General features: G+C 39.2%; 1 protein-coding gene across 1 annotated transcript; it reads left to right on the forward strand.

Moving 5' to 3' along the window:
• The first annotated feature begins 39,976 nt into the window (after nucleotides 1-39,976).
• On the forward strand, nucleotides 39,977-45,004 carry LOC101164996 (forkhead box protein G1). The gene has a single exon (XM_023963427.1). The coding sequence runs from the start codon at nucleotides 41,258-41,260 to the stop codon at nucleotides 42,497-42,499; it is 1,242 nt and encodes a 413-aa protein (XP_023819195.1). The 5' UTR covers nucleotides 39,977-41,257; the 3' UTR covers nucleotides 42,500-45,004.
• The last annotated feature ends 27,085 nt before the right edge of the window (nucleotides 45,005-72,089 follow it).

The raw sequence follows: 72,089 nt of genomic DNA on the forward strand, positions 1-72,089 counted from the left end.
ACAAAAAAATGCTAGTAAAGCATGAATTTCAAAGCAGGACTTCTGACAAACATTTCTTTTCGAAAGATTTAAAAAGATTTGCAAAACTTGCCACCATTTGCTTTGAGTTTGGGTTCATGTGCGCCTGTAAAACACAAGATGTCAGTAGATCAGCTGAAACAAAAGAACTGAGAACATGTCTCCATGTCAACACAGCTGATGCTGTTGCTATCGTCGCCATGGAGACGGCTTAGTTGTCATCACATGTTGTGATGCTAAAAAAAAGTGGAACAAACTCAGAGGTGGAGGAGGACACACATGTTCCTGAAAACATACATCACAGTCCGTTCCTTTGGCTCCATTGAAGTGCGTCGATTTGGGTTCTGAAATGTGTGTGTGCCAGTGCACGAGTTCACATGTGTGTGTGTGCGTGTTTACACTCGGATGAGCCTTCTGTTCGGCGTGCAGCGGCTCTCAGTGAGCTGAGTTTTTAGGTCGCAGTGTTCTCTCTGCCACGTGCACACGCATTCACGTCAGAGTAAGATGCTGGGCGCTATCAGGCGCCACGCTGACGAGGGTGTGTGCATGGAGGTGGTTGTTGGGGTATAAGTGTGTGTTTTGGGTATCTCAGAGGTTCTTTCATACAGTTGGGCACAAAGCCAAGCTGAGAAGCAGTGTGTGTGGGTGTGTGTTTGTCCGCGCACATGTGTGTGAGGCTGCAGGCTTTTAAAGCCTCCGCTGCTGTGTAACATGTCCACTCGTTTTAATGATGTCATCCACATACACACAGAGAAACATGCTTGGCTTTACGTCGCTGTGACCTCCACTGCACATTACACACAGGGCCATGGCATCAAAGAGCGTAACCCCCCCCCCCCCCCCACCACCACCACCACCACACACACACACACACACCAGCACAACAATGAGCGGAGAGGAGCCCACTGAGCGAATGTGACTGGACGGCGTTGGGTCTCCGATGTATGGAAGTGATGGGACCTTTACATCAGAAGCATCAAGTTCATTCCCATCACTGCCGAATGTTTTATTCTCCAGCTTCTCTGACAGTTTGTTTGAGGCGAGAGGCGCAGAACTGAGGAACAACGCCATGCCTTTTTTAGTCCAGCCTCTTGGAATAAAAGTGGAAAAAAAAACAAGTGGGGTGGTGGGTGGATGTGTCCTCCTCCGTTAGGAGAGTTGGCACCATCTTCTGAAGAAATGAACGTTATGCGGACTTGTGACTGTGACGTAATTATGGAAGTAAGTGAGGTTATCCGAGGTTGTGCTCTACAAATGACTCTGATCCAGCTTATGCCTTAGTCACATACCCCCGTACTGGGGGTTGACCCGTACAGGCTTTTGAGTTGTTCTGGGATGTGGGGTGTCATAATGAGGAGCGGCTGCATAATAAGGGGCGTGCAGGTGTGTCTTGCAGTTCCTTTGAGGTTTGTACGGCCACCTCTAGGGATGTCATACAAATGGAACGCACCATTACTGTGCGTGTGGTAAGTGTATTGTGCATTGTACTTATGACATGCGGATGATGCTGTTATGCAGTGCCTTCATGTTACACTCTAATCGTTATTGAGGCGCATGTATTGATCGCACTTTACCGACCCCACCCACATACTGTACACACATGTGCGCAGTTGATATGTACACTGACCAAAAATATAAATGCAACACTTTTGTTATGGCTCCCATTTTTTATGGTACGAATTCAAAGATGTGAAATATTTTCCACATGCACAAAACAACCAGTTCTCTGAAATATTGTTCACAAATCTGTCTAAATCTGTGATAGTGAGCTCTTCTCCTTTGCCAAGACAATCCATCCCACCTCACAGGTGTGCCATATCAAGATGCTGATTAGACAGCATGATTATTGCACAGGTGTGCCTTAGTCTGGCCACAAAAAAAGGCCACTCTGTAATCTTCAGTTGTATCACACAGCAGTTGTATCACACACATCTTAAAGGGTCCGTAAGATGCCTGTAGGAGGCCCACACAAATTTTTCAAGGAATAGAGAACATATGTAAAATAATTGAGGATTAAAACTTCATTTCTGAGTATTCCTTTGTTCAAGTCATAATGAAACAGGAGCAGATTAAAAAATTGTTGTTTGAAGCTCTCAATTGTGACCCAGCAGCTGAAATGGGTGGCCCACAAGCTCCCTGCTCCGCTCTATGTTAATGCATCCACAAACAGACACATTAACGTCATTGTTCTCCTCGTCCGAGCTGCCATCTGGCTCAAAAATGTACGATTGGATAGCTCCAATATTGCTCTCCATTTCTGTTGCACTGCTGATGTCAGTTTGGGGTTGTGAGGGGCTGTAAGTTAGTGGGAGTGAGTGTAAACAAAGAGATGATGGGACATCAGCGGAGGCTTACTTCTGCGTCAAGGGTCCCGCCCATAACTCGTTGGGGATTTTTTTAATAAACTACTGCCGCACTGCAGAAACTATGTTCTAGAAAACCACTCAGTATTTTTTATTTTGGCTAAAAACAGTATAATCATAATTAAAAGATGGTAACACTTTACATTATGGTCCCCTTTATTAAAGTTAAGCATTATTTAACTATTAACAGTGTGTTAACAGACATTTCTATTCATAAATTTGCATTATTAAGTGTATTATTTAATGCATTATTTGGAATTATACCATGGTCTGGGTGAATACTCGATTCTGATTGGCTGCTGGGTGTGCGTTAAAAAGTGATATACCACAGGATAACATCACGGTGAAAAAAGAAGTTCCGGTCACCTAGCTCAAATGTTTTGTATCACTGCGCCGACTTCTTTAAAACAACCTTTTGCTTCATCATTTGGACAAAAACAAGCGGTAAGAGGTGAACTTTCTCTCTGAACTGATGCTTTATTCAACCCATCGGGACGATCAGCATATATTTATCGCTTTATATCGCTGAATCATGACTGCATCACGTAATAAATAGTTCGCTCTTCGGGAAAAAAGCTGCCCAAATCAGAAAAAAAAACAAGAATTAAGTCCTAAAAACTGGTTAATATTTATTTATTTTGTAAGTGACCATGGCATAAGTGGGTTAATGGCCGACGAAGTTTGCATTATAATTTTTTAACACACTTCGCGGAAGCAACAGGGTTCCACGGCGTGTGTTAAAAAGTGATAATGCACACTTCGTCGGCCATTAACCCTTACTTTAGAGAGGGTCCCTTATTGTAAGGTGTTACCTGGGAACACTTTTACAATAGATCAAAAATGATCAGAGTGGACCTTAAAGACTCACCCCCCCTTCCCCTCCCTGTTACTGAGCGCTCTCTGTTTACACTCTCTCCTGCCTGCTTAAACGCCCTCACACCCCCAGCCTAACATTACTGGTGCAATAAAAATGGTGAGCAATATGGGAGCTTTCCAACTATACAATTTTGTGCCAGATGCCAGCTCAGACGAGGAAAATGAAGACATGCATAGATCTACGGTCTTTTTCAAACAGCCTTTTTTCATCTGCTCCTGATTCACAATGATGAAATACTAAGAAATTGACTTTTCAGCTTAATTTTACACATCTTCTTCCATAATCAGAAAAATGCCACAAGAATATTTTAAAAACATCAACATCATGATTTTAATCAGAATGGGTCTTTAACTTCAAGGAAATTGAGATATTGGTGAAGGAAGCAAATAGAAACAAAAATCAAGGTCAAATGAAGGAATAAACAGAACCAATCAAACAAGTGGAAGGCTGACAGAAGAGAGACCTTTGATTCAGACCAATAATGAGCGACAGGTGTAGTTCACCTGCAGCAAAAAACAGAAAAGTTGGTGTTGAAAAAGGTTGAAGGTCTGTTCTTCTTCCTCATGGATGGAGAATTGTATTTGTTCTCAGGGCTGTAAAAAAAAAAAGGACATGAATCTTTCATTGCAAATGGCAGTTTTAGCACCATGTTCTTTACAGGAACACTTCTTTTCTCCTGTGGGAACTTCTGTTTGATTGGCCTTCGGTTTGAAGTGGGTGTGGTTAAGGCAGAAGTCTTTCTGAAACTGGTGTAAGATTGTCTTCAGGGAAGGCGGATTAATTTTGCAGGAACAAGAGTTTTTTTTTTTGGGGGGGGGGGGGGGGTGTTCAGAAAAATGTTCTTAACTGTAAGTTTTAATTCAGATGCTGACAGCAGCCAGGAGAACATCACAGTATCTCCGGTGACTGAATCAGAAGTCGGGTGGCATATTTTTGTTGACAAACAAAAAGAGTAAGAAAAGTCCTGAAACAGATGCTGTGATGTTCCTGTTCCTGATCATTGCATCACAGGGATTACAGGAAGAGGCCGATTTAAGCCACCAGAAAAACTGTAAGAGATTTTTAAAAAGTATGACATTTAAAGCCACTCTTGTTATGAGCTCAGAAGTGGAAAAGTAATCTCATGTGCAGCAGTTGTGATTTGCAGAGGTGGTGAGGAGCGATCAATGTGTTAAAAAATGCCCAGAGCAAACCTCTGAAATGCTATCGTCAGAAAATCCTTGTCTACACGTTTCAGTCCACTAGATTTATTTTTAAAGTTTTTAAGTAAGTTTCAAACATCCTGCTCCTTTGAGAACCTCTGTATGTCTGCTCTCTGGATGGAGGGAGGTGATGTCAGAAGCTGCCCTGAATCTAGTTCTTCTGCTTTGAGAAGCTTCTTGATCATTTTAATGGGTGCAGATCCAGTTTTGTGGTGGAACAAAACAGACTGAAACAATTTAGAAAGAGATTTTTTGAGTAGATGGAAGTAGAGCTGAGACAAGTATTTTTGGAGAAAAATGGTATGTTGTTGATGAATGTTATTGATGTTTGAAGGAAATCAGGCATGGTCCATGTAGAAACATTTAATTACAACTGGACTGAGTGAGTGTGATGTCATCCATATAGCAAATGGCTTACTTCCAACACCAACCAAAGAAAACCAATTCAGTCACCATTTTTTTCGCAATATGGATGGAACCATGGGTCACCGTTTCTATGGCAACAACTCTCACTGATCAGGAGAGAGCTTGTTGGAAGTTGGAAGACCACACCCCTTCCACTGAAAGCAGGCTCAGGAGAATCTGTCAAATGTTTTGAACATTTGATTTGAGACCACATACTTCTGCACATACATGCATCTGAATGGTTTGTTTCTAACTTTAACTAGAGAAAAACTCTGAAAACGCCACTAAAACGGGTATTTTCTAAATATAGAAATAAACATGAATCCCCTCTTTGAGCGACTTTCTTAGCAGCATCCTCGCAGCATTAGACAGCTGATTGCTGAATAATATGCATTATAATTGTGGTTTCTGGGAACAAGTGTCACAATAAATCCATGTTTGGAGTAAAGACTACAGGTTTTGTCACTTAAAGGCAGATTTCTTTTATTTTGAAGTGGAATGCTCTTTCTCTGTTTCCTCATTGGATCTTTTGGGCCAAAAGAAACTTTAAAAAACGTTTGTTTTTTATTAACTTTGCTAGCTTTTGGGTTTCAGTTTGGTGGCCAGTCCAGCCACTATACGAAAGTAGCCGCTGTATTTTCGCCACATGACAGAGAGATTTGACATGCGTCAAGAATGAGTTGGATGTAGTGAGGAGAATCCAGCAGTTTGCTAAAATGAAACTTATTTCAAAAATAAATGATAGATAAAATGGAAAAATGTGGGTCAGGTTTTTTTTCTCTGCAGCCAGGTACCAACTATCCCACGGATTGGTACTTGTCCAAAGACCGGTGGTTTGGAACCAAAACTAGCTACAACAACCTTTAAGCCTCAAAATTGTCCAACTACATTAAAAAGTAACACGCGAATGAACCTGATGGTCTGTGAAATTAGTTCCAAGCGATTGATTTGTTGTTGTTTTGCTCTATTTTCTTTATTCTGTTGTGCCATTTCAGTGTTGTTGGACTCTGCGCAATGACAATAAAGATATATCTATAAACAAATATTTAAATGTACTCATTTTTGTGTCCATTTATAATATACTTTTCAAAATAAAACAGTAATTTGTCACATTTTGGAAGAATAAAAGTTCTTATTAAAAAAAAAAAAAAAAAAAAAAGGAAACATGGCTCAGCAGCTCAGTGGGGACACAAAAATGTCTGGTTGTACATGGGTGTATGCTTGTATATGAGTGTTTTGCTCCAGTGAGTAACAAAGCTAACCTTCATCAAAGGCAGCTGAAGGAGGGTAGTGCTTTAATATGGTGAACCTGGAGGGCTGGAAGCTGCCGGCACACACATTATCACTCATTGATGTACACAAACAGACCCACAGAGCGCTGGCCCGCAGCAGCGTTTGAGAGAAACAGCAAAAGAACATTTGTCCGGTCAGTTGGTGTTGGACTCCCCAGAGTCCAAACAGGACACAGGCTGCCTGCTATGTGTGTATGTGTGTGTTTGTGTGAACACTTTGCTCTCAACCTACATGCAAATATTTGGTATTGATGCTGTTTTTAACGACGTTTGTTTTTGTTTCCCTCCCTTAACCCTAAAGAATTCGTATCATAGTTGATACACTTTTCTGAGACGCCTATATCATTAGCATGATCCAGACTTTCCCCAAAAAGCATTCTATTTAACTTGGTGCATGTTTTCTGCCCTGTAGTTCATTATCATTCTACTAGGGGCAGTAGAAGGACTTTTCCTGCTCATTTCAAACTGGCATAAAATCATAAATCCTCCATGTCTTCAATGCAATGTAATGAGACACAGACAGACAGAAATGTGAAGGTATCTGCTGTAAATCTATGACGTAAATTAATACCAGGATAAATGATCGGCTAGTGAGTTAGCATGTAGCTTAATAGTTTTCGAATGTAAAGCGACTGACTGCTAAAGTTAATAAAAGACAAGTCCTGAATATTATTATTCCTATTGGACCCTAAACTACAATATCAGCTGTCTGTCAACCGACCAGCCAGTTGCCCAAATGCCGGCATACATCAAAGAGCTCTGCGGCGGCGCTAGTAGTAGCCTAGCAGGAGCTAACGTATGACAAAGGGGCCTAGTTATCATAAATCTTTTGATATTTTTCTTATATTCATTGAGACAGTAATAAAGTGATCATTTTTGTTTTTTATGTTCCTTTTTTGAACGAATGTGGGTCACATAGACACCGAAGTTAGCGCTGAAAGCGGCTTTTGCCGGCGTACAGAGAGCATATCCGCGTGAATGACTTATGACGTGAATAATTATTGCGTTAGAATGGATTAATTATTGCAATCGCACGAGTTAATTATTTCGACGGAACGGAATAGTATTTTGAGGGAACGGAATAGTATTTCGAGGGAACGAGATATTAATCTGTGGGAACAAAATATATTTTAATATCTTAATGTCAGGACACGGGCTCCGTAGGCCACTATGAGATTCTCAAAGCATTTGTCCATCCTCCTTCTTCAGCTGAACCCCTAGTTTTCGTTATTTCTGTCACAAATAGCTTATAAAACAACATCTTGCTCAGCTTTTGGATCTGTGTTGCACAAGTTTTTACACTTTTGTAAACTTTGCTTCAGTCCTGAATCTCAGGTGAACTAGATGCTTTGCCAGAGTCCTCACCGGGCAGTTCTGAAAACTGACATTTTTAAATTTAACTAAAAAAAAAAGGGAAATTTTGACAGTAAAATTTTGTGGCAGAAGCCAAATATTATTTTCCTTTTTAATTGGTAAAATTACTTGGAGTATAATAAAATAGATCAAGCTTCTGTTAAGGTCAATTTTTTTTATCAAAGACAAAATAGCAGTAAACATGTTTGTTCTTTATCGTCATGCAGAGAGATTTGGGAGAAATCCCAAACATTTGTGACTAGATTCTGTTTGGTAAGCGCTCTCCAAATGGTCTTTCTTTAGTGCGTGCACATCATGGCCCTCAGGAATCATTTTGGGTTTCTTCTTTAGTGACTCACCTTTGATTTAATTTGGAAAAGCAGATTTTTGTCCTGATTATCAGGACAGTTTCTCCGATTTTCAGTCCAGCAGAGTCAGCTGATCTTGTCCAGCCCAGCTGGTCAGGGAGTCCTGAGCGATTCATCCCCTGGTACCTTATTCTAGAAGCTAAGGCAGATTGTTAAAACCATAATCCGAGTTGTAGAACATCTGTGGATAAAGGCAAGACTTTGCTTTGATCCGTCAGATTATCATTTTACCGTTTCACCTTGCATCTCTCAGCATGAATGGATGCAGCCTCATCGGCTGCGGGATTAAAAGCTGCCTCTGTTAACTGGCAGCTTCCTCTTCATTGTTGTGATACTTTCAGGAGTGTGTACCAGAAATTCCCCCATCGTGCACAGCTGCGCCAACCCTCGCAGGATCTGCTGTTCGTGACCGCACACGACCCGCAGTCACGTAATGCGTGAACTCTGTGACCTCAGTGAGTAGCGCTTAGGGAGACCCGGCGTGAACCCAAGCCACAGCTCAACCGTCAGAAACAATGACAATTTAAATACAGACAGTAGATTCGACAAAGGCACACAAATCTGGCTCTAAAATTGAAAAAAAATTATGAAATTTTACTGTGACGGGAGAAAAGGGTTTGTGGATGTCAGCTTTATGAACGCTCAGTTATGATCTCTGATTTTTTCCATTCTGATTTATTTTCACTTCTTTTAGTTAATGTTCATGTCCTGAACCTGCTGGCTTTTCTTTTGACTTTGTTTTTATTTGAGAAATGCCACTAAAACGAAAATCCAAGATCATGGCAGTCAGGTGTGCAGACCTAAGATTTCACAACTTTTCTGCCTGATTTCTGTTCTGCAGCTTTCAAAAAAGGAAACAACATTATGGTCCTTGTAGCATCTGTTCACATTAATAGAAGAAAAAGGGTAAATATGTTTTGTATAAATAGAAAATAACTGAATCCAAATGACTACATAAACCTTAAACTATACAATATTCCCTCAAGCTTCAAATACAGAAAGGAGATTCCTCTCTCAAGCTCATTCACATCACCTTCTGAACCCTCATTCAATCGACCACTTGCAATGAAAAGTCTATGTAAACACAAGTAAACGTTTGCTTTGGGTTTCCACGTTCAAAACTCTCACGTTTCTACAACCGTTTTCAAGCTCTAAGTACAAAACGTGCGCCCATTGAATGCGGGTTGAAAGTTAAACCAGGCCAAACTTTGACCAATCAGGGACTCAGATTTGGTATAGACGTTCGGATGGCTTCCCTTCTAATTCACCGAAGTGCCAACTGTTTGAAAATCAATCATGGAGGAGAAATTAATAGTTGCATTTTGTGCCCGGCTGGAATTCTATGACACCAAGTCCTTCATATATCGGAATAGAGCAGTGAAGGAAAAAAGCCTGGAGGAAGATTTACACCACTTCAACATTTCCCACTAAGCCTCTTCCAACACGCACAGGTACACAGTAGAAAAAAGTAAAAAAGAAGAAGCCCCTTTCTGCTTGTCTGGTGAGACTTTTTGCTTCCTTCCGTTTTATTATTCATACTTTGTTAATTTAACACACTCTACCCAGCTTATCCACACGTTCCAAGTTTACTGATCATTTTTGACCAGTCCTTTATTTATCCTTACATGCTACTTTTTAGCTTATCAGGCTTTTTTATTCTTTAAAAACATGTTATTCATTGATCAACTTGCAAGTGCAAAACAATAGATGACAATTAGCAATAACTAGCAATAGAAACAGACTGTTTCACCTATTTAATACATGTGATTTTTATGTTTTTGTCTCCAAAGTATTTGTTTAGTGGTTTATCGTTTATACCATAAATAGGCTGTAAATCATACATAACCATCTGATTTAAGGAAAACTAACAATCCTCTCCTTATTTTTAGGAATTTAAAGCAGTTGCCTTGTGTTTTATGTTACACACCTCGTATTACTGGGGATATTTTTCTCTGCATGGAGAAGTAACATCTTGTCTCATCGTAGAGAGACAATGCAGACTTTAACACTTTAACACTAAATATATGCGTTAGATAAATGAATTAAAGAAATATATTTTTTAAAATACTTTTAAATTTTAGTAATTATATTAAAGAAAAAGCTCTTCCTAAAGCTTAATTCGTATGTACTTTTTCTTTGTTTCATTGCATTGTGTGCCAAAATGCTTCTTCTACAGAAAAGAGGCATTAGGGCACGCTGACATGAAGCATTTTCTCATGGTGGGTGTTTTTATTCAATTGTTTTGTGCATTTCCTTTCGCCTTGCACAGTCACAGTTCAGAGCGGGCTGTTTCTAAGCCTGATGTGACGAGGTTCATAAGTGATCCCAGAGTAAAAAAAAAAAAAGCTTGACTTGCAATGAAAAACATAAAAATGTCAGAAATGGGATGATCTTTGGACATTAATTTCTCCGGGAGCACATTCACAGTCCTCTGCCAGGTTTCCCTCACTGCATGTTCTGTCCAATCATGCATGTCCTGCAGTACATGTGATGCTGCTCAGACTGACATTGCTGTTGCTAATAATAAAAACACGTATTTTCTGAACAGTATTTACATTTAACCATCTTATACTTGAACTTAATACAGGCTACATAAAGAATTTTTACATTTTGATTGTGTTTATTTTAAAATGTCCATTTTTAGGGTCTAAAAGTATGGAAGATTTTTTGATTTGTTGCCATCCTGCATAATGTTTGGTAGCAAAAAATTCTGTTTAAATGTGTGGATTCTGATTCTTCTTGTGTTCGCTGCATGGAAGTTTACGACATTTTAAATGCAAATGTCAACACTGCGACATCCTGGCAGACAGAAAGACAGGGTTACTGAACCGTGCCTTCGGAAGAGAAATGTGTAAATAAAGGTCCAATTAATAGAGAAGTAAACATTGGAACAATCATTTCTTCTTCAGGCCAAATTTTGCGGCGTCGCTTCAAATCCACTTATCGCGGTACAATATGTCATGATCTCTCTGCCCTCGCCGTGACCCGGACCTCTAAACTGTGGCTGAACCCTGCAGCTAAATCCTGCTCGGCGAGGTCGAGCTGCTAAAGCGGTGCTGAGCTGTGGCATCAGCCGTTTGTCCCGCAGCTCCAGCAGTACCGTCATGAATAAGTCACACTGAACCCGCTCCGTTCCAGCCCTGGATTGCGCAAGGAAACTTTCGCATTGTGATGCATTATTTATCCGCGATCTATATTTTAGAGGAGGCTCCGGGGTTTTCACACGACCGTTTAGCTGGAGTTTAAGGTCACCGTTTTCATGTCGTCCTGTTATAACAACAAACACGGGTGTTTGCACACAGAGTCCTGATTCCTTCAATGACACAAGTTGATTAGGGTGGGTCAGCAGATGGTGCAGCAGACCGAACACACCAGCACCACCTCTTCCTGACCTCTTTCTGCACCGCTTCAACAAAGTAGTTTGTTTTGTTGTCGCACAACAACAATATGAAATTTGCAAAAACAGAAAAGAACCCAGAAAAACAGGAGCTCCATGCTAAAATTCAGTGCGAAAAGAAACAAGTTTGTGCACCCTTTCTTGAAATTAAAGGTAAACATTCATTCATTCATTTATTTATTCATTCATCTTCTAAACCCATTTTATCCCTTTCGGGGTCACGGGGCTGCTGGAGCCTATCCCAGTCCCTCATGGGCAAATGCAGGGGACGTCCTGGACTGGTCGCCAGTCTGTCGCAGGGTGAAGGTGAACAATTTAAAAAAGAAATCACGACGTTAAGATTTTCAACACACTTCAATTCAAACAAACTACCAATTCCATGACTCAACCATTCACACAGTGTTGACATGACAACCACATGTTGCACCAGATTATAAGGCGAACCATGAATGAATGGTCTATTTTCAAACTTAGATACGTCTGTCATTCAGTCAGACTTTTACTAATTTCACAGTAACTCTAGAACTTGTTTTTGACACGCTACACGTTAGCCACCTTAGAAGCGTTTTAGCGTATTCACAATACTTGTAACTCCCAACCGTGCTTGCAGCATGTAAAAAAAAAACAGTCCAACATCGCCACATGTTAGTCACGTTAGCATATTCACAATAACACCCATATGTTTAGAACTTGTCTAAAAAACAGACATTTGACAGAGCGCCGTGTACTTCGCAAAACCATTTGGCATCAGTAAACACGACTGGAATGAATCCAACTATAAGGCACTCCAGATTATAAGGTGCACTGTTGCTAAAAAAAAAAAAAAAAGCAATTAGGTGTGCCTTTTTTAAATCACGATGCTCACCTTCCATCTTTCCATTTTCTTAAGCCACTGAATCCCTTTCACAGGGTCACAGGGTCACTGGAGCCTGTGGCGAAGGCGGGGTACACCCTGAACAGGTCACCAGTCTGTCGCAGGGCATGCTCACCTTTGTTAATTTTTTTTTAAATTAACACCAGAGAAGGAAAGGTTGCATTTCTTTCAGAATAAAAGCCTATTTAATCCATTTTAAATAAAAGGTTTGATGCATTTTCGGATTATTTTGGCTTATTTAGCAAAAAAGAAAAAGAAAAAGAGTGTAACGAAAGAATAAATTAATGGACAAATGCTGGGAAAAGATGGATAAATACAGTCCTGCTCACATGCAATGAATTTAAGTTGACCTACACATTATGGTTTAAATCTAAGTTGCACAAACAAGTATAACACCAGAAAACAACACAGCAAGTTTCAGAAGGATGTCAATAAATCTCTGGCTTCAGATGTATCAGTGTTTATATTAATTCAATAGAAAGAAAGAAATTAAGTATTTGATTTCACTTAGAGTAGAACAACAAGGTTTTTTTAGGAATATCATCTGCACAGAGAAGGATTTTGACCATTTAAAAATTCAAATCCTTTGTTTTGTAGCTTGAGGCACGCCTCGACTGGAATGTCAAAAAATGGGTCAAACCTCCTGCCGCTGTACGGCTAATTAAGCAATTTTTCCAAACTAGGAAACATTTTTAGCGTGTTTTCTTGCAAATTCTTTTACATTCACAGTTTCTCTGTCACTCGCTGATTCCAAATTAGTCTCTTCACAGTTCTAAAATGTTAAATTTCTCTTTTTCATGGTCAAAAATACAATAAAATAAAAAGAAAAACTCAGTGTTGCCCAAATAAAATGCTGCATCACATCCATATATGTGTTTTTTTTTCCGTTTTGTGCTTAGTAGTCAGTCTTCTGAAGCTGAAGTTTGGTTTAAATGTGATTTTTTTTCGGGCGCTACCTTAAGTTTTTGCAACTTTCCTCACTCCAGCAAAAAATCTCTTCATCCAATTTGTATTGCTCTTTTGAGGTTTTTCGCTTGACTGCTAATTATTAAAAACAAACAGAAAAATGTTTGGTTTCTGTATTTCCATCTGCTCTCTGTGCTTTCAACTGGCTTGTCTGCAGTGTTTTCCAGCAGAGCGCCTCCCCGCCCCCCCCTTTCTCTCTGTGCTCTGCACGGCTGAACTCTGCCTGAACCTTCATGTGAACCCTAGCTGAACTTTGCTCAACTGATCCATTAATCTACATTCAGCGCGAAGCGCAGCAAACACTGATCCATGTGGGACTTCTCGGGCATGCTGGAGCTCAGCAGCTGCAGCGAAAACCTGCTAACCACGAAACACGTCAAACGGCTAACCTCAAAAGCAGAGCTGGTTGCATAAGAATAGGCGAAAGGAAGGAAGGAAAGAAGGAAAAGAGGAAAAGAAGGGAACTGCAAAACAACCGTGGAAGACAAAAGAAAATGACTCAGACATCTGATAGTGGCTCAAAAGCGACAAATGTAATGAAACCAAAGTGAAGTCGAGAGAAGAAAGAAGCGAAAACAGTTACGTGTAATCCAATTAAAAGGAGAAGCAGGTATTAAACATGGAGGTCTTTATCTGTGTGAGCTTCTGACGAATGCAAACACAAAAAAGGCCAACAGATTACAGTGTTAAGGGTGTGAATGTGTTGAAACCTTTCGCGTCATTGCTTCAATGTGCAGCATGATGTGTTTTGACAAGGAGGTAGTTAATAGCACACACACAGTCGCAAACAACAGCGTGACGGGTCAGCTGCTGCATCAGAGATGCAGCGCTCGTGGAGATGTTTGACTACCTGCAGCTGGAAGATTTATCCACAAGGTCAGCCATCACTGAGACGGATAACTGTCATGTTGCGCTGAGGGATAAGACCATCCCTGATCCTATGTGCAACCACCACCAGGAGCTCAGCTGCACTTAAAACCCGGCGGTCACTGAAACAGGCTTAGCGTGCACAATTCACAGTCTTTGTTTTTTTTGTGTAGCAGCAAAGCTCACAACCCCGCATGTTTCTGCTATAGAACTTTGACCTGCACAGGAACCGGAAACCGTTTGACTTTCAGAAGAGGTGCTGACTCAGCGAAAAACATTCCTCAATTGCAGCTCAAGTTATGACATCACAGAAATGCCATTGATTTTTTTGTTCAGACAAAGATGCATGTTGGCTGTGTTCAGTTTAATCATCTATACATATTTATCAAACATATTTATCTAGAAGTTTATTATATAAATGCATACGTCTTATTTTTTTTAAAAATAGTTCAGGTGTTTAAATTTTTTCTAATAGTGGATTTTTTTAACTAAACATGGAATCAGAAGACAATTTATCATTTAAGTTTAATAAATATATATTTACTCATATCAGGGTTGTTCTTCTGTTTTAAAACAAACCCAGTTCAAGGTTAAAAAAACGTCTTTTTTAATGTGTTTAAAATATGCTGAGAGAATAGTGCTGCTGCTTCAGTGTGGTGCTCCAGGTTAGGAAGTAATCGATTGGCATAAAAACATCTACAATAAATGCAACCCCACGTCTGCAGAAACTTAAAAAAGGTTTTCTCCTTTAACTCTTCCAAACAGCTACCGTGACTGTGTCATGCTAACTGAAGCTTGTAGAGTCTGAAGCTACGTTCACACCACCCTCAGCAACACGCGTTCAGGTGGTCACTTCTAATGGAAGGTCTATGTGATTCTATGTAAACACACTTTGGGCTTCTGCGTTCAAACCTCTTGCATTTATGCATAGCTTCGGGCTCTACGTACCAAACGCGAAGGCATTGAATGTGCATTGAATCTCAAACCGGATTGAACTTTGACAAATCAAGTTCTTGGATTTTTGTAGTGACGTATGGATGATATCCCCTTAAATTCAAGGAAGAACCAACCATTTTATTGCAGTTTATGCCCGGCTGGAATTCTATGACACTAATTTTTTTATATATTGGAATAGAGCTGTGAAAGAAAAAAGCCTGGAGCAAGATTTGTGAGATTCGAACCACGTCAACATTTAACACCAAGCCTCTTTCAACATGCACGAGTGAACAGTAGAAGAAGAAGTCCCTCCCTGCTTGTCCAGTGTGAACAATCGCACATCAAATGCCCATTTTGTACATAGTTTGAGATGTCATTTATGCTGATTTTATAGTGTGATTGAGTGTGCTGCAAGGTTCTAATCTGCTGATGTAGAAACTAATGATTTAGATGTTTCAATGCAATAAAGTTAATATCTAATTTTTAACTTTAGCGAGAGTGTCTGACACTGTCACGGTTTGAGTTTCTTTGCCTTTGTGTTTTGGTTCTTTGTTGTTCTGTCTTGGATTGAGTTCACTTCCTGTTTTATTAAGGTTTCCTATTTTGTTGTTGTGTCGAGTTTAGCTTTTGGTCCCCATCTGTCCTGAGTGTTTCCACCTGTGTCTCGTTTGTCTGTATGTATTTAAGTCTTGTCTTTCCCTTCCTCCTGTGCTGCTCCATAGGTTAATGTTCCCCCAGTTCCTGTGTGTTTGTAAGATTTTGAGTTTCAAGTTTGACCCTGATGCAGTGGTTTTGATTTGTAGTTTTTGTTTGGAGTATTAAATATCCTGATCCCTTGGAACCTTCTGCCTCCTTCTTCTCTATGCGCCTGGGTGCATCCCTCAATCTCCGTGCGTAACAACCACAATTTAGACCCGTGTCCAGCTTATCTTCAGCTACCACTAGGAACATATGTGGGGGGTTGAGCTGGAATTTATCCCTTCTAAGCAAATTTACCAGTTTTGAGTTGGAAAAATACAAGCGACTGAAATGAGCTTCCTCCGTAGGGTGGCTGGGCGCTCTCTTAGAGATAGGGTGAGACGCTCCATCACCTGCAGAGAGCTCGGAGTAAAACCGCTTCTCCACACCAAAAAGGAGCCAATTGAGGTGGGTCAGGCATCTAGTCCTGCCTCCTGGACGCCTCCCTGGGGAGGTGTTCTGGGCATGTCCCACTGGACGGAGGCCCCAGGGAAGATCCAAGACACTCTGGAGAGACTATTCCTCTCGGTTGAACTGGGAATGTCTCAGGGTTCCCCCAGAGGAGCTGGAGGAAATGGCCGAGGCGAGGGAAGTCTGGGCATCTTTGCTTAGACTGCTGCCCCCACGACCCGATCCTGGATAAGCGGAAGAAGATGGATGGAGTTGGAAAAAAGGGCAAACTGTTAACAGTACAAAGAGCAGATGCAACATCTGAGGAATCCTCTCTTCTTAAAAGTTTGATATCAGATTCCTTTCAGTGGGGCACCTGCAGGCCTCGTCTCTCTATCAGAGGTTAGAAAGATGTTCAGAAGAGACACAGTTCACTGGTTCTAGAATTTTTCTATGAGGTTGTGTTTGATAAATGCTGAGAGCTTCCATGAGAGAATCTTTGTGGTTTAAAAGCCAAATGAGTTTGTGCAAATGTTTCCCATGTTCTCCCTGCTGTCAGTTTAAAAACACACACGCACATATTCACATGTACAAAAACATTTTCTTACACACATGCACACACCTACACAGCCCAACATGCACGTGTGTAGTGAGTATCTATGTACTTTAGTAACTGTGTCTGATCAAGATTGTGTGTGTTAGTGTGTTAGTGTATGCATCTGTCCGTGCGTGCGTGTGTGAGTAAAAACATGTGTATGTGTGCGTGTACATGGGTGTGTGTGCAAAAGAAAGTGTGTTTAAGAGAGCACACACAGATGGGTACATACAGTATAGTACAGCATAGTACTAACACACGGTCTCTCTTAAACACACACAGCTCACGTATGCACACACACCCACACACTCTCCACACACACTTGCATGCTCACAAACACGTACATATGTATAAACATGCATGGTCTCTATAAACACACACACACACCTCAGGCATGCTCACACACACTTACATGTGTAAACACACACACACACTCACACAGTCTCTCTTGAACACACATTTAAATACCAACACATTTTTATTTACACACAGATCTGCAGGCTCATACACAAATGGACACACAAACACAGACTCACAAACACGTTGTCTCATTCACACAAACCCAGGTTTCCTCACTGTGAGCTTCCTAAAAACATCAGGGGGTTTGGGCTGGGGGTGGGCGGGCTGCGCCAGTGATCCGGTAAATGTTGTGATTTGTAACAGACATGTTTTCTCTGAGCTGTTTGGCAACATCGGTGCTCTTCCTCAGCACCGCGCCGGCCCCCCTCCTCTTCCTCTCAATGAAGAGTGTCACTGTGTGTTTGTGTAAAGCTCATGGGGGGACTGCATGTTCCAGTGTTGTGGTAAAAATTCACTCCGTTCAGTTGGGTGGGGGGGTTCTACTCCAACACCCTGTAGTATTAATAGCAGTGAACTCCACATGACCCTGAAGCCGCGGGCGACTTAGGCTGATTTAGTTTGGCTTCTCTTGATGTAACGGCTCAGGCTCTAATACTATCGTCAACGTGGAGGACCAGGACTCATCTCCTCCTGCACTGTACTCTCCAAGGGGGAGGTACAGTATGACTCCCTCAACCTTAACAGGCTTTGACAGCCCCCATCTATTGTCCTCTTTCCACCTCCAAGACATTCTCCTCGTCATCCTCTTTCTCCTCCTAAACGAGTCTTAACTTTAAACCATTTTGTAGCGTCTCATGACAGAACGATGACGAAACCGCTCATCTGCCACACTTTGTTTGAACCTGGCTGGTTGACAGACTGCTGGAGGTAGCCAAAAAAGTGAAATCAGGTCAAAGGGTCTTTGTCAAACACAAAAATGAGTTTCTGTTGTAAAATACAGAGACAGCTGCAGCTGCATGACCTTCAAAACTGTCGTGACAGAGGTTACAGAGAACCGGCTGCAGAGGACGAAGATGAGCAGGCACATCTCACGCTTAAAAAAAATGTGTATTTGTTTCTACTTCCTTCTGATGGACAGTCTGTCAGATCACATTACTGCTGCTTACAAACTATCTCCAAATGATTTGATGCAGTTTTACTGGTTCAAAAAATAAACTGACCTCGCTCAGAAAAAAAGTTAAAAAAAACAAAACAAAACACGATGGTACTTCAGTGTTCTGACTCACGGGGAGAAAAAGGGGCAGTAATGGGTGAGACTTGAAACTAAAAAAGCTTTAAAACTAGCAGTTTCTATCAAATTCCATTCATGTATCGTAAATGTGTCAGATTTGATCATTCTTGTGAGAATTTGATTTTAACGTCTAACACTATTCAGAAGTTTGTCAGAGTTTGCTTCGCCGACAGAGTTGGTGATGTTGTCAGCCTTGGAACAAAAGGTAAGTTATTCTATGCTCACACCATATCCAATTTGGATGTCATCTGCAACCTCTCTTTTTATGCCCGTCAAATTCGCTGCTCGCCGCTTGTCCAAAAAATGAGTTCTTAAACTTGACGCTTCAGATGCATGATACTGCACAAAAGTGTTAGCCTCTTCGCTACATAGAAACATTGACTTTATGTGCCATATCCTGTGAATGTATGGAAGACAGAGATGATGTGGAGGGATCAGGTTGATTCTGTTTGCAAAAGCATTGGTAATAACTTCTTCATGTCAGGTTCATGAGATCATTCAGAGATTCTCCAGTACGGTGAGTTTCACCATCCACTGCAGGAGCTGCATCTGAATGACAGCCACTTTCAGCTGTAATTTCATCTCTCCGTGACCCAGTTTGATGACTTGTTGACCCACATTAATCGGAGGAAGAAAAAAAAAGAATACATTTGAAGGATCTTTGTAATTTTGACTCAATGCAAAGAAGAAAAATATCATAAACTTTGCTTGAAGACATGTTTCCAAGTCTGGTGTGACTCTCGTCATGACACTAGTCTACAGTGTTGTCAGATTACCAGCATCTTTCCACTAAACTCTCTTTTCCAGGTCTATAACTATTCCCTTCTAAATAGGGGAAAGACAAAGGAGATTTTCATGGTCAGATGTAATTTTTTTTTCTAAATTTTTTTTTGTATACTTACATTTTCATTTGCTTTCCTAAACCAGCTTCTGGTCATTTAAATGCTTTACATGTCTATTGTAAAAGCAGACATTAACCCTTTAACGCTGGAGCTTTGTGGAGTGTTGACATTCTTTCAACTACCATAACTCTTTGACCATTGATGAAATCAATGTAAATCAGCTGAATTTGTTGTGGAGAAAAGTCGCTCTTCTCTGCGTCAGAATGGACTCATTCACGTTGATTGAGTAAATGATTGGAGAGTTACAATCCGTCAAAGAGGGTGTGTTATTTAGTTGTGCATTGTGACACCTCCAGTGTTAAAGGGTTAAAAACTGAAATGAACTGTGGTCTTGTGTATCGAATAGTGGCAGATTTGGTAATCCAGTATAAAAAGAGTTTCTTCAGTTCACTCATCTGTCAACCACAAACCAGGTCCCTTAAATTGTAAAAGTCCATGAAAATAGGTTTATCTTTTGTTTAAAGTTGGACATTTGGAACCAGCCTCCAGTGGTCATTTGGGAGAACGTTTGTTTCTTTCACCTTTGCTTCAAACTCTGGAACAGAATGTGGGGTTGTGGTTGTAAACTGTTTGCATCAAAGCACCACTCAAATCTTCTTTCGATCTATTGTAAAACTTTTCCCAGTGATCTTTTAAACAATGATGCAGTTTTTAAGACCAAATTAAAGAAAAAAAAACCTGTGCCGTTTTCTAGGACATAGTTTTTCTACAGAGTAGAAATTGAAATTTAAGCTCTGATTTGTGGGAGGGATCATACCCTCCGAATTGCTGAGAGGCTCTCTGTTTACACGCTCTCCTGCTTGCTTACAGCCCCTTACAACCCCAATCTAACATTAGCTGTGCCACCAAAATGGTGAGCAACTTTTGAGCCATCCAGCCGCGTATTTTTGATCCAGATGGCAGCCCAGAGAAGGAAAGCAAAGACGCACAATGATGTAGTCGTCTACAAATGGATGGATCAGAATGGAGCAGAGCAGGGAGCTTGTGTCTCGTCCAAAGTATTTTCTACGTCACAAAGACGATATTTTTCAAACAGTATATTTTTCGTCTGCTCCTGATTCACAGCAATTTGAATAAAGAAATACACATAAATGCAACTTTGATCTTAAATTTCCTAATGTATCTCATCATTATCAGAAAAATGCCAAAGAAAACGTTAATAACACCAAAAACATGTTTCTTGTCTGAGTGGGTCTATAAAGCTTGTTTGTTTTTTTGTTGATTAAATTTCATCAGATAATCCGTGCACAGGATTAAAACCTGAAGACAGAGCCGCTTCCACCTTTTTGTCTCCAAGGCTGCAGACAAAAATACAGACAAGGCAGATCTTTGTCCCCTGCAGATCAGCCAGAGCAAACATCAGCAGGCCAGGTCATCTCAACTGAAAACCACACCCAACAGGACATCCAGTTATCAGCAAGTCAGAGGACATCACAGACCCATTCTGAATATTATTTTAGGCTTTCGTTTAATCTACTTAAAGCACTCACCTCCTCTGCTAATGCTTGACCCTTCTGGAGGTGATTGTGTTTAACCACATACTCACATTTGACAACATTTGGCAGTGAGATTACCTGAACATTGACAATAAAGAACAGATTACATAGACAACTCCATTCCATTTACAAATACAGAGGATTAAGGACACGGTTGATGAAGTGAGATTAGAGAACATCTCTGGTGAGGTTAAGGAAAAAAACAGCATCTTCAAAGACCAACATGTCATACACTCAACTTTATTTTAATAAAAGCATTTGTCGGCAAAGGTTGACAAAGGCAATAATCAAGACTGCCATTGAGATGTAGAAGAAGTGAAATGACAGATCCAGTCTATTGAAAGACCAAAATTGAAACTTAAATTGCAAAAACCACACAGTCATTGAAAACAAATGTGTTTGATTATTTCCTTGCCTTCACTGACATTAATCACACAGAATCAATCCAAGCAAATGCAAATACAATTTGAAAAGAAGCATCTAACTAGATATAATAAAAGAAGTCCTGTTGCTTTAGTCACAACTGTTCTTACAGGTGGAAACGGCTGTCTGTGGGGGGAAAATGGAAAAAACCTTTGCAGGGTTTTGAGATTTTAGACTGCTCAGTGTGGCCTTAAGGGGAAAATCTCCATGCACAATTTTTTCTAAGGGCATGCTATGGGTGACAGGTAGTGAACACTTATACATAGGGAGGAAGAAAAAAATTGATTCTGCGATATATCACATTATTTCATTGGGCGAGGCTTGTAGCGATTTAAAATGCTGTCAAGACAATGTTTATTTCATTATTTATGAGCGTCCTTCAGCGTCTGACTCTTGTTTTCCACTTAACTCCTGACTGCTAGTTTGCAGCACAGCACACTGAGCCTCTTTGAGCAGCTCTACAGCGCACAAAACAAGATCTCGCGAGAACCAGCTTGTGTGAAATATTCGGTCAGCCTCACGGCTTTTGTTGTTATGAGACTTGCACTACCTACAGAACCATAATGGTTAAGGCACATTCATTTATTTCTTGTATTGTGGAAATCCGATGATGTTGACTGTTCCCTTCAAGACTAAATATATCTTAATTTATCAAAAGAAAAGCACGATGAATTTGCTTGGGTGAAAGCAACTTGTATGGGAGATACATTTACCGAACTTAACGTTGTGATAATTAAATAAAATTAAATTTACATATTTATAGGCATATTTATATTCAGGTAGAGTTTTTTTCTAAGTCATACTCTTTAAAAAATATTGAAAAATTGTTCAGATACAGTCTATAGAAGCATCGCTATATATATCGTATCGTGAGACTCTTTCCAATACACACCCCTAGTTATACAGTACAACTCATAAGGGTTAGGAAGGGGGTAGTTGGTGGGACGCAGTCATGCTGTATGGATTTTTCATTTTTTCAAACCCCCAAACCCTGCGCAAGAGTACTAATAGTGCTGTTCAAGTGTGTAATCCTTTCTTGCAGCCTGACTGTTACACATTCAGAAATAAGATAATCAGTGTGGTTTGTGTGGAAATCCTATGGGTGTCCTACAGACACTTGCTCATCATCTGCACAACCTGTGTGTGCAGCATTATCATGCAGTCATTAAGAAACCAGTTTGCAGACCTTTCCAACTACTACAGTGCTGTGTAAGGGCACAGTATGCTGGAATCACCCGTACATCAGAAGTGCGTGTAACTTTCATTACCTTTACAAATACTTCACAACACACACACAACAATTGTACATTCAATTTTTAATGATGTCCCTTAACCCTTGTGCTATCTTAGATGACCCCACCCTTACTTTGATGTGTTATTCCTATCATGACAAAGGTGGATAAATGTGGAAAGATTTCATGTAATCCATGGACACCAGTGAAGATCACAAATCATTGACGAAAAAAGGTTCAGAGCACTGTCTAGTGGGTCTAGAGCAGTGTTTTTCAACCAGTGTGCCGCGGCACACTAGTGTGCCGTGGGAGATGGTCAAGTGCGCCGTGGAGAAATTGCCCTCATTCACTGATCTAAAAACATTTTCCATCTTCAGGATTTCAGCTCTGTGTTCATCCAAACAGGCCCTGATAAAACACTGAGGAGTTAGGAATATAAAAGATCGTAAAATTACTTTTTCTTTGTGTTTATTTGATTCTATTAAAGACATTTTGATAAGAATCACGGTACCGCGATTTAGCTGCAGCTATAACTGTGTAAGGAAAAGTCCCGCCCCTTTAACTGTCTCCGCCAATCATTCTTGAAGGTTTAATCACATGTCATCAGTCTGACCAATCAGAAGTGGTTAAAGTCTTCACTTCCTTGTTCTTAATTCTGCTGATAAAGTCGCTCAGTTCTAACAAAAATACCAGCTAGAGCTCGTCTTTAGCTGGTGGTTCATCTCTTAGAAAAAAACAGCCGCAACTTCCTGCTGTTTCTGCCACAATTATCACAAAAATCCACGTGAGATTGCGCTGCTGGCAATGCAGAGTCTGCCTAGAAGGGGCTGGACTCACTGGTCTACATCAGTTTGTGAGAACCCGTTCGTTTTAGTGGATTGGGAGGGGCTGGTGTTCAGAGCTCAGGTTTTTAGAGGAATACTTAGAAATGCGTGAACGGATCAAAAGGCCGCTTGGAGGTTTCTTTTCGTGAGAAATGAACATTATAATAAGTTTAAAAAAAGTTTAAAAAATTGAATTTGCATGTTATAGGCCCTTTAAGATGCAACAAGTCCTGTCTATGACCCTCCACGGACCCTCCACAACCCAAAAACCTGCAGCACCTACTCCAACGGGGTGCATGTGACCAAGCCCTAACCAGCACAAACCGTGAAAAAACATGGAAAATACATAGTCAATGACATGTTCCAGCCTGACAGAGTTAGGAATCATGTCTGCAGCTTTAAGACTCAAAGAGACAATGATGAGAGCCATCATCTGCACATGGAAAAAATATCGAACAGCGGACAATCTTTCCAGGACTTTACAACCAACTACAGTGACTCCAACAACAAAGAATGAATTCAGGGGGTCTCAATCCTATAAGAAAACTCTTCTGGATGCAACCATGAATATATTTTTTGGGAATGTCCAGAAGGTAGTTGGAGAAGATGGGGATGACAAGTCTGACAAGAGCAACCTTATTAACTAAAGAAACACATATTAGGTCAAAATTGATTTTCAATCAAAATTAAAGCATCTTTTCATCCAAATTCCATGGTATTTCCTTTTTCTATAGGTGGATTGCCAAACCGATCCGCTCCCGGTCTGGCCTTTCTGTCCAATTTTAGAACCCTTTGTGGCCCACAAGTCAAAATGTTTCTCCTCTCCAGCTCTGGGCCGACGATGTCCTTCATGCTGGTGAGATAAGCTAAGACCATAAAATGAATAAACCCCAGAGCCTAGACGCTGATGATGAGGGCATTGTTCCAGGTGGAGGAGGGTTGGCAAAATCATCCAGAGAGAAAACTTTAAAAGCGAAAATATGATTGTGATTGGCTGAGAAGAAAAGGCAGGGATTTTGGCTATTGGTTTACAGTAAAGGCTTAATTGATTAGTTGCATGAGGAGTGAGTGACGTAAGAACCCAGTTTACCCGGAAGTGAGGTAGATCTTCCTTATTAAAATTGTGCCAAAGCTTCACTACCACAAAATGTAATGCTAATGTAGTATTTAATTTTTGTAATGAGTTACTTCCAATAATAAATCACATCTTACAATATTCAGTGCAAATAACAGTTGTTCAACATGTGCTGATGGATAGTTATTGTATGATGCAGCTGCAATGACGACAAAACAGTTCTAATGCTCTGTGGACACAAATCTCAGAAGGTCTTCCTCCCCAGAGTTACCCTGAAATGGAGCGCAAGCAGGAAAATATAAGTAACTGGTATTTAAAACCAGTAATTTTGAGCTTATGGCATCAAAACCTTTAATATCAGTGGATTCTAATGAGTAACAGCAGTTTGAAAGTGTTTTTACGCATACGTTCAGCAATCCAATTCCCCATTTTAAAGAAAGTGGAGTAAACACACGCGGAAATGCAAATGAAAATAAGATTGATCAATGCCATTGACAAGTCTCAACGGAGACTTTTGCACCTGAGCAATGTCCTAAAAACGACCTGCATTAAGAGCCTCTTAGTCTGCTTCTTCATTAATGATTCTTCCTCACGTCTGACCGTGACAGATAAAGCGGTCATCAGAAAAACACAACTACTGGATTCTAAACAAGGAGAGCAAAGACAAGGGACAAAATTAAAGTTTAGGGAAAACTACATTTATTGATACATGCTGCAGTATACATATCTCTATGGAATAAGTTGAGTATTAAATGAAAGATTTGAATCGGAAAGACAAAAAACGGCAGACAAATGAAAACAACTATTATATTTTAGGCACCTTTTTTTCTAATGGTAACACTTATCACATTTTTTTGATTGAGCACTTCACAACTATAAAAAAATGTATATGTATTTTAAAAAGTATTTATATGTATATATATAAAACACGAGAAGCAAGACAATCAAAAAGTTGGGAGAACCTTGCCCTACAACCTCTTGATGTTGTTTTGATCTTTAAACATAATTCTTTTCCCAACCCCTGTTAAGGTCATGGCGCCGGCTTTCTGTGGGAGCATACAACTGGAGAACGAAACTAGGTCCGTCAGTCAATCCTCAGCTAATGTCACTCTATAATCCCCCACTGAAAAAGAGAACTGTGTCAAACGTAACCTGAAGGTGAGTCAGGGATCGAACTTCTTCTCTCATGAGAACACCAGGCCTAGTTGATATGAGATTATTGGAAGCTGGGCCAGCACTGAGAAGGACATTAGTCTCCTAACTCTCTTTATACCATCCAAAGCCAAGACTGTTATCGGCTTAAAGCAGGTTCAAAACTACTGCAAGACCTTCACAATACAATCTAATCCCAAGAAACGTGGAAAGAGGTCCACAGGAATCCCTCTTAGCTGTTTGTCACGAGTAGTTGTCACATTCAAGAAACAGGCAGAGAAGGTTAATTGACAGAGTTTTATTAGTTTAATGCAGCTAAAGTTAAGCAGCAAGGTTCTTCCTGGTCAGTTACCTGTGAAAGCACATATATTTAAATATTTTGGTTTTACAGCTGCTGCATGTCTATGCCTTGTCTGATTGTGGAGACTCGCCTCTGCTTTTCTGTGTCAGGAATGGTCCGCCAGCAAAAGAAGGTCCCTAAGGGTACAATAACCCTATATTAAATGATTGTAAAGTTAACAGGGGAGATTTAGAATAGTTGTTGTTGTTTCCCTTTCGGCTTTTCCCATCAGGGGTCGCCACAGCGAACGAGTCGCATGGTAAACTTGGCAATGTTTTACGCCGGATGCCCTTCCTGACGCAACCCTCTCAAAGCAACCGGGCTTGGGACCGGCACAGAAGTAGAGATTTAGAATAGTAATTTTAGTAATAGTAATGGTAATAGTAATTTTATTATTTGAGTGAATTATTAAAGCGGTTTAGGAACAGTTAGTGAGTTCTATTTCTGTATGGGGAAATTATATTTTTTTTAGGGGTGGGGGAAGCTTTGAATGTACATATTTTAATATTTTGTGTAAATAGATTATCTGTGGGAACCTGGATGAATGGTAGCTCCCAAAGGAGAAATCCTATAAAGGTGGGAGTTGTAACCATTTGGGGTTTTTTGTTGGTTAGCGGTTAGAGCTTGGGATATGACTGTGAAATGGCAATGAAAGAAAATAGAAAATAAAGTTTTGAGCTAAACTCAAGTCCTGAGACTCCGCCTGTGCTTCTACTATGATGATGGCCTCCGAGACCACGAGCTGATCGTGACACTTGTGTGAAATGTTGTGGCCAGTGTGGCCTAATTCTTTTTGGAGCTGGAATGAAAGAAAGGGAAACAAAACTTCTGTTTATACATTTTCTATTTAAGTTTCTTTAAGATCGACTACCTTAGTTCTTTTCAGCTTCTTCTGTATGAAAATCCCCATATTTGTGTCAGACATTGGTGCATCAAGCACAAAACTTTTAATTGAAGACCCTGTCTTTGCAGGCGAACAATTTCAGTTTCACCTTCTGTCACAAAAATCCCCAAAGTTCTGCAAAACCTGAGCTTCACTATCTCAAGTAACTTTCATTTGCACTCTTGGTCAAGACTGACAAGAAAATACTTTCCAGTTATAAACATGACTTTGTATGTCTTTTAAAGGTTGTGTCCTTTAAAAGTCCATGAAAATATTAATTTCTCACAAAGAACAATCCCAAAGCGGTATTTTGATCCATTCACGCATTTCTGAACATTCCTCTAAAAACTTGCTCTCTGAGCACCCCCCCCCCCCCCCCTCAAACGAGGATGCACCCTTTCCAGGAAGAGCCCGTGCTGTCAGCACCGCCCCCATCCTAACACACTTTCTCCATGGAGCTACCGGTGATCGGCGAAATGCTTTCCTTTTATATGTACAATATGCACACGCATCTTTCCAAAAGTCTGGATGTTGTTTGTTTACGTGGGCAAAATGCAGACACGCTGCAGAGGCCGTTTCTTGGTTGACGTCATAAAATGGGCGGCACCCATGCGAAGAGAAAGGCGGAGCTTCAGAGATCGAGTCGTCTCAATTCCAGGTTGAAAAAAGGGCGTTGAAAATACCTTATATTTCATTAAAAAAAAACATTCTTTAGAGAGACAAAAGTAACATATTATCTTACAGACGGATATAGTTTACTCTAAAAGAATAAAGAAAAGTATTATATAGGCCTTTTAAATGAGTTTGGAAAACAAAAGCACTGGCGTGTTAGAGCAGCTGAAATACAGAGGAGATGAGAAAATCTGCTGAGAACCGAGTTTAAACCACAGATGACCACATGCATGGACATAACTAGGACAGGGGTCTGTCAACCAAAACCCAGAACGAGCCACAAAGTTTACTTCACACTTTTGAAAAAAAATACACTGATTTGTTTGTTACTTTATCAATTTATTATTATGATTATAAATACACTGTTTTTTTTGTATAAAAACATAATAATAAAGATAAAATATTTTACTAAATATTAAATAGTATCTTTTTATCTTCATATCAAATATGAACAAAATATGTTCATCTCAAAGCAGCAAATGTAGTAGTGAGGGGTATTTTGACAATAATGATTAAAAAAAACAATATGGTGTTCATTTTATCATTCTTGGTGCGTCTAAACTAGAAATTCATAAATAATGACCCAAGATTATATTAGGACAAAGTTACCCTTACCATATTGTTTGGACCTTATAAAATCCTTGATTTTTTATTTAATAATTGACAATCTTGTGCACCTTGAGTATGAATTCTGTGGCTGTGCTCACTGACCTCAAATTAATTTTCTGTGATACACTGCACTCAATATACTGTTAAAATGTTTGACTATAGTAAAACACAAAGCAGCACTACTTGGACCTTTTTTCTTCAATGATTTGTGATCTTCGCTGGTGTCCATGGATTACATGAAATCTTTCCACCTTTATCCACCTTTGTCATGGTAGGGAGAACACGTCAAAGTAAGGGTGGGGTCATCTAAGATAGCACAAGGGTTAAAACAATGACAGCAACCATGTGTGCTTTAAGTTTGTTCCTTTTTAAATGTCTAAAATTTAGATCCAAAACACTGACTGCAATCTGCAGCCAGAGCCCAGGGATACTCATATAGAAGATGTTCAAAGCCGCACAGCTTTAGGTATAGTCAAATGCTTGTGCTGCAGGTTATTAGGTGCAGAGATGTTCGGCCAGTTGAAGGTGCATCTTAAATGGAGTGCAGGTGTGTCTTGCAGTGCCCTTGAAGCTAATTGAATATGGAATGTCCGATTGTCCTGTGTGGGGGACAACGGATGACTATATCTGACCTAATGTGATTTAGGAATGTAAAGTGCAGGGATATTAAGATTCAGGCAGTTTTGGACAGTTAATGGGTCCTGAAATGAGGTCCTTTCATTAATTCATCTTCTAAACCCGTTTTGGCCCTTACGGGGTCACGGGGCTGCAGGAGCCGATCCCGGCCACTCGTGGGCGACGGCAAGGGACATCCTGGACAGATCGCCAGTCTGTCCCATGGTCACAATCACACACCCATGTACTCTCACATTCACACCAATAGGGACAATTTTACAGTAACCAATTAACCTGTGAAGCATGTTTTTGGACAGTGGGAGGAAGTTGGAGTCCCCGGAGAAAACTCAAGCATGCACGGGGAGAACATGCAAACTCCACACAGAAAGGTCCCCCATTGGTGTTTTGTTTCAGGTCCCCAAGGTCAGGACTTGAACCGGGTGCCTTCTTGCTGTGTGCAGGGGTTACCATGCATGGTTACCATACCACCATGCAGCCCTGAGATGTTTTTATGTGTGTGTGTGAGTAGTGGGACTAGTGGGAGTTCAGGGAGACGGAAAAAAGCATTTGTGATGGTGAAAGTTGTGAGGTCCGAGCAAAGATAGTAAATGAAAGACGGATTAAAGAAAGTTCTAAGAACGCATGTACACCTGAATTATCATCATTCAAGAGTGTGCAACACTTGCACGTGCTAAGTGTTTTGTGAAGTATTCATAAAGCTAATGTAAGTTGGAAGCAATCGTGTGTATGCATGACACTGAATGAAAACAAAACGTTGCAGACATACGGAAAGAAAGAAAGCCTACATGATTGTAGAGACTGTCTCCAATCTTGTGGAGCACAAGCATGGAGGAGGATTTAAAACCAAAAATGCAGCATTTTTTGATCAATAGGTAAAATCATTAAGAGCAAGGAAAATACCTGTTTGAACAGCAACACAGCAAAACTTTGACGCCATTAAACCATATTGTGATTTGACGTCTGACTTTGTTCCGGGGATTTATTGTAAAGAAATAAAAAAATATATTAAAAGCATTTCTGGAAGGAAAATGAAAGAAGTTAGTGAAAATGAAGCAGGTGTCATAAACACTTACTTCAAGCCTGAAACGTATGAGTGGGGTTATGGAACAGGAGACAATGATGAGCCCAGTGTGAACAGGAGGTGTTGTGATTCACATAGTCAAACTCTGGTAAACAAGACGTCCAGGTTTAAGTCCCAGCAGCACGTGCTGATCACATCTCACTGTCGAAATCTCACCACTGTGCTAATAACAGGTAAGAACCCCTCATTCTTGATGCCATTGAGGGACTTTATTAAAAATATTTTCACTTATATTTGACCTGTTTTTTTCCTTGTTTTACAAAGTATTCGACCCTACGGAAACATTTATCTTGGTTGCTTTGGGTTGTTTTGGCATTTACTAAATTCTGAATGTCAGAACAAAGTTAGTAAAAAAATACTCGTAGTTTTTGGCATTGAGTTATTAAAAAAATGACTAAATCAATTTCAAGCATGTATAAAGCATTATGTAACAAACAACAAATACAATTTAAACCATAGTTTATACTTACACATGCATACAGCTATATATATATATATATATATATATATATATATATATATATATATATATATACATATACATGTACATACATACATACCTACACAAATACATACTTCATTGACAACAACTCTAAACCCCTTACACATTCATAAATTAATATGCCATACTGTAGCTGGTGGCTTATTCATGTATAAAGTTAACGTTAGAAATTTGGGATTTGACCGACTTAATGTAGCTAAAACAGTCTTGCCTCACAGTGAAAAGGCCCTGGTTCAAATCCCACCTGGAGCCTTTCTGTCTAGAGTTCGCATGTTTGTGTAGTTGGGTTTTCTCTAAGGACTCCAGTTTTCTCCCACAAAAACAATCTTAATATGTTAATTTAGACACCTTTGAATTGTCTCTAGGTGTAAATATGAGTGTGTGTGGTTTTATGTCTCATCCAGGGTCTTCCATTGCCTTCACCCAACAGTCGATGATATAGGCTCCAGCAACCCCGTAACCCTTAAAGAGATCAAGAAAATGGATTGATCAATTGATGAATAATATACAAAAAGACTTTCTCTATCACACAGCAGAGATATGTTAAAGTTTTTTTTCAAGAAGAGTGATTGGACAGATTTTCAAAAAGTCAATTGTTATACCTCTGCGTCATTTAAGGTTCACTTATTACATAAATCTTGCTTTAAAAAGGAATCTTGGCACAAAACAAAGACAATTTGTTTTATATGTTTGTCATTGTTGTAATAAAATCTGCATGGCAATAAATGTTTGTCGGAAAGCCTGCTAACTTCTCCTTTAAGTATGGGGAAACCAGGGTACACTGGGGTTCCGTCCCTGATTCTCATTTACTTCTCCCCTCTGTTCTTGATCATTTATTAATCCTCCATTTCTCTATGCCTCTGTTTGGTGCAGTGCTATTGTCCTTCTTTCCCACTCCCTTCAGGGGGAGCGGGAGTGATTCCAGATTCCAGTTGGATCCTCTGTGCTCTTGTTCTTGGCGGTGGACCTCGCCTCTGCCTTGTCTCGCTCCCCCAGCCGTCCCCCAACTCATCTGGATGAAGCCCATCTGCTGGACAATTTAAACATGTAGTTGTAGAGTTAAGATAAGCCCAAGAGATAAGCTAATTCTTAGTAAGAGTTCTGGTACATCGTCTGTCCGTCCTGGGAGAGGATCCCTCCTTCATGTGGACATCCTTGAGGTTTCTTCTTTTTTCCCCCCGGAATCTTTTTAGGAGATTTACCTCACTGAGAAGGAGGGTCTAAGGGCAGGGATGCCAAGTTTACCTTAGTCTGTTTAGCTTAGTTTAGCCATTACCTTGTGAATTTATGACTGATTTCATGTTCTTAAACAATTACTGGTATAAAGCCTATTGAGACAACTATGATGTAATATTGGGCTACATAAATATAATTGAATTGAATTTAAACAGTACTAAATTTGTAAGGAACATACAATTTATTCAATTTTCTTTGTTAAAATTTGCCAAATATGTTGTACTCCATTCAAATGGCATACTTTGAACAAAAAGTACAATCTTTTGGTGGAGGTAGTGTGATGATATGGGGAAGTCTCCTTCACTAAAAAGCAGGCTTGTCATAAAAAAAAATCACAATGCAGAGATATTGAGTGAAGATTCTAAAACCAGTAGCAATCCCACATGTCAAAAGACCCCCAAACGAGGGCACATACTGAGTTTGAGAGTTTGTGACAGACTTGAAACGTTTGAAGGATCAGCTCAGGCGGGTGATCAATGCAACCACAAGGGCTGATTTGGGACAAGTGTCGGTTGAGAACTTAGCAAGGAACGGCCACCCTTAGGTCTTGGAGCCATTAGGCCTGTTCTGACTATGTGGATCTTCAACAAGCTCCTAAAGCTCCTGCTGTTAAAGACATAGCTAGGTTGCACAAAATATCTATTTTTTTAGACTTAAGTGCCCTAATTTACTAAAAAACAAAGTCATATTTTTATGGCTTTATTTTCAATTCAAGACAACAATGGGAGGGCAACATTTTTTTCTTTTTTAGTGAGGTGTTTTATTTTAATTATGAGCTCCAATTCTGCATTATCAGGTTTGTGTTATTAGTAAACCCTGTTCAATGTACCTGTCCCATTTCAGGCTCATTTTTTGCCCTTCCCAATCCTGAAACCCTCAGGCATTAGTTGACTAGTTTGAATATGTGTGGCCAAAGATGAGGGTTCAACTCTAAGTTCTCAGTTTTACCACTAAAGAAATGTCAACACAGCGGTGTCCTCACAGCATAGAAATCAGCAGATCGTTTGGTTTCCAGCTATAGTTTGAGGGTGAAATCATTTTCAAATTTTATGCTTTGCTATATTATGTTCTATTCTTTTTACAGGGCTTGTGACCAAAATATGTTTTAAGGATGTGAAAAAAATCCTTCCATGCATGAGAACTTCCTTACTTATTTAGACTGTGATCCATGTTTTGTTTCTCTTGTGCTTTTCAGATAATTGGCTTGATATTATTATTCCTCTTTTTATGCTAAAGAATTTCGGCTGAAGCTTTATCATCAATCATATTACACAAACAGTAATGTTTATGGCTCTTGTGTGACCAACAGTACTACAAACAAAAACTAACTCAGTGGTCTTGTGGATGAGCGGCTACCCTGAGACTGGGAGGTTGTGGGTTCAAATCCAAGGTCAAGTCATACTAAAGATCCAATATCTCCCTGCTTGACCTTTGGCATTAAGGGGTTGGATGGGAGGGGGGTAAACCACCAACATGGACCACGAGAGTCTGCAGCTAACTGCTCCTCCAGGGGATGGATCATGTGCAAAGAACAAATTTCACACACCCAGACAGCTAATGGGGACTTTGACAGCCTCTAAATTGCTCTATCACATACTTTCTCAGCCTCTCTTTGGTTTTCGCTTGTGTTGCCATCTTCATTATGCAGCAGTCCAGCCTTTCTAAGTCTGTGGCTGATTGTGGAATTTTTAACTTGATTGAATTGAATTGAATTCAACTCAGTTTATTTCTATATCCCAATATGTACAGCAATAATCATCTCAATGGACTTCTTACCAATAATTGTGTAATAAACATGAATCATATAGAACAGAAAGTTTTTTTCTTTTTAAACTTTTTTTCTGATTAAACTAAACTAATCAGACTAAACTAAACTGGGCATCCCTGCCCTTAGACCCTCCTTCGCAGAGCTTGACACAGTCATGATTTTCAGCAAAAGTTTCTCTTTACATGCGGCTGGTTTTGATGGATGGTTTCTCGCCGCTAGTCATCCAAGCCTCCTACTCTACTCGGAGTGCTGCTTTAAATGCACAGTTTATGCTGACGTTGAGTGGTTCCACATACTTTGTTGTGCCCCTAGGAATCTCAGCTGGAGTTGAATTTGTCCTCATGATGGCTGCTTTCAAAACAAACAATGCTTTTATCTGTGAAAAAAAATTCTCCCATCGCTTGCAGTAACCCTCTATCAACCACTCCTTCATCAGGCTTTCCATCACCCACCTTTTCTTGTTGACTTACACAATGATTTTTTTTTCTTTTGGCACATCTGTTTAAAAATTATCATTGATGGAAGTGTCTGATCAGATGCTGTGCATCTCAGAACACAAGTGAAACGTGTGGCCAGTTATTTTCAACATGACAGACTTTCTTGTTAACAGTCCAAGCAAGAGGCTCACCTCAGTTATACTTATTGGATGGATTACTTATGGATTACTCTGTAATCTTTGTTTGAATGCATTTCAGGAAGTTTGCCAAACTTTGTCCTTGGGAGGAAGTTGCTGGGACAGACTAGTCTGTTCCCTAAAACACAGGCTTTTCGTCTCATAAATTTGAGACAGCATGACACCCCCCCCCCCCCCCCTCTCTAAAATCTTTTTTTCGTCGGTGACTGTTTGGGTTTCAGACGGATCTGCACATTGAAACGCCTTGGCTGTCTTCTGTGTGTGTGTTCACCCAGTCTTCAAGAAATTCAAAAAGCTTTTGTTCCCCTCTTGTATTGAGCCAATTATTTATGCTGCTGACTCTAACATCTCACCATTGATTCATGGATGCCAAGCTTACATATTTTGATGGCTAGATCGATTGTCATAGACTTAAAAATTGCATCATCCTTTTGTGTTTACTCTATCATTAAAGACCCATTCCAATGAAATTGTGTTTTTGGTGTTTTCAACGTGTTCTTCTAGCATTTTTCTCATGACGGAGGACATATCACCCTAAACACGACTGACCTAAGCAGGGTCGGTCTGGTTAGTACTTGGATGGGAAATTGCCTGGGAATACCAGGTGCTGTAAATGAATATAGGTTTGCTTCCTCCCACTCTCTTTCAATCAGTTAATTAAACTCCTTTTGTCTAACCTAACATTTATTATTCTGATTACGTCATGTTCTGTATCTAGAAGAGTGAATGTGTCTATTTATGATTAAGAGTAATAATTTAATTATTTACAAGTGTAAGTGGATCTAAGTGTATGTATGCAAATTTTCCAATCAATGTCATGACTAGCTATGCTAAGTTTGATATGTCTCTACAGATTTATATCTCTGTTGTTTGTTTAGTTTAGCTTTATAAAATTAAGATTAAAAGTGCATTTCTGCTGTGTGCACCTGAAGCACAAAATGACTGATCTGAAGGACTGAGTGTGAGTGTAGGATTGGACTGCACAGATGTGTTTTTTTGGTCATGTTTTTGGGGTCACATTTATGAAGTTATGTTTCCATACAGGGATCTTTTGTACCAGGGCTTGCTGGTTTGGTCTGGGGCTTTGGCCGCGGTGCTCGCCCTTGTTGTGGTGGCTAGGGCGAGGGTCCAGCATCGCAGCCTCATCATGGCTGTGGAGTAGACCCTGCTGCTGTCCGGTGTGAGGGTGTTCTGTGACTGAGCTGCTCCTGATATCAGAAATTCTGGATATATTGTTTCCTCACAGCAGAGCCAAGCTGTGTGTCTCTTTTATAAGTATAGCCATTTACTCGTGCCTGTATGCATTGTGTGTGGGGTCGTGAATGGAGGGGAGGGAAGGGGAGGGGGGCAAAGGGGTAGGTTGGTTTTAGTTTTTTCCTCTTTTTTGTATTTTGTTGTCTGTTTTTAATTGTAAAGTGCTTTGAGCTGCACGCATGAAATAATAACCAAGCAAGGTCAGATTAAACCCAGACTTTTTTTTCTGTTCTGCCAAATGTCAATATGAAATGTGAACAAGTTCTGAAATGAATACTACAACTGATCGTCGCTCCAATTGTGGGGTATAACAAAAATAAAAAGATATGCTGTCCAGTTGTGCAAACTTTTTATTACTTTTATTAGCATACCAAAGAAAAAGTAAAAACGTTTAATTTTATATCCAATAAAAGCACCATCACAGAATGAACTTACATAAAGAAACATGAAGTCTCAATATAACAAATGATGAATAAGCCAAAATAAGCTTATTTTTTTCATGGTTGTGAAGTTCATAGAAATGTTGATGTAACAGTCCCTTATGTGGCCAAATGAACACTAATAACATCAAACGCTGCATTCTCTGACACTTTAACACCAATGAGTTCCCTTCAAACCCTCACTTTTTCTTTCTGTTGGAGGCTTGAACCTTAGCACCCAGCTGAAGCTCTTAATTACAACAAATTCTGATTCAGGGGTTTGGACTCGTTTAGAGCTGCTCATGCAGCAGAGATGACTTTCAGAAGAGAACATATGATCTCAGACAAGAGGACGTGGTGTCAGCCAAGTTCATGTTTAGTGAAGTCAGACTCGAGACTGTTGGGGCAACACGTCTGTAATCTCTGTGCATGGACACAATGTTTGCCGTGGAAAACCTGACGCCTGGAGGAGACTGAAACAGAGCATGTCTGACTTCCTTTTAATTAAAGAAACATCTCAACTACAATTACTGTGTGTCTGAAAGCTTTAAATCTCTGCAGCTCATTTTGTGTTTGAACTTTGATAAATTGTCAGTTACAAAATCTAAGAGAAGACTCATATTCTTTTCTAATTTTGTCTTTAAATCCCACTCTGATCATCGTTTGATCTATGTTAAAAGCTTTCTTTTAATTATGATTATGCCGTTTTTAGCCAAAATTTTAAAAAAAAATCTGTGCTGTTTTCTAAGACTTAGTTTCTGCAGAGCGGCAGAAGTTCAGTCGACATTGATCTTTGAGTTGTGGGTGGGACTATTGGTAACCACGCCCCCCACCACCACCTTCCTTCCACCTTGCTGAGAGCTGTTTGTTTACACTCTCTCCTGCTAGCTTAAAGCACCCCACACCCCCAACCTAACATTTCCAGTGTAACAAAAATGGTCAGCAACGTTGGAGTTATCCAGCCATACAGTTTAGAGGCAGATTCCAGCTCTGACGAGAAAAACAAAGACGTACAAGAATCTATTTCTCTGTAAATGGATGCATCAGTTATGGAGCAGAGCAGGAACCTTGTGGTCCGCCCAACATGTTTTCTACATCAGAAATACGAAATTTTTCAAACAACATTTTTTTTGTCTTATCCTGATTCAAAAACAATTTATATAAAGAAATACTAAAAAAATCCAATTTCAGCTTAATTTTCTTTATACCTTTATACCTTTCTTTATACATCATACCATCATCAGAGAAATGCCACAACATGTTAAAAACAGCAAAAACATCCTTTTTGTCAGAGTGGGTCTTAAAAACATGTTTAAAAAAAAGCAAACATAAATATTTTAGGGGCCAATAAAGTATAATCTTTTAAAAACACACAAAGCAGTTTCATTTTTTTAATGAAAAAGTTATCAAATATTTATATTTTTTATTTTACTTTGTACTTGTCCTGTCCAACAGCTGAGCAAACAGATGTGTTGGGCATATTTTACTTTTACAATATGGGTTATGAATCTTTTGACACAGTAGCTGTATATTTGAATAAACCCCTTTTGTAATTTAGGCTAAATCTTATTCATCTTACTTATATTTGTAAAGGTTTGTTTGTTTGTTGGACAGACAGAAGAGAAAAGAAGAGGAAGAGAGAGGGATGTTGGGTGGGTAGGAGGGTGATTATATAGAAGACGGCTCCAAAAATTTTCACATACGAACATATCATCATGTACACAATACAACTAATGTTCACACACACATACTTATGCCTTCACACCAACACATGTGAAACATTTCATTTAGTCATGCAAACTATTTGTGCAAAGGTGAGATAGTACCTGTGAGTGTTTAGGTTCTTCTGACGTGGATGATAGAATGTAAAAAGAGCAGCAGCAGCCAGGACACCCCCCCCCCCCCCCAAAAAAAAAAGTAAATATCATAAATTAAGGAATCACATTTTATGTTTGACTCCAAAACTCCAAAGAAAATGGAACATTTTGATGGAGGACAGCAGATGCATGAACCTCCCCTGTGACATAAAATGTTCGTGGGAGTCTGAAACAGTTTCCAATGAGTCAACAGGAAAATTAATGAATGGAAATTAGTAAGCATGTGAATTAAATAAACAGGCTGCATATTGCTGTTAAAAATCTCAGTTTTATCTGATGATTTCTTTTTGACTGCAGTTCACAGAGGGATTAACGGGATTACACGTATCAGCCGATTAGTTACCCAACTGTCCACTCATTAAATATGAGTTACGGCGTTTAAAATGGAAGTGACACAACTGTGCATATAAGAAGAGAACATGACGTCAACAGTTTGCATTGAAGGACTGCTGAGGAGGGAGAAACGAGACTGAGTGGACCAGGTGGAGGCAGTTCCATCCAAAATTACATGGTCCAACCAATTTACCCATATTAATGCCTTTTAAATCTAGTACATCCATTAAACTTCCTTTTTCTTTCTAAACTTTCCCATTTTTTGTTTTATCTTTCTTATTGAACTAGAATTAAAAGCAAATTTGAAGGAGAACCTCAGACTAGTACTGGTTCTGGATCCAAAGCGGATCTGTGGTGGATCACGACTTCTGAGTGTTGGATGTGAGGAACTGAATCGTGAAGTGAAGGACCCTGTTTCTTCAGCGGCCCCTCACTCACACCTGCTAACTCCAATCTGTCTTGTTTCGACAATAAGCCTCCAGTAGATGGCGCCCTGTGTTTCCATTAGGAGGCTGAGATGTGCCCCCACACTGGACTGACTGGACAAACCAGGACAAACCCCCTGAGGATTCATCTGCTCGGCAAGTTTTTCGTTCCTCCAAACAATCATGGTGCTTTTTGAGTCTAAGTTTGGAGTGTTTTTCACAATAAAAGCCTTTTTAACCTTTGAAGTTTTTTTTCTTGCTTTTTAATACCTTCAGACTCTATTCATCAAGGCGATGGCAGATGTCCTGCATTACGGGCCTCCACGGAAGCCCAGCTTGCTCCTCCCCTGAGGTCAGCTCCTACCTGTTGCTTCAATGCTCGTGCACGCTCAGAGTTTGGGTCAGAGCCTGCATGGTGGAGTTAAACAGAAACACCATCTGGCTCTGGAACAGTGCAGAGATTTATAACAGCAGATTGGAGGAGGACAAAGTGTGTGTTCGTGGTGGTGGGGGGCAGGGGTCTGTAATCTGGATCTGGCTCTCAGCTTCTGTTGTCAGACAAAACTTCCAGTTGGTGCAAACAAAGCTGGGTGTGTGTCGCTGGCAGCAGCTTCCAGAGTTTGTCATCTCACCAATGATATTTACTGTAAATGTCTTTAGGAGAAATCGTCTCAGACGCACTCAGGTGTGTGTGGACCCCCCCACACACACACACCTAGGACACTGCATGGATGCTTTTGTGTTGGAAACAAAGTGTTTCCGCAGGATTACAGGTTAAAGCTATAATTGAGATTATCATAACCATCAAATCTATTTATAAATTAATCTGAGCTGTAAAAGCTAAACTGTCAATCAAAAGTTTGCAGGGTGTAGTGAAAGTGCATGCAGATGTGGAAAAGATCAATTGTTTCAAATCCGAAGTCTTAACGTTTATTTTTAATCTACTTTACTCAATAAAACTCCAAGTAAGTTTTAAAAATGTGCAGCAAAACATTTCCGAAATACGCGTGCGTGCGTGGGGCAGTCACTCCAAAATTTGTGAGCTCGTGTTCCTTCAGCACCTCGTGCAGCTGACAGATGAGCGCGCGCGGTTTTCGTGTCGTTTGGGTCTTTTCATTTTCGTTTGATTCATCCTCACATCATGTTTCTGCCGGGCGGGGCTTCAGGAGAAATTTAAGTTAAGAGACGTGAACACCTCACCGACGGATTGTAGTGGAAGCCCACGCACGAACACGGGCATGCGCTGTCTCAGGCCGGAGGACGCGCTTCTGCAGCCGTATTTGATGTAATTATTTAAATTTAAGATTGAGGGCTCTATCTTTGTTTATGTTTTTTGTTGAATAAAATAGTTTCAAAAGTTTTCTTTTCCTTCCAAAACTCTCAAAGTCCATTGGCTTAAGCAGCCCATGTCACGGATCTCTGTGTTACAGTAACACAATCAAAGCAACAAAAAAAAAAAAACAACAAAAAAACAAACAAACAACAAGAAACGGTTAGAAAAGCTTAACGTGAAGATGAACTGTTTTTTATACATTTTTTTCTAAAACAAAGAAAATATAAAAACAACATAATGGAAAAGAACAGAAACTGCAACAGGCGGTTTGTTTGAATGTGACTTAATGGAATTTGTAAAAAAAACAAACAAAAAAAAAAGCCTGAACGAATACTTGTCATTTAGTGAAAAATTAAAATAAACACAGACCAAAATATGAATATAAACAAAAACACAGAAGCATTGAAAAAAATGTAATAAAAGTTCAAAACCGACCCAAAAAGTATGCAGGAGTCGCATCGCTGTGTATGTGACATTGATTTAAAAAAAATAGTCATTTATAATTTAGATGTATTTTCTAACTATAAAACTGGAGTTATAACAAAATTAAAAGGAACATTCAAATTTTAGGCCTCATAGTAAAACCTTTATCAATTTTTATGTTAAGAAAATAATAAAATAATAATTTATTAAAACAGAGACTTGGTTTGAATGTATTGGTGAATAAAACTGGTAAAGTCCACATTTGCATTGCAATCTTTTCCTTACTAAGGGTAATATAATAATTTATTAGCTTTAAAATATTAATAATAATACAAATTCTTGATAACATTCTAACAAAGAACATGTATTTATAGATCAATTAAATTTTTGTAATTATTATTTCATTTTTATGTATTTAAATAAATACAATAGCTGCCACCTTTCCCACGTTCTGTAATGATTTTTTTCCTCTAATGACATTGTTTTACGTTTTGGCATCTATTAAGTTCATAAAGTTTATTTAATTTTCTATAAATTCAGTTTACATTTCTTTGGCCTTACTGACAGAAAAATAATATCAAGAAACTTACACACATATTTTGAATTAAAATAAAAAGCTTTTATTACAACATGGAACTAATATAATAACACGTTTATTTATTTATTGTCATGTTAACTACACCTATAGGAGGCGCTCTTGTTACAGCGTTAAGTTGAGGCTTTTCCTCCACACGCACACTCGCACCGTGCGTGTAGGCGCCCAAAACCTCCCGGCACAGTGATTGTTACTAGAAAACAATGGCGGCGCGCTCACATCTCCAAACAAGCCTGCATCGTGCGCGTGCACACGGAGCGTTTCTAGTGGTAAAACAATAAACACTGAGGCGCTTGCCCATAACGGCCTGTGCGCTTTATTGAACGCACGCCTCACACACACACTATGAAGTGGTAGTGCGCTTTTACGCACAAACTCAGGGTGGTTTACTCATTCAATGCGCGCATGTACGTGCGTGAGAAAGGCCACAGTCGCATAGTGGGAATTTCGTGAGCGTGCACGCGCGTAAATACCAAAACGCGGACTGATTACTGCGCGCGTGGAAAGAAAAGATGAAAGGTTTCTGTTGCTGGAGACTGTAAAGGTCGACTGCGCGTGAGCTCGGAGAAACGGAGACTGAGGGAAGAAGCGCGCAGAGGATTTGTCAACAAAGAAGCTCCTCCTCTCTGTGACGCAGCCCACGATTCGGAACCTCCTTAATTACTAATTTCTCTACATTCAAGCCGCGATTGCTCCCTCCTCCCCCCTCTCTCTCCCCACTCCCTCCATCCACGCTCCTCTCATCCTGACCCTCCTTTCTCTCGGTGTCTTTCGTTTCCAGCCCGGATAACGGAGGCGGACGAGGTTGGAGTAACTGTAAATACTATTTTTTTCCTTATTATTATTTATTCTCCGGGGATTCTTTTTCTTTTCTTTTTTTCTTTCTTTCTGGCCACCGGGCATGGAAGATGTAAAGGACCCGCCGACCGTCCACCGGTCCTCCTCCTTCAGCATCAAGAGCCTCCTGCTGCCCTCCAAGTGCGACCGCTCGGACTCGGTCTCCGCCGCCACAATCGTCCCGGTGAACCTCTGTCCGTCCCCGGAATCAGACTCCGACAAGTCGCTGGAGCCGGCAGAGGTGGACTCTACCGCCGCGGCTCTAGAGCCCGACAAAGTGGAGAAGGAGGATCAGGGGCTCGAAGAGGAGGAGGACGGAGGGGGAGGCGGCGGAGGAGGGGACGACTCCAAGGCAGCAACGGAGCAGAACGGCAACGGCGGCAGCAACGGGAAAAACGGGAAGTACGACAAGCCGCCTTTCAGCTACAACGCCCTGATCATGATGGCCATCCGGCAGAGCCCCGAGAAGCGGCTCACGCTCAACGGCATCTACGAGTTCATCATGAAGAACTTCCCGTACTACCGGGAGCACAAGCAGGGCTGGCAGAACTCCATCCGGCACAACCTCAGCCTGAATAAGTGCTTCGTGAAGGTCCCCCGGCACTACGACGACCCCGGGAAGGGCAACTATTGGATGCTGGACCCGAGCAGTGATGATGTTTTCATCGGAGGGACCACTGGGAAGCTCCGCCGGCGCTCCGCCACCTCCCGGGGGAAGCTGGCCATGAAACGCGGGCTGCGCTTCGCTCCGCTCGGGCTGGGGATTAACGAGAGGGCGAGCAACCCGCTGTACTGGCAGATCTCGCCGTTTCTCTCCCTTCATCATCATCATCACCACCACCCGCACTACAACGGATCCTCGCCCGGCTTCCTGAACCAGGCGGCCGGCTACGGCTCGCTGCTGCCCGCCGTGGAGCAACTGAACAACGGGGAGCTGGGGCGCTCCATCCTCGGCGGCTCCGCCGCGGGCGCGCTGGGTTTAACGAACACTTACGGCATGAACACGTCTCCCGTGGGCCTGCTGTCCGGACAGACCGCCGGCTACTTCGTGTCGGGGAGCCAACACGCCGCTGCGGCGTCCGGCCCCCCCGGTGGAGGCCCCCCACCTCCGCCTCATCCTGCGCAGCACCTCCAGCAGGGCGCACCGGCGTTCGGCGGGCTGTCGAGCAGCAGCTCCCCGCAGTCCCTGCTATCGGACTCGCTGAGGACCAGCTCCCTACCGGCCTTCTCCCCGGGCATGTCCGCGGGCTTCCCCGGGGTGCTGTCCCACCAAAAGAGGGTGACTCCTAACGCCTTCCTAAACTGAGCCTCCCCTTCTCCGGCAAAAAGGAGGACGCACGAGGAGGGACGTCACGTAAAAGGGAGAAGACGATTGGGGGGGAGGGGGCATCATTTATCGACTGCAAAACCATACTTGCAGTTTTTTGGCCATATTCCGTCCGGAAGTGACGCGGGTTTATCTGGATTATTTTTCTGCGCTTTGGACTTAAAAAAGGGAGAAACGTTTTGTTACCGCGGGTTGTACAACTGTAAACTAGACTTGCCAAAGGTAACACTATAAGTATATTTCAAGCTATTTATATCTTGTACAAAGATTTTCAGGACTTTCTTCTAGTTGTTTATTTATGTTTTGTATTTATTGTACAATGTATTTAATTTTTGCTCAGTGTGTTCTCTCAGTATTAAGACAAGTCGTTTAAACTAAGACAATCACAGGGTTGATAACTATTATTTATGAATTTTGACTCAATCAAAAGGAGGAAAAAAACAAGACCATGAAAAAAATGTTTTTAGTTTTATTTTATTTGAGAGGAAAGAACTTCAGAAAAAAGTTTGTGAGTATAGGAATAATTAAATGACGCCTTAAAAGCAGCAGGAAAAGAGTAAATCAGGGTTTTTCAGGAAAAAAAGCCTACAATTCATATCTTACTCAGGTTTAACCCCGAACAGGCCTAATAATAATAAGATGATATAAATGATGATTATGGTGACAATCAAAGTCTTTCCGTGAAGAGTTTCCTTCCAAAATGCGAATATCCAATCAGAAGACGCCCCAGCCACACAAACAGCTCTTATCTTTTTTGGAAAAGAACTCTTCCCGTGAATTTTATGCAAGTCTTTCTGTTTCCAACACTGTCCCTGACCCATTTGTATTCGTGAGCGTGCGGGTGTTCAGGCCTGTAGGCTGGGGAGAAACCCTCCTGCGCATGTGCGCACACGCACCTACCCCACCGTCGGTTCAGAGATGACACCTTTGCTGACCCGCTGATCCGCTTCGGCAACTCGGAGAGGTTCCGGGTCCCCACGAAAACACATTCGTACGTGTACACGCACATGCAGTGCGCAAACAAGCGGCGCGCTTTCCCCGCAGCCTTCCTCTTTGGATATAAAGGATACATAAAAACGCAGTTTGCGCACTTTTTCCGGCTTTTCCGCCAAAATAAATGCAAAACTGAAACCGCCGCAGATCTCTGATCGCTGAAATTGCACGACAATCAAAAGCCTAGAAAAGTGTTGAATCCGCTGCACTATTTTGCATTTTATTTTAATATTATTTCATTTCTTCAGTGACAGAAATGCAAGAAGCTTCATGTTTCTTTAAAAAAAAACTTACAGCGCACTCAAAATGACGAAACACTCACGTTTTTCTAAAAAAATCAATTAAAAACTTTCACAATTTTTTTTTTCATTTAACCTCATTGAACTTTTTTAATTTAACAAACTCCATGGACTTATTTTTCGTTGTGCCTAAAGCTCAAAGCAGGGAAAAAATAAAATAACACACAAATAAACTAAATATTAATGTAGACTCTAATAAGCATGTAAAACAAGTCCTTCGTTTTGACACTCCAAGTTGTCTGGAAATACAATTTATTGATTAAGAATGCCAACTTAAAGTTGAACTTGTAGAAACAGTTGAAAAAATCACACTAACAGTCATTTATAAACCAATTTAGATTTTTTTTATTAACTTTTGTATCAATTGAAAGTTTTTCAAGCATAACTTGTGGGTTTAAAAGAGGTAAGAAAATAGGTTGAAAAGTAAGTGTTTTTGCAGGAACATTTTTAAAAAGTGAAAAATATGTTTACGGAAATTTTCCACTTGAATCTCTGAATCACTGCAGTATCGATCGGTGGGCATTGATCTCATGTCAGCACAGTTCCAACGGGCTGACGGCCTCTGCTTCTGCAGACACTCTGCGCATAAAAGCTTTATAGGCAATAAACAAACAAAAACAAAAATAGTTCTGATGAGAAATACCTTCAGTGGTGGCAGGAGTGGATCTTCTCCCTTATTCTCACATGAATGAAAGGCCTTGGGCCTTTTGATGGAGGTGACACGTAATTGGGACTCACTGTTTTCTGAATTAGGTTTTTCAAAATAAAGTCCTGCATCTGCCAAGTAACTGCCCCCCCCCCCCCCCGCATCTCACACCTCCACACTCAATCAGGAAGCTAACAAAAACAAGGTGAGCAGATGTCAACAAAATAAAAGCACAAGAAGCAGTGGGGCCTCATGCGGTCAGGTTGTGCGTGTATTTTCGTCCCCCCATTTTATGTTTGTACAAAAACATTGCTTTGCAGATTTGTTTGTTTTTAATTTTTTGCACTTTTGTAGTTAGTGTTCACCCGTACGAAGTGTGTAACGTCTGTTCTGTTGCTGTTTGTTTGTTTTTCAGAGAAACTAAAATTGATTAAAAAGGATGAAACCGGAAGCTGTTTCTGCCTGATGATGTGTTCAAAGCCCCTTAGGACGGCTCGGACAGATGAAAAAAAAAAAAAAAAAAACTTGAAATTTCAGGCCTTGAAACTGCTTTGCGTAAAAGCAGGAAAAACTTATAACAAAAATCAAAATAATGTGCATATTCTTCTATTATTAGCACAGAATCATTTATAAAGGGTATTTTGGTGCAAACAATACAATAATAATATTGTCTCTCATTCGTTTTTTTTAATCATTCTTTTAGTCTGAGTCCACAGAGGACTTTTAGGGGGATTTGAAAAATCCAGTCCTTTTCAAATTTTTATATGTTTAAAAAGAGCTGACTGGAGGTTTATTTTTTTCTAATTTCTTTTAGAAATGTTTAATCCAGATTTCTATAACATTTTTTGTTTGATTAAAATATTTTTATTTATTCCAGTGTATGAATCAATGTTCTAATTTTAACTTCCTATATCCTGACAAATTTTATGTTAAGTCAGCAAGTTTATTACCTATCTTCTTTTACATTTTACTACGCATTTTCTTTTTTTTTCTTTTTTTTGTGTCCATCTGTCCGGCATGTTTTGGGACATCATTTATGATAAGAATAAAAGTGCAAAAGCTGCTGCTCTTCAGGTTTGTGTTCTTTTGAGTCCCTGATGTTGCTCTGATGTAGCATTTGGCTCATTTTTGTGGTTCCTGATCGCTTTGTCCCTTTAGTCTGATTTCACAGGGATCCCCTCTCAGCTGCAGGAGGATGCAGCCGAGCGTTGCATCATGTGACGAGTCCACTCATTAATATTCAGCTGTAGCGACCTAGAAAAAAAAGACATTGAAAAGATCAAGAAAAAAAGATAGTGACATGAGAATTAGACGTGCAAATGTTTAGCTTTGTTGATCGCAGAGTTCTGAAATTCAATCGGATCTGTGGAATGAGTAATTTTTGTTTTTCATTTTTAATTCTAATGCATTTTTTTCACACATGACACTAATTTGAGAGTATCGCATCAATTTTTGTTATTGAAAATTAAATATATACTTAAATAAATGTTTTAAATAATTTGCTATGGCATTAATTTAATAGGTCACTATGAAAAAATATCTGTAAACTTTGTGATATAAGAAGTTTTAGACCGCAGAACTCAATTATTTTAAATGATATTACTTTTTATTTAATTACAAATTGTCAGGAAAGTTCACTTTTTAAACTGTTAACTAACTATTTAATAATTATTAATGTTTTATTTTTAATTGGACTACAATATGCAAAACGTTGACAAGCAATGAATTTACAAATGTGAGAAGCAGAATGTAGCAATAGCATCACAACATATCAATTTAGAAAAACAAAAACTGCAGAGAAATAACATTTATAGAAACTTTTACTATTAAACACAGCAGATTTTTATAGAAAAAAAAGTCTGTGATTGGTTTGGCACCTCCCTGGGTTTGGCCTTCTGAGTGAATTATTTGCTTTTGTGGAGGCCCCATCCATAGAGCTGTTTAGGAGCCACCAGTCTGTTAAACTACAATGGAGACTTTTTTAAAACTGTGCTGACGTTCCTCAATGATCCGTCACACTGGAGGAGCCAAACAGTTTGGGTAACTTTTGATATAAAAATCAAGCAATTTAACTAATAAAAAAACAATACTTTTTAAAAGTTCTCAACACATCAGTAAACAACTCAAAAGTGGAGTAAATATTTTCATTAAAAAGGAAATTGGGCCAGATGCAGTAGAAAATTAAATTATTTTTAAATGCAATAAAATACAGCCTTCATGCCAGCATTTATGTTAATGCACAAACAACAAAACATAGAAGTTCTTTTGCACTACAGACTAAACACAAACCCATGAACTGAATGTGGAACCACAACAAGCCATCATTCCCTTATCAAAGTAACCTTTTTTCTTTACAGGAGAGCTCCTCCAAACCAAAGGAAAAATATGTAGATTGAACTTTAGGAAATTGTTATGAAATAGATGAGATGACAAAAGCATGTGGGACATCAAAACCTTCTCCCCTTGATCTAAGCAAGACTTTGGTCGGTCAGTCCGCTGGCAGACTGCAGGCCTTAAAAAGTTTCAGGGTAGTGTGAAAAATGATTTCCTCGACTTTCAGTCAAAAGTATTTATTTTATTTTAAGGGCAAAAAACCTTTTCTATCAGTTACACTTCTGTTACAATTTTTGAAGGGAAGTTCCACCTTTGTTTAGTTCAAACCAGTTATTATGTGAAAACCTTTTCTTATAAACAAACAAAATATTTTTTGACTGAATTAACAAAAATATTGAAAATAAATTAGGTTGAATCAAATGTTGTAATTATTTTAACCACGATTTTGTGAATCTAAATTAATTTAGTAAATTTCACAGTGAAGATACATTTGTTTTTATTGCTAATTGATGTTTATTTTACCAGTTTTCCTCGCCATTTTGCTAATTTCTTTCTTTATCTTACCTTCCTCTTGCTCTGAAAAACAACAAAAAAACAAGCAGCTGTCAGTCGCTCTGTCCGACTGACAGCACCGCCATTCCTACAGTTAGTCTGCTGAGTTGGACAAAAACATGCAACAAAAAACTTTACTCAGTTTTCTTTACAAATATTAGCATTTTGTTTTAAATGTAAAAAAAAAGGCAAGATTTTTTCAATTAAGGAAATACTAAAAGAGAAAAAAGCATAGCCATGTGAAACTGGACATATAATCTCGGGGCAGGAAAAAAAAAAGTGGGGCAGAATGATTTGTGTCCCCCAAACAAACAACCTGAAAACTAGCAATAATTATACACCACAAAATAAAGTGAGTTTTAAGGAGTCCACAAATTTAAGCTCTAAATGAATCAATGATCTAATAACACCACACACAGATACACACACGCACACACAGACACATATACACACAGATACACAGTCATCATGACTTAAAAAATCAAAAGCCAATAAAAAGATCTTTGAAACCAGACTGAAATTAACTTCATTGCTAGTTTAGAATCCAACTTGAATGAGAGAATGAATTGGAAATTGCTCCTCACTGAAACCTGCTCATAGTGGTCTTTTAATGAACTGCAGCAGCTGGTGTTTTTTTGGAGTTTGCATAAAATTTCTGGACACAAGAAAACAATGCCTTAAAATAACTGCATTGTTTCCATCGGTTGTGCTCTACTCATTATGAGCTCCTGGGCCACATGTGGCTGGCGGACCCCTATTTGAATAGCCCTGTATTAACTTGTCTGTACAAATACCAAGCCGGTGAAGCAGATTGTTGGGTAGGTTTTGAGGAAGGAAATGCTGATAATCAGCCTCATTGTATTAGCCTATGTCTGCTAATGCCCAGCTGAGGAAATTCATGGGTAACAAACTCGGTTGAATGAAGAAGTCCACGAGTTACCAGCTCTGGTTTATCATCTGTCAGATTTGTAGTTTGCTTCAGCAGACATTTAGCTTTCGGCAGCAGAGATCTAATGTTGGCCATCTGCTCTAACGGTTTATTTTTGTCTCGCTAGCATTACAATCTCTCTGTTTCCCCCGTTACCCAACATGTCAGTGAGAATTTACAAAAATCTACCTTTACACTGGATAGACTTATGGGAGTGACGTCATTCCTTCCATTGGGTTTGTCCATTTCACGTATTTGTGATATATTTAAAAGAACAGCACTATGTTTCACCATATATTTAGTTTTAAGAATTCAGGAAATAATGTGACTGACTTAAATCCTAAACAAAAGTTATAACCCACGTACAATAAAGGACGCCAAAGAACGTTCAGGGAAACAAAGGTGGAAATAACTGTGGTGCTGGGACTCATCAGAGCCCAAAAACAAAGCTCAAAGAATAAATAATAAGGGAATCCAAAAATACAAGTGGTTTGTCGTGTGATATCATTAAATTACATTAAATTAAATTAAATCCAATTAATTGAATTGAAATTAAATGAAAGATAATGCATAAATAATAAAACAGGACGTTAACTTTAAATGTAAGTGCGCTTTTTTCATTGTTGGAGTCTCATGCACAGACATGGAAGATACAATTATTATGTACACATTTTGTACATTAAGATGACAAACAAACAGCCAAGTGTTCATGGTCTGAATCAGACTGAAAGCTGTGAATCAAATCAAATCAAATCAAATCAAACTTTATTTATAAAGCACTTTTCATATATAAATATAACACAAAGTGCTTTACATTAAAACACAACAAAATATAAAAACAAGCATTGACGATTTAAAAATAAATAAAATAAAAATAAATAAATAAATGGGGCCCCCCTCCCCGTACCTAGCCCCCCACTCCTTTCACACCTCCCACCCCCTAAGTGATGGCAAAGGACAATGAGAAATAGGCTGAGCACAAAAAGAGGATGCTGGAGCTTCACAGGCGGGGACCGCTCCACCACAGCTAAGTGGTGATGCAGGTCCCCATCTAGAGCTGCAGTGGCTGAACAGCAGCCGACCCAGAAGGAGGGGTTCCAGCTGAGGAAGCACCGGAAATAAAAATGAATAAAAATGAGAATAAACAAGTAAAAATATTGATAAAAACGATAAAACATTAAAATAAGGTAAATTAAAATAACGCGTTAAAATCAGATTCAAGTTCATAAAACAAGATAAAATGGATAGATAAATAAATAAAATAAAAAGTACATATAAATAAATAAATAACTGAATAAATACATAAAAGTAGTAAAAAATTAGCTAAAAGCCAGGTTAAAGAGATGGGTCTTGAGCCTTTTCTTAAAAGCATTAATGTTCTCTGCGGCTCTCAGGTCCTCTGGCAGACTGTTCCATAAACGGGGACCATAGTGCTGAAATGCAGCTTCTCCATAGGTTTTAGTTTTTACAGTTGGAATGGTTAACAGACCAGTGCCAGAGGATCTCAGGGTCCGCGAGGGTTCATACTTTACTAAAAGATCTGATAAATAAGAAGGCGCAAGACCGTTAAGACATTTAAAAACTGTTAAAAGTATCTTAAAATCACACCAGGCATGTTACACGTGTTCAAGGATGTGTTAAACGCTGGTTCTTCAGCACAAATTTAGTCAATAGTGTACACACTGAATGAGCAAGGAGGGGCTTTTCCTTCTTTTCAACTGTGTACCAGCGCATGTCCACCACCTACAGTTGGAAGAGGCTTGCTGTGAAATGTCAAAGCGGTAAAAATCTCACAAATCTTTCTTTCACAGCTCTATTCTGATCTATAAAAGACTTGCTGTCATATTTTTCAGTAATTATTCATTTCTCCTGCATGATCAATTTTCAAACGGTTGGCACTTTCGTAAATTAAAGGGGACGCTATCTGTACGCCACTGTCAAATTGAAATCTTTGATTGGTCAAAGTTCAACCTGCATGTTTTGAACGTAGGGCTCAAAAATGGTTTTAAAAAGGCAAATAGCAATGTGTGAACCTGAGACTTTTGAACACAGAAGCCCAAAATGCACATTTATATGCAACTGCATGGAGTTTTCATTGGAAGTGCCTGGAATAACTACTAAATACTATACAGAATAAAACTAAATACTAGTTCAACAATGAAACACAAAGATCAATGTTTCCATGTCCAGAAGTGACTCCGACCTTCTAAATAAACACCAGCGCTTGGTTTTTGTACCAATATAAGTTTTGTGCAGGATGATCGCTCACTCTAGAAATGGCAGCTTCATATTTACAGTACAGCCAAGAGGAGAACGTTAATCAAGTTTTCATCCAAAGAAATCCCAACCCAGAAGAAAAAATGTCCTCTAAGGGCTAAAGAGACCGCAGACTCCTTTCTTATTCCCTGTTTTCCACCTCAAAGTCTTCAACAAAGCGCACTCAGTTATCACAGTGCAGCCCATCAATTTTACATGTGGGTATCTGCTACGCAGCTTTACAGTGTTATTATTTCATGCTAACCTTAAATGCTAAAAGCTTTCTGACAATTACTTTGCGTATACGTCAAAATATTTACTGCACGTTTTCCCATAGTCAGAGAAACAGGATAATAAAGAAGAAAAATAATTCAGACCTACATGTATGTACCACAAGAAAAGTATTTTTAAGGTAAAAACATGTTTTTTGGGATAATTCCATTTTTAAAGCTATATTATTTACAAGTATTTGATTTCTTGTGTTATTTTTGGTATGATTTTTTTTAAAGTCACACATCTATTGTAATAAAGCATCTATGCTTTATTTTTCAGCTTCCACTGAATCTATGTCTGTAGGTGCACAGTCACCTGGATGTTATCACTGATGTTTGTGATTTTTAAACCCAGTGATCCTGACACCCACCTATGTCCAGCGGGACGAGCAGCCATTGAGTCTTTCAGGGTGACCTCTGACCCGGAACGAAGTTAATCTTCACTCAACAGTTGTTTCTAAAGCAAACAAGAATAAAAATGATCAATAAGAATATGAAAACATTCCTAAAGATGTTAAAATACTGTAGTTTTAAATATTAAAATTATATTTTAACCTAGCTTTTTGTACTGACTTTTTCAGTTGCAATTCTAGAAATGATTTGTGTTTTGCCGCAGTTTAATTTGTTTTTTTTTCTGTCGAACAAACATAGAAATTCTGTTTTGACCATCAGCCAGAGTAAACTTTATTATCAATCAATATTTATTCATATTTTTTAGTCAAATATAAAAGTATTATTCATCCCCCTTTCCATTTTCTGAATTTAAAATTAATTTAGTTTTTATTTATGAAATTTAGCAACACTTCAGAACAACAACAAGATTTGAACATTTATGAAGTTCAACTGCATTCGCTGAAAATCCAGAATGTTTTTTCCAAATCTGACCCCATGTTTTTGTTTCTTTTTTGAAGTTCTAGCTTAAAAAACATTATATCTGTGATCATTTTCAATTCAAATTTAAGGTGCAACACTTTGGCCGAATACGAATTCTTCCCCCACGGCTTCTCCCTACCCCTACATTTAGCCCTCCAAACGGAGAGTTATAAAAAAACAGCATCTTCTAATTCAGACATTACTCCCACTCGATGACGTCATCAACAGTCGCTGGTCTTCCACATTAGCACGTAGCTGCTAGCGCTCGGAAAATGCACAGCAACATCAGTTTTATAACTGTAAGACGCCATGCTAAAGCAAAAAGTCATGTCTTACAATTAAATGTAAACTTCTGTGCTTCAGAGCACACCCACATGAAGAAATGCATAACATCTCTCCACGGCACAGCTCGACGCAGATTACCCTAGCGGCAGGGGAATTGAGAGGATATTCCCTTCAAAAAACACAATTTTGGACACCCCATCACTCCAAAAGCCCCAACAATTGGAGGGATAGGGAGAAGCCAGAGGGGTAGAGAACAATTTGCATTGAGCCTTTGATTTCCTGTTTGAGAAAGAAAAAGTCACATCAGTTCATCAAGTAACCACTAGGTGGCTGGTTGCAAACTAAGTCAATCTCAAGTAAAGATGGTTTAACATTAAAACAGAAAAAAAAAACTTAATTTGTAGTCTGGCTTCTACGTTTTTCTTGGTTAGATGTTCTGAACCTAAATGTAGTCAGAATCCCCGTGATGGTGACATGGTGAACTGACCTGGCGCTTGTTTCTTTTAGTTTACTGTACATACAGAATTCATACCTACATAACACACGCTCTCTGAACTACTGTAATTCTTACACGATGAATCAGTTAACTATGATTCAGAGAAAAGCAGTTTTACACCATTGTAACGTTGCAAAGCAGCTCCACAACAGAATCCGCTGATTGACGTTGATTTTGTTATTAATTCACTACTGGAAAGTGTTGCATTTCAGCATAAGGTTGCCTTTCTCTGCTGGTTGAAGAGTCACAGTAGTCGAAAAACTGTCAACAGAGAGCAAAAGCTCTGCTGTTAAAGAGTTAAGGAAGAGATGTGTTTCCCGTTTGAATATTTTGCAACTGTCGTCAAGAAACAACGCACAAACGTTATGGGAAATTCCCTTGGGTTGACATATATGTGCACCTTCAACTCTCTTCAAAACAGTGTTGAATGCAAAATGGTTTTGAAACATCTTCATCGTTTTGGAAATTGTATGTACTTGTTGAATTTCCAGAAACATTATAGCGAGGCTTTGTGAACCACACATGGAAACTGAGAACTCGTGCAAGTAATTTTAGACATGTTTGAGAGTCCTTTGTGAACGTCGATGACCTTTCTTTCTTTCTTTGCCAATGTGCAAAGCCCACTGAGAGGCACGTGTTAAAGTATAAAGGAAACTTACAACAGGTATGTTGAATTTACCAAACCATTAACATTAAAATTGATTCAATTCTTCTTATTAATTTTCTTCCAAATGTTTGTTGCTCTGAAATTCAAGGCAGATAAGTGAACATGGTGCTGTAATCTGAGTGGGACTTCAATTGACAGACAGGTGACCTGCCCCCATGCAGGTGGATCACTGCCACAGAAAGGCATTCACAGCCCTCATGGCTCAGATTTATTAGGACAAGACATCAATGCATGAATACAGGGATCACAGTAAAAAGCAGAAACAGACTTATCAACAAGCTTCAACTGGTTCCTGACTTCTGCTAAATCCTGACATCATTGACCAAATACAGAAAAGGTGCTTTGTTCAAGATCCCTCAAGAGACAGCAGGACACGGTGGTATTGTTTGGAAAAGTTCTGATGGGCAAGTAAATAAGAAAAAATATGGAAAATGTTCTGCCATGTGAAAATTCATCAAATTAAAAAGTTTACTGTGGGAAAAACATAATTGGGACATTTTTAAAACTGCAAGTGCTGCATAATTCACACGAGGAAGTACAAAAAGAAAGGAAGGGTTCAAGGTTTTTTTTAAGGAAATATTCTCAACAAAATGTTTTCAGTGGTAAATGAAATAAATTTCGTAAATTGAGGGAAGAAAATAATCTTACAGAAAAAACGAGGAACTTTAACTTAATTAAACAAAATTTAAAAGTGATAAGTTGCACCCGTACAGAAAAAAAACAACACAATTTATTTTTGACTAAAGATTTATATGAAATGTTGTCACTCGTCTGATTTTTGTCTGTTAGTTTTGTTAGTTGTTAAAATGCACAAACAATTGAGGTTATATGTTTTTTGTCTGATTTTTGTTACTTTTGGGTCGTGTTATGGCTATTCTTGTCATCAAGTGTTTTGGGTTTTAGTTTATTGACTCACTGTCTATCTTTAAATCTAGACTCAAAACTCCCCTCTTTGACCCTTGTGCTATCCTATGACCCCAACCTTCCATTGACGTGTTCTCCCTACCATGACAAAGGTTGATAAAGGTGGAAAGATTTCATGTAATCCATGGACACCAGTGAATATCACTATCACAAATCATTGAAGAAAAAAGGTTTAGCGCACTGTCTAGTGGGTCTAGATCAGTGTTTTTCAACCTTTTTTGAGCCACGGCACACTTTAACCCTGAAAAAAATCCCGCGGCACACCAGCATCCAAAAAAAAAAAAAAAAAAAGCAAAAATTCATGGTCTGTATTGATCGACAGCCCCCCCCCCGCGCAATCTCACGTGGATTTTTGTGATAATTGTGGCAGAAAAAGCAGGAAGTTGCGGCTGTTTTTTTCTAAGAGATGAACCACCAGCTAAAGATGAGCTTTAGCTGGTATTTTTGTTAGAACTGAGCGACTTTATCAGCAGGATTAAGAACAAGGAAGTGAAGACTTTAACCACTTCTGATTGGTCAGACTGATGACATGTGATTAAACCTTCAAGAATGATTGGCGGAGACAGTTAAAGGGGCGGGACTTTTCCTTACACAGTTATAGCTGCAGCTAAATCGCGGTACCGTGATTCTTATCAAAATGTCTTTAATAGAATTAAATAAACACAAAGAAAAAGTAATTTTAAGATCTTTTATATTCCTAACTACTCAGTGTTTTATCAGGGCCTGTTTGGATGAGCAAAGAGCTGATTTCCTGGAGATGGAAAATGTTTTTAGATCAGTGAATGAGGGCAATTTCTCCACGGCGCACTTGACCATCTCCCACGGCACACTAGTGTGCCGCGGCACACTGGTTGAAAAACACTGGTCTAGATGACCCAAATCCCAAAGTTAACGTCCCTAGGATAGCACAAGGGTTAAATTTGCCTTTTTTCTCTGATTGTCCTTAAATCCGTTGGCTGATTTTACCGTGCTTTTAGTGTTGATATTATTTATATTATTTTATCTTATTGTATTTACTGTAATGTACAGTGTCCTTGAGTGGCAAGAAAGGCGCTTTAAATAAAATGCATTATTATTATTATTATTATTATTATTATTATTATTATTATTATTATTATTATTATAACCGTGTCTTCTTTGTTGATTTACTGCTCCTCTTTTTGTCTTTGCTTTTTTCTGTATGAGTTTATTTTAAAGCTGCCATTTTTCTTGTCAGGTTAGAGTTCCAAAAATCCATTTCCTGACACATCTAAGCAGAACCAGTGCAGTTTCATTAAGCTGTTTAAAGTAAAAATAAAAAGCTTGAATCTCTTGTAAATTTGTGCAGTAATGTATCAATGCCTTTTCAAGTAAGTTGATTAGGTAAATAGAGCAGATTTTGGAGGTGTAAACACCTCCAAGACGTTGAACGTCCTTGAAACTAAACATTTGACTGAACCGGAATGAACAGGATTTGTTCAGGGGTCCTGGGGGGTTAGAGGGCGCAGCTTCATGACCGGCCTTTGAACTGAACAGGAAGCTTACACGGATTTTAAGGTTCAGTCAGAGTTGAAACGGTTAAAACAAACATAAACCCTTAAAAAGCCACAAATCTGCCTTTTTTTAGTTTGTCTCGTTAACGACCAGAGCCCCATCAATTCCAGGACAGTTTTCACAAAACCAGGTCAACAAGGGAGTCCTGACATACTGACATAAAATACTACAGAAATTATCAATAATTAATTTATAATTTGATGAATTAGATGCTGAAATTATGACTATGGCTTTTGATCATTTTAAAGGGTTAGACTATGAGGGGACCCTGGTGGAGAACATTGAAACATTGTGGTATCTTCTTTAGACCCTTTAATTCTGTTTTATAAAAGTCAAAAGTCAGTTTATTGTCAAATATGCTGCGTACACATGACATACAGCACAGATGAGATTTATCTTGAAGAAACTGAGAAAACGGATGGAGCAAGAATAGGTTCTGTCAACAACAACATTGCACACGTGCAGAGCCACACGCCTCCGCTGCTCCTGCCACGTCCAGCTGAATCCCTTAATCCCAGCTACCAGCGCACAGATTTAGGGATTCATTTACAATCCTGTAGAAAATCTAACATGCAGATACCTACCGGTACTCGCCCCTTCGGCCTAAAATCTGATCAGTACATCCACATCCACACTATAGTTTCTGAACACAATCAGTGGAATAAGTGGGGCGATACAAACAACCATCTAACACTGTAAATCCACCACTAGCCAAAACCAGGACAGAAACCATTATCACATGGGCTGCAAATTATGACTCGAATTTTGATTTTATAAGCTAATTTCTCACATTATATGTAAATATGGGACATTTCTTGCTTGCATTTATTTTGTTTTTCAAAATTCAAACATGAACATTTTTCCTCCCCAATTCCATCGTTTTTTCCCCGTTAAGTAAATAAAACATCAGAATTAAATGAACAGTTCTCACCCTTTTGCTCCTTTTCAATGCTTTTTGTTTTGGCTTCCTTTCTTGTTACAAATCACATTTTGAACTTAGTCAGCAGTACAATGTGCAGACAATTTGAATTGGGCTTTGAATGAAGTAACATGACTTGAAAAACATCATGAAAGTATAAGTTTAAATGCTATTTTCTGTCCTGAATACAGTTCTATTAAGATCAGAGAAGGCAGAATAAATAAGTCCCTTTGTTTAAAAACGATATCTAAACAGTAAATATGTTTATATGTTGAGCAAAAATTAAACTTCTTATTTTTCTGAAGCCAGTCTTGCTGGTTTATTTAAATTTCTTATTCCATAAATGTTTAAAAATGAGGGTTTTTTTCAAACATCAAAACAGATTTTTTTAAAACTTTTTTTTACCTGCAGATTTCAAAGAATAATTTATTGAAAGGGTTCTCTGCAGCGGAACTTTTTGTTGAACATCAACAAAAAAGGCGAGCGCTTGTTATTTGAGCCTAAATGACTTTGGTTAAAAGCGATTATTTGAACGCTGTCTTTCGGACTTAAAGCTCCTGCAGGCCTTCTGACTGCTCAAGTTTTGATGTCTGCTGTAAAACCTCTCTTAGCACCTGATCCTCTTTTGCCTTTTGTTCTGTCAGGGATCCCCATTCTCAAGTTCACAAGGGAACCGTTTCAGGAATCAAAACATGCCTGCAGACATTGTCATTTTAGCCATTCATGGCTGACTAAGTTAGACTTTAGTGTACTCATTCACCGAACAGAATATCCTCAACCGGAGGTCAAAGGTTGGCTTTTGACGTGCAGAAAAGGTTTAGAGACAGAGGCAGAAGTACTATTGTACTTTTGCAGGTTGTTTCTATACAAAATGCTCAGCATAATATCCCACAACTGTCTCGAGGACACTGCTAATACATTTGCACGCACTGTAGATTCATGTTTAGAAAATATCAGATTTTAAGACGGTTTTATCCTTTTATTTATTCAGCTGCCACACCTTACCAGTCAGACGAGGATTAAGTTGGCGTCTGTTTTTTAGTTTCTACTTAAACAGATAAGGGTGAAGTAAAAGTAAACTCTATATCATGTTTTACTGGGTACTACACAAAATCTAGAAGACAAAACAGCAAAAAAAAAAACAGAATAAATACAGTCCAGTCCTGATTGACTGATCATCCTATCTAACAGTCTTTAAAAAAATAGATTTATTAATATATGATCAAGATAGACACAGAAAGGAAAGAAGTCCTAATTAGGTTTATGGGCACAATATGGGAGATGCTGGACCCAAAGGTAAGGTGACTTTAAAACAAAGCAGACTTGGAAAAAAACATTTTTTAAATCCGATAAAGCTGAAAGAAATATGTCACACAGACTAAATGTATGTCCAAGACAAATGTGAAACAGGGTGAAGTTTAACCAGCATCAAAAATTAGGCATGACGACGTCCATTTGAAGAAAGAAAAATAAGTATTGAGATGTATGGTCCATTTTACACCCTGAATAACACAGGCCACATACAAAAAAAACAAAACAAGAAAACTACACACAACAACGGCGGCTGATCAGATCATCAGCAAGTTTGAATCCTACCGCAATATTTTAACACTTAAGCCCTTCAACATAAAGGCTTATCTCTCCCCACTGGACAACACCATTTTAATAGAAATCAATTCAATAATATTTACTACCACAATGACTACCCAAAACCTATTTACAGATGTTTAACATGGAAGATAATAATCACAGCGTCTACAGATTAAGGGATCTGAAGGAAAAACAAACAAGACAATCCTAATCCCTTCAGGTGTATCAGTGAGCCTCCTGTTATCCCCCAGACACCATGAAAACAAGCATGAGGCCCTGGTCCTGTACCTCTACCCAGCACCAGGAAAAAGAGAAGGTGCGAGACAAAATAAAATAGATAATATTAGGAATAAAATCCAAAAGTTGTTATGATTCACAATAATAAAAATAGCTAACTTGTGGCAAACATGGCATTTAGCATTTAATTGTGTGATGGGGTGGGGTATCGGTGGCAGGAAATTCATCCAATTAATCGTCCATAATTACGCAAAATATTGTGCATGAACTTTAAAATACTTGACCTATTAGTTAAAAGTAAAAGCTGCTATAATCAAACAGTTTTTGATTGTTGAGGAGGAAAAAACATTACTCAGTTGTTGGTATAGAAGGAATATGTGAGGGAAAAGGTTTTTGTTCTGCTGGGAATTAGTATTTTTCTTGTAGAAGAGGATTGTGGATTAAGGTTAAGAAAAGTAAATGGACTAAAAAACTCAGTTTATTATTCATTGGACCTTCCCTTTTGTAAAAAAAAAACTTAAATCTACACATAGGCTGTGTCCGAATTCCTACCCTAATTCCCAACTACTAAAAAACTATTTAGGGGGGGACTATCTAGTGTCCTGGATTTCAAAAGCAATTCAGACACCACGCTCACTGCTTTTTTTAAACGGCAAATATGACATTTTCCAAAGACTATTTATGAATCCACTTTGATTTGATGATGAAAGCGTAGATGGTTTATAACAAACAAATTAAAAAAATGTTTTCACATGAAAAATCGTTTAAGTGCAATGCATTGTGGTCTATAATTGTCGATCTTGTTAAGCATCAGTGCACACTGGTTTTTGCAGAGACTTCTGGGAAATTTTTAGGGCACTGGATTTTGGAATCGTAGATCTTATCTAGATTTTAGTATCATATTACACAGCATTTAGCATATCTTTATTGTTTGCACTTTAAGATTGGGTTATCGATAGAATGACTATTATGGGATAGAAGGTTTGACGACTTAATTAGCAGATTAAATGGTAGCTACACCCTCCACTGGAAGAGAAATGACTGTTATTAAAGTTAAATGAGAGAAACCAATATCGCTGTCTTCCAAAAGGTCAAAAGTCTTTGCTGTGACATTTTAAATACTCAGAAAAACATGTGCGACTGGCATGTTTCATCAAATATTTTGACATGATGGCACCAACATCTGCCTCCCCAATCTGCATGTATTCCTTACACTCAGGGCTGACATCACTGCCACATTCCTGAATTGGTTTTCTTCAGATTCATGCATTCATATAACAATATATGTGTGATATTATTTAATTTATCATCCATTTATTTTCAACATTTTTATTAAAATCTCATTTTTGTGGTTTAAAAATTGTTTTCAAAACTGGTGATTTAATCTGGATTTGGCAATACAACAATAATAAATGGCATAAAAACCTTTATTGTAAAGATCCTTTTGAATACAGTGGCTTGAAATACAATCATTTACAATATTTGTAAATGATTGTATTTATGTTAAGCAGTCTAGCTGCTTAACCCTGGCTTATAATCCAGCTAATTAGTACAATTAGACTAAATTGAACATGTACTCACTATCCAACTGTATGTAATCTTTTTTTAATGCCTCTGTGTGATGTAAACGTTCAAGCTACTCTCTGCACCTTAAACGAATTGTCCCTCTAGGATTAAATAAAGTTGTTTGAATTGAATTGAATTACGATTCAGAAAAACAAAACTTTAACTAACTAGCAAGGCAACATGTTCACAACTACTAAATCAGAAAAAAGTTTTTGTACTTGTCTTTTTTGGCTAATGTTCACTCTTTTCTTTTTACCGCTTCATGAGTATTTTGGGTGTGGTGATGATGGAGCACAAAGCAAAGTCCAGTCAGACATTTCTGCATCTGATGTGATTTATCCATTGAGCCTCCCTTTTTGATGATGATAGCTGTGTCTTGTATGAGTGAAGAGATGGAAACAAGGGGGGGGTTAAAAACTACACCGACTGACAGTCTCAATTCCCAAAAGCTTCTCTTTAGCAATGAACGTTGAAAAGTGAAATATCTTTGGTTCCAAATCAACACTTTTTGAACAATGCGCAGGATGACAAAACAAATCTGCGAACCAGACCCTGCTGTTTAATAAAATCACACAACTGATTTTATTCTTCTTTTTATTTTTACACTATCTGGTTAATGCGGGACAGCAAGCGTTCAAACTCGTGGAGAACACATTTCACATGACAGCTAAAAGGACTTTAAGTCTAAGTGTAAATAGATGCGGCCAAAAACTTAATCCAGCCTTAGACGCACTTAAAATGTGAGCTGGCAATGCAGCAATGTGCCATTTTCTCTTCTCACCCACCTGAGTTGATGTGCACGCTAGACAAGGCATATCAGGGAGCTTGTGCAGTGCGCATGCGCTACTGGGGCGTTGTCACATCTCAACAGGTCATTAAGTCCAACTGCGCATCTTAGCGACAGTTTGATTGACTGCGGTTTAAAAGGAGAAATGCAAAAATGAAACATTTTATTACATTTGTTCTCTTTCATAAGGAAAAGCCACATGTACATATCCAGAAACTCAAAAAAAAACGAGGAATTTTGCAACTCTTTCCTTCCTCACACCTGTTTTCTTTTACAGCCTACAGCATGTCTGTGTTTAATTAACTCCCATTCATGTCTGGTTCTATTTTTCCTTTTTTTTAGTCCCAAATGTAACAATCTGAGTGTTGATTTACCTGTTTGTCAAATCCAACACTAATCTAAACTCATATTTTTGCAGAAAAGTCCATTTGTTGCCCCTTACTTGTAAATATCAGCTTATAATCTTTTGCTACTAATTATTTTAAGGTAATGTGTAGTAATTTGAGCCAATGTAACTTTAGGGGAGTTTGGTAAACTCTTTAAAAGCCCAAACATTAACATTGATCACCAAAGTGAGTGAAGGAATGTTTGTTTGATTACTTTGAAAAAAGAGACTTAATAAGTGAATTAAAAAACAAAACAGCAAAACAGAATTTACAATTTTGCTGAACTTGTCATAAACTCAAAGTTACATCTTTCCGTCACATTAGTACATTTTACTTACAATATTAGCCTGTGTACACCATTGTTTTCCCAGCTTAAAGTGTTTCAGAAGTTGTTTTGTTTTGAACGACTAATAGGAACTCAGATCTGGTAAAAATGTGCTCATAATCTTTTTTTCCAGATGAGTGTCTCTCAATATCACATGATCCAAAAAAAATCCAAGGGTGAATAATATTTTTTTTTAAAAAAAGAAAAACTTGATTTAAAGTTCTATTCTTGTTTGACCGCAAGACACTTAGCAGTTTAAGTAAAAATGTATCATCTTACCATTGTGGTTCCACTGAGAAGCATTGCTGCTGCATTTAGAACAATCTTCCAAAAAGCCAACACAACGTGTGTAGCAATCATCCTAATGAGAAGAAATAACAAATAATCACGTCCAATTTGAGCTTTGAAAGATTGAAGTAAGCCAGCATTTTGGGGAGACTCGTAAAGACGTTAAGGAGAAGAATCAATGTCAACTTCTTACCTTTAAGCTTGAATGGACAGAGTAGCTCAGAGAGCCACTTTACTGACAGGAGCATTCATCAAACCTTTGGGTTTTCTCTGACTTTAATTGGAGATAATGATGTGTTAACCTTTGTTAGTTTTGTAAATCATGGATAGGGCTGGATTTAAAGAAAAAAAAAGATTGATTAAACGACTCTCAAATCTATTTAGAAAATGTATCAAGTCTACAAGTCTGTTGTCTTTTTTGTATGTTCTTTAATTTTTTTTAGGCAAAACAAACGATTTCAGTTAGAAATGAGTTTTGAAATGAGTGAAATAACTCCACAATCACTTGCGTCATGTTGAACCATTGATTGAACTGAATTGTGATCCTGTGAAATGCAATTGGTTCAGTATTTTGGCAGTGACTCTTTATCAGCATCAATATAATTACATTTTTCTCTGATTATCTCATAAACAGAAGATAGCCTGAATCTGAACCCTGAGGAAATCTATTAACGGTTTGAATTTTTAAACATTATTTTTAGAAGTTGTTGTTGTTTTGCAGAAAAAAATGGCAGAATCCATCAGACATCTGTTACTGCCCTGAAACAACGGGACATTTTCAATGCTTAGTTTGTTTTAAACTGATGGCGGTGAAGAATCACGATAAAATATGAAGTTGCCCCCCCCCAAAAAACATATATTCATCAGAAAAAAAAAGTTGTTTTTTTTTGCCTTTTAAGTTTAAATGTGTTTGATTTATTCTAAATAATTCATGCTGCTTGTTTAATAAAATTGGAATTTTTAATTTTAGTAGTTAGAAATCTCTCAGTCATTTCCTTTTGTTTCACCTGTTGGAACTTATTGTCTCCAGTCTGCAGTTTCTCTACACTTTGATTGGTCTCATTTCTGTTAAACATGTACTTTATAAAGTTAGTGCTGCTTAGTTGTCAGGGTAAATTAGAAAATCATTTATATTCATGGGAAATTTTAAAGTAACGGAAAATATAATTCTTCAAGAGGAAGAAGCAAATTTTCTTCCTAAGTCAAAGGAAAGATTAAAAAAAAAGATGTTTTTAATGTCAGTGCAATTACACAACAGCTCTTAAACGTATTTGTGAGCTGCAGGCAAAAGAAAAAAAGATAATCCCTGTTTTAGAAAAAGCAAACCAAATCCTGAAGCACAGGAGAATAAACAGCTTTGAATTGGAATATCAACTTTCTGCAGTTTTTTGCAGAGCAAGTCTGAGCAAAACTCACAGAAATTGAACTCTGTTAGTTATAAAACAAAAAAATACTGAAAGCTACCATAACATCAGAAACGGTAACTGCTCAGAATGAAAAATGTTGATGTTACTGATGAACTTAGAAAAGACTTGCCTTATTCCCAACTTGATCAACTAGTTAGCGAATAGGAGTCTTTTGTGCCTCAAATAAAAGAGAAAAAATGAAACAATTTATGTTCCTGTGATCCAACCAGATTGATTTGTCTGAGGAAAGTTGTTAATCGAGTGGACCGATACCTTAAAATAATTTCAAGATTAAAATAAAAAGATTATATGGATATTTGAAAATATCATTTGGATGGAAGCACAATAGGTTTATTTAATCTAGTAATGACCGAGTACCATCGCAGTGGAAAACACACATGTGATGCTTCAAAAACTGATCAATCCATCATAAAGTGTGGAAACACTTTGAATTTACCAAAGACATGTGACCAGACAGTGTGGTAGAAGGTTGTAGTAATGTTCCCTTTGGATTATTTGGATGTGGAAAAACAACAGTGGGATGAACTTTGGGGAAATTAAATATGAATGGATTTGAAATTCATGCTTGTTTATTTGTTTTTTTTATACACATTTAATTCACACTTGATTATCTTGCAAGAAACACAACGAATCTGGATAACTTCATGACTATTTTGGGTGTGGTGATGTGGTGCCCATGTATTTATCTCTGAGTCATACTGGTTGAAGTTTTGGCTTAAAATATCCTTTTAGGTCAGTGAATCGGATCCAATCGGACCATTAAAAATGAGCCAAATTCGACTATGAATGGGATCGGCAACCACAAATCACGATATGAATCATGATCCAATGAATCGTTACACCCCTAGTTATACAGCAGAGAAGGTAAAAAATGACGATCAAGACAACCCTGACACCATGACTCTAATTCAGTCAGGGACTCAAAAACCATCATCCTGATATTTGCAAACACACTTTGAAGTGTCTTAAAGCTCCGAAATGAAAGCCTCCAATCTGCCTCCATCTGTGGGGTGGGGTGGGGGGGGTCTGTGGATCTTCTTTCCGAGGCTCTGCCTGGACTTCACAGTTCAGAGTCGCAAACTGCAACTCCCGCCTGTGTCATTGTAAAGTAATATAAAACCTTTAAATGGCTCTTAAAAGCGAGTACAAAACATCTATTTGAGCGACTTGACACATCAGTCGGAGTTTGTTCGCGGTCGTTCCTCTTTAGTCTTTATTTTTTGAGTCGCAGACGTGCGCAGGGCCGATTGGACCTGGCAGCGTCTTGGGGCCCTGAACCCTCAATGGCCTCTTTAAAGGGCATCGGCCTCGGCCAAACTGCAGCAAAACAGCTCTGCAGTATTTTCAAACAAACAACGCCGCTCTGACCCGGCTGGCAGCGGCGTTCGCTCCACCCCGCCCCCTGCTGAAGATCGCGTGCAGAATCCAGGCAACCCCGAGCGAGCTCAGGGAGCGCTCGCTGCTGCCGCGCACCCAGGCGCCGTGACCTTCCCTTCCATCCGCTAAACAGCTCAGCGGCTGTGGGGGCCGGCCAACTGTTTGAGCATGCTCAGTAGCATCCGCAGTGTTTCGTGACAGCACTAATATTCTGCATGGATCACTGGCACGCAGAGTCACTTCTAATTAGAATGATCTCAGGCTTCACCGTGGTTTACTCTGTTTTTTTAATCTTCGGCAGAACGGCAACGCCCAAGTGGCCAACCAGACCGTCAATCTTCTCTCTGGCTCCGCCCCCTGCGCCCTCCTCCTAACCTCTGCTCGCTCGGAAGCTGGGTCTCCGCCCTCCCCTCCCGTCTTTTCTTCACACGAAACGGGGAGACGGAGTGGAGGAAGGGGGCCATCCTGACTTGCTCCTCATCCTCAACTCGTAGCTTTTACGCTTTACTGCCTATGCATCCTTTGCTTGTCTTCTTCTTCCTCTCGTTTTCACAGAAAACCGTCTGTTGCCTTGTCTCCTGAATGGCAGCTGAGGCGTCGGCCATTTCTAATTCCCTTTCTCCTCCGGCCTGTTGGTCTGCAGAGCTCAGCAGCTGGGAGGAAGTGGTGGTGGGGGGGTTGGATTCAAGAGGGGAATGCAGGAAGTGATGAAGCTGCCACTCTTCACTGAACAACAGCTTCACTCTGTTCATCTTGTTTCTTCCTAAGCTCACAAGAAAAATCTGTCCTGCCCCCACGGTGCTTCTGTTTGTTCTCTTTCTTTAGGTTAATTCACATTTCCTTTTCTGACACTTTTACCCTCTCAGAGGTCAAAGGTCAAAGGAGTTTGACTCCCAAACCGACGTGTTAAGAGGCTCACTTACTTTCTTTAAGCAACTAAAGAGTTGTCCGTCTGAATACCAGCAGGAGTTTTACAGTAAATGGTTCACCGGATTGAAAAATGCCAACGGTGACAGGATAATAGACAGAGTGCCGACAGGCAGGAAGGAGAGGAAGAGCCGCACAGACGGGCGGTCAGTCAAACAGACAAACAGACAGACAGACGGACGGACAGGTGTGAGAGCGGAACAGACTGCAAGAAAAAGACTGCAGAGTTCAAACCAGCAGGCAGAGAACAATGGAAACCTGTCAGACTCATGGACAAGCTTCCACTCTGCACTTTGCTTTGAAATGAGCTGCAAACATCCTCGTATGAGGACAAAAAAACTTTATTTACACAAAGTTTGGAATGCTGAATATCCCATTCAGATTGTTTTCAGTCTAACAAACCGTCAGTTAACGCTTTTCTGGTGATTTTTTTCTAAAACAGTCATGCAGCAGGAGCCAAATATTTATTGTTTTTACATGAATAAAAACATTGCTAAACCAATCAAAATATTGCTGAGGGGTGGAACTGAGGCACAAAGACCTGACAGTCGTTGAGATGTGGGAGGGGTTGATGGTGGAGTCTAACTCAGACTTCTTTAACCCTTGTGCTATCGTAGATGACCCCACCCTTACATTGACGTGTTCTCTCTGCCATGACAAAGGTGGATAAAGGTGGAAAGATTTCATGTAATCCATGGACACCAATGAGGTTCTCAAATCATTGAAGAAAAAAGGTTCAGAGCACTGTCTAGTGGGTCTAGATGACCCCACTCCCAATGTTAAAGTGCCTAGGATAGCACAAGGGTTACAGTCCCACACCAATCCCCTTTTGATCAAATGTAAAAGCGATCCCGGTGGTCTTTATTTTACGATAATATATTTTTGAGCCAAAATCAAAAAACATTTCATTTTCCAGGACATAGTTTCTGCAGAGCAGCAGGAATTCATCAGAAATTCACCTCTGAGTTGTGGACTGGACCATTGGTTTGGAGCAACCCCGCTCCCCTGTTACTAAGAGCGCTCTGTTTACACACTCTAGCTCCTCACATCTCCCAATCTAACATTACCGGTGCAACAAAAATGGCAAGAAATATTGGAGCTATCCAGCTCAGACAAGGAAAACGAAGATGTACATGGATCTTCCTTTACAAGTGGATGTATGGAATGGAGCAGAGCAGGGAGCTTGTGGCCCACCCAGCAGTTTTTTGTCTCCCTTTTCATGATGTGAAGGTAGAAATACTCAGAAATATCCTTTTCAGCTCAATGTTCTTTATTCATATCATCAGGAAAATGCCACAAGAAAACCAAAAACAATGTTTTTGTCCAAGTGGGTCTTTAAATTGCATTTATGATGCAGCAGAAATACTGCAGAGGCATTAAAGGATAATTATGACATAAAACAACAACATCGCTGTTGTTCAAAACAGTGAATGTTTCCATGATTGACGCTAACCCCTCAAACGCAGCGCCCTGGGAATCTCCAACAAAGTGATGAGAAGGTAACAGACTGGCTAAGTTCTTCTCTGAGTGATGCATCACCAAAGATGTAGAGATGCTCAGTTTGGTTCCATTGCCACACTAGAAACGCGGATGTTTTATGAATCTGAGCAGTTTTCTCTAAAAAACCATTGATGATTGAGAAACCTCAGGGCTAAGGCCAAACTCTGAGATGGGTCCACTGTTTTAATTTACTATTTTTTGAGACGTTAACATTCTACGCGAATCAGGTGGACCTGATGCTGAAGTAGAGCAAAAAAAATGCAAAAGGAGCAAGGTAAAGGTGTACAAAGAGGAAAAGGAGTCAGGGAATGTCTAGAAAAGAGATAGAAGCCGAGGGAGAGGAGGAAAGGAAGGAGCTTCGTCAGGGATAGTATGGAGGAAGAAGAGCGAGAGAAATGGGAGGCGAAAAGACTGAATCTTTAATGGGCTTAAGCCTAGACCCCCCGTCGCCATGGAGACGAGGCCAAACGGAGACGTGATCGGCCGATCTGTCACACCACAAATTCGCAGAATACTTTACAAATAGACCGAAGGGAACTTCAGAGGCGTTCATTTCTGTTACCTAGATGCATCGTCATACTTCTTGTACGGTGGCCATAAAGTTACATTTTAGAAATCAAAGCAAAGTTCCAGAAATCAAAATTCAAAAAAAGGAAGCAAAATAAAACAATGAAACATTTCAGGAATAAAAAATAAAATGTTAAAATAAATGAAACAACATAAGAAACCGGAGAAGGTAAATGGGACATCACTGATTGGATGATAATGTAAGAGTTTCATTGTTTGAGTTTTTTCAATTGCGTCTTCAATGTCCACATACAAATCAAATCAATTCAAATCAAACTTTATTTATAAAAAAGCGCTTCTCATCCCTTGCCCAACTTGAAGTGCTTTAACATTTAAAACAAAAAGCACAATATTACAATAAATGCCAACCCACCCTTCAGCCTTTAAAGGTTTATGATCAGTACAGAGCAGATCCAGTATCATTTTGTGCAAAATAACTTTCAGTTGAAGTGAAGAACAAACGTCTTCATCCAATCAGCGATGTTCCACAGTATCTACCTTTTCCTGTTTCTTATTTGTGTTTCCAATATTTTATTTTGATTTCTGGGAAGTGTTTTTTTATTTTCTGAAATGTTTCATTTTTTCTGAATTGTGTTTTGGTTTATTTTGACTTCTAAAACGTAATGTCTATTTCAATGATTTGTTCGCGTCTTTGATTGTTGTTGTGATCTTTAATATATTTTTGCGTTGAGTGATTTGTTGATGTAGCTTGAACTTTAGGGCCACTGTAGATTCGTATAATTTGAACCTATTGAGTTCTGCACAAGCAGCACGAGGCCGCCGAAATGATTGTTTGGTTGAAGTTTGAGTTCCGGAAGGAGTTTATTTTCTCACGATGGCATCAGAAAGAACGTCTCCAGCCGTAAAGACTAGCAGGACGGAAAAGGACGAATGTCAACGGATTACCAGAAGTGTCTTGGAAAAGAAGCAGTGCTCTTTCAGGACCCCAAGGTTTCTCTTTGGTTGCTACAGCAAAATTAATTTGACATGGCGTTTCACCCCAAATGCTCTTCCTGGTGGATAAACAAATCAAATCTGCAAATTGCTGGGTGCAAACCATCAACCCCTCTATGGGCGAGTCGTGAAATCGACGATATTTCCTCTCCTCACACATACAGACTTCAATCAAATTCATTTGGGTTGAAAATAGAAAAGACTTAAAACAGAAAGCAGGAGGGAGGGATTAGATAAAACAAAAAAGAGGAAGATGAGGCGGAAGCCACTTTGACCTCCACATCCACCCTCTTTAGCTCATTTGTACTTTCTTCATCCAATAAAACGTCTCGACCTCTGAACCAATCAGGAGCTCAGATGGTGCCCGATGGTCCCGCCCTCTGCGCTCCTTTTCCAGGCCCATTGCGTGACCAGTAATCACCTCAGCGTGCAAAGCGCCTCGGCCGCCATCCGCCGCCGCAGGAGCTGCGATCAGCCGCCCCCCACCGCGCTAAATAATGCAGCAGCGAGGTGTTTGTCTGAGAGAAGAGCCGCCCTGCAGCGACAGGAGGGTCAGAGGTCACGCGGGCCCATAGTAAACAGAATAACATTTACTGTAAATGTTAGTACACTCGTTTGTAAAGGTGCTGATGTGACATGGAGAACAAGAGCGCCACCTCTGGCAGCTCTGGGCCACGTCAGGGATTAAAGACAAACTAAGAATTCATTTTCTTCAGAAGGGTCATGGTTTTTAAAAGGATTCCTCTGCCTCTCAGGAGCCATTTCCTGGTGTTTCAGCAACAACGTGGCGATCTCACCTTCTTCCATGAAGTAACCCGAAAGTGTCTCCTTTATGAGTGAAAGCATAAATATTTCTGCTGCTAAGGATTAAAAGACTGCAGGGGACTGGGGTCGGCATCACATAAGCCTCTGCAGAAATCACATTAGCTCATCTGACATGGCTGTCACAACATCAGCTGACGTCCGTATTGATTTCATGTTGTGCAGGCCACAGCGGCACGACGACCACCAGGCGAATCAGGTCTGGAAAAGGTGAAGGTTTCCACGCGTTTGACCACGTGGCCTTGCGGACAAAAAGCGAAGTAGAGCCGCTGCTGCCACCACAGAGAGCAGGAAAGTTTGTTAGCTTCATGCGTGTTTTTTGGCTTGAAGCAGAACGACGACAGCTCTTTGATAGAAACTGTTAGCTTGGGAGTCGACATGTTTCACGAGTTCTCTGCTCCTTGTTTCCCGCAGACTGCGACTGAAATATTCAAGTTACGTAAAAGCTCAGATAATGACTCCCTGACCTGCTGTCGGCGCTCCGGTTCGGTCCAGTTTATCTCAAAGGAGCAAGAGTTTGGCAGTAAATGCAAAATGAGTTTCTTCAAAGCGTTGGAGATTCTTAAAATCTTGCACGGTCACTGCCTTGAACGTTTTCCATGAGCAGCGAACCTTCAGGCCCGATTTTCAGTCAGTGACAGCAGGACACGAACTCCAACAGGAATTTAGAAGTTTTTCCAGTGAGATGAAAAATTCCCTTCTCGTGTTCTTTGTTAATTTTTATCTAGTTTTTTAGGGATGTGGGCGGGGCTAATGCAGCTATTGACAATAAAAACTCATGTTGAATTTTATTTAGCAGCATCTGAATAAATTCACAGAAAACTACAGTATAACAGTGATGGTGGGGTGTGCTGGGGGGGGGGGGGGTATTTTGTGTGTTTTTGCTTTAAAAGTAAACAGACCAGGTGGTGCAGTCCTTCCAAACACAAAAGAAGTGAAACAAATAAAATTAAAATAAATTCAATGATGCAAAGAAGTGAGCATAAGAGTGACTGGACTGAAGGTCTGACTGTTTCTGAAACCATCAACCAAAATGCATTGATGACCTCAAACAGACCCAGCTAAGCTGGCTGCAAACCAGATACCGAACGGCAAGAAGGCAGAAACTGAATCTTTATAAAAAGGAACTGAAACTTTTGGTGTAAAGAAATTCAGATTATTTTTTATTTTTTTTAATTTCTAACTAAACTAATGAAACTGAATAAAAATTATTTCTTGGTGCCTAAAGTTTAAGGTTCACAATTTTTGTACCTGAGAAATTTTTCTAAATTTAAAGGTTTTACAGTCAGAACGGCACAAACAACTCAATAATTTTCTTATTTGTCACCGATGAGACCTTGTTTTTGTTTATGAAGATGCTCTGTGCTGCAATGGGAGCTGACAGGAGTGGGTCTTCTGCAGCTTCATGCGTTCGGCTGGAGCTGCAGACAGTTCAGCTCGGTGTGACCAGACTCCCATCGGAGGGAAAACTGTCACAGCCGATCATCTGTGACCTCCTGGAGCTTTAAACTCAGTTCACAGCTCAATTCATGGAAAAACCAACTGTCTGCTGGATCAAGCAGCACTGGCGTGGGATGAAGATCCAGTTCAGATATGAGGAGGAGATCTACACGTTGGACCTGCAACACAGCATGTGCAAACTCTTTTTTCTGTCATTTTTTTCCAAATCCAATCATGAGCACGCTCAGAGTGAGGATTTCTGATTTGTTTCACTCATTTAGACAAAAATGTAACAAACTTAATTTTAGAAATGTTTTGTTTAATTATTTAAATGTAAAACTAAACTTTTATAATTCATGCTTTTGCACTTTAAAAAAGAGGTTAGATTTTCCTAAATGTTTGCATTTAATTCTGAAATAATTTACTTTTTAAGGCATTAAAAAAACTTTAATTTTGAAAATACGATAAAAAAAATTCACATGGCTGACTTTCATTTTTTTAATACCTCAAAAAATACAGTTATGCAGTTTTACCATTTAAGTTACTTTTAAACTGTAAAAATAATTTTATAATTAATTGACTTATTTATTTTAGCCATCCATCAGCTTTTTAAACGTAAGATTTCTTTTAGAAATATTTCTTAGATGTTTCAAAAAGGTTAAAAGCATATAAACAACAATAATTAGAGTTTTTTGTTTTTGTTTTTTTGAAGGCCTGATAAGTCTCGCGGCTGCAGCAAAGCGCTCCGCTGCAGTTTTGCGCGCATGTTGCGCATTTTAAGAATACCGGCGGAAAAGTTCTGTAACCAAACCGATTATTTCCCTGATATAAAAACACATGACAAACATTTAAAGTTAAAGAAGAATCTCGTATTTAATAATAAAAATGAAAAACAAAATTAAATTCTTTATTCTAAATCAATACATTTTCAAAAGAAAAACCTAAAAAGTCGAATGAAATAGTGGGCGCAAAGACACAGCGCAACAATCCGGAAGAAGTAAAATGAAAAAGAAAATGAAGAAGAAGACGCAGCCGCAGCATCTGAAAAGTACAAACACTTGATGGAAAAAAAATGAAACAACGCAGAACAATTCTGGATAAACTGTAGAAATAATGTTTATCTTGATCTCCGCAAAAGAACATAAAATGTCTTCTTTTAGGTCAAAAATAAAGTAATTATTATTAGGCGAGGCAAATTTATTTGTACAGCAGAGTACAAAAACGATTCAAAGTGTCTAACATGAAATAGTAACAGAAACATTTAATAAAAATAATAAAGGAGTGATTATTAAAGAAACAACTGAATTGAAAATAAGTTAAAAATTATTCTTTCTGGAAATTAGAATAATTATTTATATATTTTCTATCATACATATAAAAATAACTAATTTTGTAAACT

The sequence above is a fragment of the Oryzias latipes genome, chromosome 15, assembly GCF_002234675.1.
Source record: "Oryzias latipes chromosome 15, ASM223467v1".
Lineage (NCBI taxonomy): Eukaryota > Metazoa > Chordata > Actinopteri > Beloniformes > Adrianichthyidae > Oryzias > Oryzias latipes.

What these genes read in the sequence shown, in the direction of transcription:
- LOC101164996 (XM_023963427.1), top strand. Translation starts at nt 41,258, where the DNA reads ATGGAAGATGTAAAGGACCCGCCGACCGTCCACCGGTCCTCCTCCTTC.